Below are 72,089 nucleotides of genomic sequence, written 5' to 3' on the forward strand. Positions count from 1 at the left end.
TTCTTTCTTTGATTTGAACATACAAAGGTATCAATGAAATGTAGAATACAATTTTACTGAAAATATTCTTCCTCAAGACTGTATGATGCTGCCATGGAAGATCCAAATAAAGGGACACTATCATCACCAAAACAACTTTAGTTTAACCCCTTAAGGACACATGACATGTCTGACACGTCATGATTCCCTTTTATTCCAGAAGTTTGGTCCTTAAGGGGTTAATGAAGCAGTTTTTGTGTATAGATTGTGCCTTTTAAGTTTTACTGCTCAATCATCTGCCATTTAGGAGTTAAAGCTCTTTTGTTTCTGTTATGCGGCCCTAGCCACACCTCCCCTGGCTGTGAGTGACACAGTCTGCATGAAAACAAACTGGTGTCATTTTAAATCAGATGTAACTTACTTTAAAAGTTTTTATCTCCTGCTCTGCAGGGTCTAGCAAGCAATTAACTGAGCAGAAGATAAGAAATTCTCAATTAAACAGAATTTGTAATAAAAGAAGTGTACACATTAGATGACTCTTTACAGGAAGTGTTTGTGGAGGCTGTATAAGTCACACGCAGGGAGATGTGACCAGGGTTGCATAAACAAAGTGATTTAACTCCTAAATGGAGAATTGAGCACCGAGACTGCATTGACACGATCTATACACCAAAACTGCTTCATTGGGCTAAAATTATTTTGGTGCCTAAAGTGTCCCTTTAACCCCTTAAGGACACATGACATGTGTGACATGTCATGATTCCCTTTTATTCCAGAAGTTTGGTCCTTAAGGGGTTAACAGGTTGATAGGCACCCATAAGGTACATCAAGGATAAATATTGGGTTTTGTTCATTAGATAAGTAACACTTCTCATTTCTTTAATGGAGGAAGGCTGGAGCAGTCTTTCCTTTGCAGGTACTCTGCGTACAAGGGAGAAGATGCACTGTGCATGCTGACAACAGACGCAAAATACGCAGATACAGTATTATCATTAGGCATCCCGGAACAGAGTCACATGTGCCAGGGGCGCAACTAGCCCCAAGTGCAGATAAGCCAGTATGTGCAACGTTCTCAGCTAAAACACTGCACATACATAGTCCAACCACTATCACCATTTCAAATCACTGAAGTGGTCATGGTTGTTGAAGTAACCCTTTAAAAAACAATGTGTGCACGAAAAATTTTAAAAAATGTTTATAGTAATATTTACTCAAGGTCTTAAGATACCTTAAAATTTTTTAGCTTGGAAACTTACATGAGTAAATATTATTTTTACAGGTACAGCAGGTGTTTCTCCCAGAAGGTGGGTTTTAATAAAATGTTGTGCAATGAATTACATTATTTACACATGAGGCTTAATTCGCTAGGCATAATCACAAAGAAACTGGCATAGCTGAAATATCTTCCCGATTTGCTGTTTACTATTTGGTGTTATAGATCAGTGGTGCAACTTTTAAAGCATACAAAGTGAAAATTATGATTTACTAGTTGAAATTAAGAGGTAAGCTTAGAAAAAAACTAATTCTACATTTTATTTTTTTACCTCGCAAATGCATATATCAATGCAAATTCCAAATTTTTCTGCTTTTTACAACTATCCCAAAGGCGTTCAGTTTCGCATGAAATGCTTTGATTTATTGGTTTTGCCTTAGCACCATATTGATTGTTTTTGCTTGAATCACATAGTATTTCACATCCTGTCTGCTTTGTGATCTCGTGTTCTGTAAGTTAACCAACGGATTTCCAAAATGAAGGTGAAAATAAGCCTAGATGTAATTATAACTGAGTTTGAGATTTTGTTCTGAGTCAGCACACTTTGCTTAACATTTATTTTAAATTTCAATCCACTACAATTCATTGTTTAGTTCATAACTCTCCCAGGGTTCAGTCAGGGCTCCAAAAACTGTTTTAATAACTGTCAGTGTTAGAATCAGAGTTCCCCAATATTGTTGATTGTCATAATACTGGTTTTCTGTAAAGTAATTTAGGTGACTATAGTGTTCCTTTAAAGGATCACTATAGGCACCCAGACCACTTCAGCTCAATAAAGTGGTCTGAGTGCCAGGTCCCCCTAGTTTTAATTTGCAGCTGAAAACATAGCAGTTTCAGAAAAACTGCTATGTTTACATTGCAAGGTTAATCCAGCCTCTAGTGGCTACCACTAGAGACGCTTCTGCTGTTCTCAGTGAGTAAATCGCACTTATTTGACGTCCTCACGGAGTCCAACATTAATTAAGATCTCATAGGAGAGCATTGAGTAATGCTTTCCTATGAGCAGGTTTGAATGGGTACGCGTCTCTGGCCGTGCATGCGCATTCGGCTCCACTCGGGTGGAGAGGTCACCAGTGCACAAAGAGCCCGGCGCTGGATTAAGGTAAGTGGCTAAGGGGGTTTTAACCTCTTCAACCCAGTGCGAGTGTGGGGACCTATTAACCTTATAGTGCCAGGAAAACGGGTTTGTTTTCCTAGCACTATAGGATCCCTTTAACCTTCTGTCTCAGGTTTTGTTTTTTTAGGAAATCCACATTGCTTTTTTTTTTTTAGCTCTATCCTGGAATTATGTGAGTCCATGTTGGTTTGCTGTCATCATTGTTATCAACCGTCTCTACCTGTTAGCCAACAATTCTGTTTCTCCTTCTCCAATGCAACATGTACCATGGCTGTGCCAGGATTCAACAGGATTGTGATGTTAATTGTTAAATATTTAATCAACAATTAAAGAGGCATTCCACAAAAAAAGGTTAACATACAGTACATAACAGCTCATTTTCAAAGACGTATTGGAGCTATAATTTGCCTTTAATGAATAACTTCATTTAATAACCTGGGCCAAATCCTGACTTTGTGTATAGCCCTGTCAGGTGTACATTACATAGTTTTGTCTTTGGCACGATAAGTAAAGTCCCACTAAGTCTTAAATTCCAAGGGGCCAGTGATGATGTTGAAGCGATCACAATTCCACTGTTACGATGCTTTTCAACAACAATTATTCCTTTACTGGATCAATGAAAATGGGCCCTGTACAATATATAAAACCCTCGGGTTTTGGTGATCACAAAGAGAAGCTATCAATACTTTAAATGAGCCACTGGACACTATACAAATCTATCACCAAAAAGGACTTGAAATAGCTAAAAACCCTGAAAAATTTAAAATTTTGAACATGAAACCCTCCTTGAAGACAACCTTGTGCGTTGAGTTGGCCACAGATGGTGAATTCTCATGGCCTCAGGAAGCCGTAAAAGGCCAGGTAAATAGCGGTTTTAATAACAGAGTTAGTGAGGGGTTTGAAAGAGGCTGAATCTAGCAAATCAGACATATTTTTTAAAACCCTTACGTATAGTTTGATTGGATAGGATGAAAGGAAACTGGTGTTGTTGGAAAGGAGAGAAACATGTGATGTTAGATGCCAGTCAGGCGTAACTTGATGGTATAGTGAGATAGCCTAAATTGAAGGTGGCAAAAAAAAAAAAAAGTAGTGAACACAACCAGAGACATAATAACCAACATTTTGTAATGAAGGACCACTTACATGTAATGTGAATAGTAATGGAGAGACTTGGTAACAGCAATTGCTAGGAGACCACTAAGGGCACAACTTGAAATACCTTGGAACTTGAAGGAGTAATACCGTGTACATTGAAATAGCGGAATCTGCCAGACACGGGAGCCCTATGAAAGCTAAGGAAATTGTTGTAAACATGTAAGTGACAACCAATATATACCTTGCAAACAATTGAGGGGTAACACGAGCGACTTAGACTAAAGCAGGTGGAATGAATATGAAAATACCAGCATATGTCGTCAACCATAAATTAATAGTATTGAGGCATATAGCAAACTATATATATATAAAACCAAATTATATAAAGGAAATAATAGAGTAGAAAGGGTTGAGAACCGGAAAAGTATCAATACTGAAGAAAACCAAAAGAATAGCATAGGTATATCAACAAGAATTTGAAAATGAATGAAAAGTATTTACAAGGACCATAACGGTGGACAAATCAAGCTAACAAGTGTATGAGAAGAAAACCAACAACCCCTAATTAGTATAACTAAATTAAAGTGCACCTTTGTTAGCCGATGAGTCCCATGAGGGTTGTAGTTAATGTAAGTATAGTGAATGTATATACAAGTTGGTTTATATTTGTGAAGCATATGTGTAGGCCCAAGTTGGGCTTTACATGATTGATCCAGTCAATTGCAACACTCAGCCATGTAGGGGGCCAAGACATACTATAGAAGTCAAGTAAGGGGCCTAATACCGGAAACTGAAGAAGGCATCGCTGTGAAGCTACGTATTAATGAAATGCTAAATATTATAGTAGTAAAATTTGAAAAACAGACTAAGGACACAAATTACTGGAACCATGTCCTGTGGTCCGATGAGACCAAGATAAACCTACTTGGTTCAGATGGTGTCAAGCGTGTGTGGCGACAAAAAGGTGCGGAGTACAAAGACAGGTGTGTCTTGCCTACAGTCAAGCATAGGTGTGGGAGTGCCACGGTCTGGGCCTGCATGAGTGCTGCTGGCACTGGGGAGCTACAGTTCATTGAGGTAACCATGAATGCCAACATGTACTGTGACATACTGAAGCAGAGCATGATCCCCTCCCTTGGCAACCTGTTTAGCGCTGTCGAACTCCATGCCAATGAGGGATAAGACAGTGCTGGAAAATAATGGTGGCCACACAAAATAGTAACACTTTGGGCCCAATTTGGACATTTCCACTTAGGGGTGTACTTACTTTTGTTGTCAACGGTTTAGACATGAATGGTTGTGTGTTGAGTTATTTTGAGGGGACAGTAAATTTACACTGTTATACAGGCTGTACACTTACTATTTTACATTGTAGCAGAATGTCATTTCTTCAGTGTTGTCACATGAAAAGATATAAAATATTTATAAAACTGTGAGGGGTGTACTCACTTTTGTAAGATATTGTGTGTGTATATATATATATATATATATATATATATATACAGATATAGTAATATAATGCACATATTGATATGTAGATAGATAGATAGATAGATAGACGTCAACAACATTAAAACCACTGACAGGTGAAGTTAATAACATTGATTATAGCGTTACAATGACAATTGTGAAGAGGTGGGATATATTAGGCAGCAAGTGAACAGTTATTTCTTGAATTTCATGTGTTGGAAGTTGGAAAAAAGCAAAAAGATCTGAGTGATTTTAACAAGGGTCAAATAGTGATGGCTAGACGACTGGGTCAGATCATCTCCAAAATGGCAAGTTAGGACCTAACAAAAGTGGTGCAAGACAACTGGTGAACCGGCATCAGGGTCATGAGCGCCCAAGGTTCATTGACTCACACAGATTGTAGCTCAACTTGCGGAAAACTTAAATGGACACTATAGTCACCAGAACAACTACAGCTTATTGCATTTGTTCTGGTGAGTCGAATCATTCCCTTCAGGAGGGGCAGTGAGTGACAGTGGGTAGAAGGGGGTTGAAGGGGCAGTGAGTGACAGGGGTAGAGGGGGGGTTTAAAAATACTTGCCCTGGTGGTCCAGTGGGCGCCCTCTCTCTTCAATTTGCAGCTCTGCCGGGAGTGAGCTGCAGACCACATGGTGAGTCTTGCGATCTCCAGGCAGAGCATTGCTGTGGCAATGCTCTGACAGGCTGAAGATCGCGAGACACCTCAGTCTGCAGCTCACTCCCGGTGGAGCTGCAGACTGAGGCTGGATCTCGTGCACAGCAGACAGACAGGAGGGGCCTCGCACCCGGCGGCATTGTGGGCAAGCCACCGGGCCACCTCCTGTGTCAGGTCCTTGGTCATGGACCGAGGGCCCGACATGTTAGTCTGCCATAAGCATAGGCAGTGCAGCACGGAGGTGTGATTAGGGTGTGCCCTCACCCCGTGCGCACGCCTATGCATGACCCTATAGTGCTCCTTTAATGCTGGCCATGATAGAAAGGTGTAGTTTGCTGCATAGCCGCAGAATTGTCAGAGTGCCCCTGATGACCCCTGTCCATCAAGGGCTTCAGTAAGGACATGATCATCATAACTGGACCATAGAGCAATGAAAGAAGGTTGCCTGGTCTGATGAATCATGTTTTCTAAAATTAGGTGGATGGCCAAGTGCATGTGTGTTGTTTACCTGGGGAAGAGATGTCAGCAGTATGCACTGGGAAGAAGTGTTATGCTCAGGGCAATGTTCTGCTGAGAAACCTTGGGTTCTTGCATTCATATTTATGTTACTTTGATATATACCACCTATCTTGAGATTGTTGCAGACCAAGTAAAGTCCTTCATGGCAATGGTGTTCCCTGATGGCAGTGGCCTCTTTCAATGGGATAATGCACCCTGCCACGCAGCAAAAATTGTCCAGGAACAGTTTGAGGAATATGACAAAGAGTTCAAGGTGATGCCTCGGCCTCCAAATTCACCAGATCTTAATCCAATTGAGCATCTGTGGGATATGCTGGAACAACAAATCCAATCCGTGGAGGGCCCACTTCGCAACTTGCAGGACTTAAAGGATCTGCTGCAATTTGTCATGGTCGGAAAGCAGGAAGGAGTCCCTATTTCCCCATCACAGCTGGCCCTGTGGCGCCCCCTCACTGTGACACGAGTCAACATTTATCCCCCTCTGCCCCTGCCTTCTCTTCACCTCTGCTGTCATGTAGTAGGAAAGCACACTACATATTTTTAAATATTTTTGGGTGTTTAGGTCACTGCTTAGTGTGTGAGTGTTGATCAGTGGTGCATAGACCTATGCTGCAAACAGAGCCAGATGAAGGGTGCCATTGGCTCTAGGTAGAGTGGTTTATTGAGGCCCTCTCCTAGAGCTCTGGACTCTGTTTCTGTAAGTGTTGCATTTAAGAATGTGTGTAGTGTAAGAGAGTGTTGTATGTGGAGGATGGTGAGAGCTGAATGGGTGGTGGTTGAGGGTGTCTTTATATGCTGGTGCCAGAATATTGTGAGTGTGGTGCCTGAATTTTGTGTGTTTAGAAAAGTGAGGTTAAGAATTGCATGTTTGTATGCACCCTGCCCCCCGCTCACTTTCCTAAGTGGTCCAGTGAAGAGTGAGAAGGTCTCCCGTTGGTCCAGTGGCGTGTGAGCAGGATTCCTTGTGGTCCAGTGGATAGCTCCAACATCTGCATCAATATCAGGTACAGACCATATGCAGCCGACCGTAGTTGCACTCTGGAACAACTCTGCCTTGGTGAAGTGAGAGGGGATAGGGCCGTCCAGGAAGATCTCCCTGCTGGTTTGAAGATGGCCCACCGGGACCCTATCTGAGTCCTGGTCCTAGGTGGCCGCCTAACAAATAATCTGGCTCTGACTGCGAATACTGCGTTTACAGATTTATTTAATAAAGTGTAAATTGTCATGAATTCAGTAAATACAATGAGAATTTAAAATTTCACACCACAATAATACAAATGGAAAAAAAAAGTCAGAATTGTTCTCAGTTTGAATATTTGGGGCTTAAAAATTTTAATTCACTTTAAATATCTGACATTTTATACCTTAGTATCGCTATTTAAGTAACCTTTGCAGAGAATTATGGGAATTGTAGGAAACAGGGGTGCAGTTTGACACAATTTGTTTAGTTAACCTGCAAAGTCAGTATGAACATGCTTTTTACTGTAATATGAAAGCTTTCAACAAAAAATTCTGAAAGCGGAATTTTTATTTCTTCCACATAAATAAGTAAAACGATTTAAAAAAAATACAATTAAATTATAAAACCAGTAAATTTTCTTATACAAAGAATCATAGCTGTTTTAGTGTTCTTGGATAAATGCAGGGGGAGGCAACCTTCATCACCCCAGATGTTGTGGACTACATTTCCCATAATGCTCTTACAGCCATAATGCTGACAAAGCATCAGGGGAGATGTAGTCCACAACATCTGGAGCAAAGCTTGCCTACCCCTGGGTTAGTGCATAACACTGATAATATGTTCTAACTGATTCTCTGTCAGGGTACCTGTGGTCTCTCATCCGAAAGAGGTAGAGACTTAGCTGTTCCTCCATGCAGACGGTCTGATGGCTCCCTTCCCCGCGGTCTATCCGGTCATGCTAGGCCGGCCGCGAGGGAGTGACTGCCTTTTACAGCATCTAGGCAGGAAGTAGTCATCAGGACACTCCCCCGGAACGACCTGTCAGTCAATTGCTGCAGGACCAATCAGGACGCCTCGGAGGCGTGGTTACTGCTCTGAACAGGGTATTTAACAGAGCTTCTTTCATTAGCTCATTGCCCTGTCGTGGTTCTAGCTTGTTCTAGTCACTCAGTGCTTGTGTATTCTATTATCCCTTTTGGTTTTGACCCGGCTTGTTTACCTTACTCTGCTTATCTCTGTTACCCTTGATTCGGCTTGTCTCTCGCTTACCTGTCTTCTGTTACCCTCGACCTCGGCTTGTCTTTGACCATTCTATACTGTACTACTTACGTTAGTCCGGCCATTCTAAGGTCCGGTATACGTATCTGGCTACTGTTTGTACTCTGCGTGTTGGATCCCTGTCCCGATCCTGACATTACGACAGGGCCAATGGATCCTGCAAGTACAAACAGTCAGCTGGCTGCTCCTGATCCTAGGTTTGAAGCCATGGATCACAGAATGGATCAGATGGCGCTTGCGCTACAGGCTCTATTAGCTGGTGCCAATAACCCACCAGAGGAGATACGTAATACCCCTGTTTCTCCTGTCGGTTCAGGTCTAGAGGTAGCCACAGTGGGTGCTTCTTCTCACATTACCCCCCCAGTATGCTATGGTGGGGCTCCTGAGAAGTGTCGTGGTTTTTTAAACCAAATTAGTATCCACTTTGAATTGCAACCTCGCTCTTATCCTACAGATAGGGCAAAAGTAGGATTTATTATCACCCTACTCATTGAGAAAGCTCTGAGATGGGCCAACCCACTATGGGAGAACGATAATCCATTAGTTTATAACTATAACGCATTTGTAGCTGCTTTTAGAAGAACATTTGACCCTCCAGGTAGAAAGGTTAATGCAGCCAGATTACTGTTGCGCCTGAGACAGGAGAACCAAACACTGGTGGATTATGCACTAGAGTTCAGGTCTCTGGCGGCAGAAATCAAGTGGAATGAGCAGGCGTATATGGATGTATTTTTGAATGGCCTATCTGATGTAATCCTTGATGAGGTTGCTACCAGAGAACTCCCTGAGAATTTAGAGGATTTAATTTCGTTCATCTCTCGTATAGATGAACGTCTAAGAGAGAGACAGAACACTCGAGAGAGGAACCAGAGACCTTCTTTTAGGTTAGCTCCCGCTGTTCCAAGTCCTGACTCCACGATATCTTTGCTTACTGAACCTATGCAGATAGGGTATACCCGCCTCTCTGAGGAGGAAAGACAGCACAGGAGAAGAGAGGGTTTGTGTATGTATTGTGGAGCCAAGGGTCATTTACTCTCGAACTGTTCTAACCGCCCGGGAAACGCTCGCACCTAAGTCTCTCTAGAGGACAGGCCTTGGGTGTTTCTATTTTGTCCTCTACTCCTGATTATAAAGATCACAGGCTTCTGCTACCAGTTTCCTTAACTTGGGGGAAGGAAGTAGTAAGGGCTATGGCATTGATAGATTCCGGTGCTGCTGAGAATTTTATCAACCAAGCCTTTGCTAGTAAGAACAATTTCCCATCCCAGCTAAGGGAGACACCTTTGGCCGTTGAGGCCATAGATGGTAGACCACTACTAGACCCTGTTATCTTTCGTGAGACCATACCCATTAATTTAAATGTTGGTATCCTACACGTGGAGAATTTATCTCTTCTGCTCATTTCGTCTCCTTCCGTTCCCATAGTTCTGGGGTACCCATGGTTGAAAAAACATAACCCTATTATCGATTGGGAGTTAGGAGAGATACTCTCGTGGGGCCAGGGCTGCCAGGATCGGTGTTTGTGCAAGGTTTCTCCATTAGCTAATATTAACATACCGGAGAATCCTACTCAGTCCACAGAAAGACAAATACCAGACCTTTACCTAGACTTAAGGGCAGTGTTTGACAAGAAGAATGCCGATTCTTTGCCTCCACACAGGTCATTTGACTGTAAGATTAAGCTTCTACCCGGCACTATGCCTCCGAGGGGCCATGTATATCCTTTGTCTGTTCAGGAAAACTCGGTTCTAGAGGAGTATATTCGGGAGAATTTAGAAAAGGGATTCATCAGGAGGTCTTCTTCTCCGGCCGGGGCTTGGTTCTTTTTCATTAAGAAGAAGGATGGCACGCTGAGACCTTGTATCGATTACCGAGGCTTGAATAAAATAACTGTCAGAAATGCCTATCCTATCCCACTGATTACCGAGTTATTTGATCGTCTTAAGGGCTCCAAAATCTTCACCAAGTTAGATCTCAGAGGGGCTTACAATTTGGTGAGAATCCAGCAAGGTCACGAGTGGATGACGGCATTCAATACCCGGTATGGCCATTACGAATACACTGTGATGCCATTTGGACTATGCAATGCTCCTGCAGTATTTCAAGATTTGATTAATGAGGTACTTAGGGAGTTTCAGCATGATTGTGTTATCGTTTACCTGGACGACATACTAATACACTCTAAGGAGATTGAGACTCACCATAGACAGGTCAGAAAGGTATTACACAAGCTGCTGCAACATGGTCTATATTGCAAATTGGAGAAGTGCAGTTTTGATCAGTCTCAGGTAGACTTTCTTGGATACGTGATTTCTGGGGAAGGTTTTAAAATGGATCCTGTAAAACTTCAATCTATTTTAGACTGGCCCTTGCCCAAAGGACTCAAGGCTATCCAAAGGTTTATTGGTTTTTCCAACTACTATAGGCGCTTCATTAAAGGATACTCCTCTATCATTGCGCCTATTACCAATATGACCAAACAAGGGGCTGATACTAAGTTCTGGTCTAAGGAGGCTCTGGGTGCTTTCAAGACTCTCAAGGAACTTTTTGCCTCGGCTCCCATTCTAGTCCATCCTGATACGACTCTGCCTTTCTTGCTCGAGGTCGATGCCTCTGAGACAGCAGTTGGGGCTGTTCTGTCTCAAAGGTTAGGGGTGGATAAACCGTTACACCCTTGTGGTTTCTTCTCTAAGACATTTTCTGGGCCTGAGAGCAGATATGACATCGGGGAAAGGGAACTGTTAGCAGTCATTAAAGCCTTAAAGGAGTGGAGACATTTGTTGGAGGGGACCCTACACCCTATTACGATTTTGACGGACCACAAAAACTTGTCCTATATTGGGGAGGCTAAGCGCTTATCCTCTAGACAAGCTCGTTGGTCCTTATTCCTGACTCACTTCAATTATGTACTGACTTACAGACCTGGTTCTAAAAACTCTAAAGCCGATGCATTATCTCGCCAATATGAACCTTCTACTGTACCTGAACCAGTTCTTTCTTCTATAGTTCCGAAATGCAATATCATTGCTAATACGAATCTCAGGATTCATTCTCCATTATTGGCCGAGATCATTAAGTTGCAACATCTAGCACCTAAACAGACTCCTGCGGGCCGTCATTTCGTTCCTCCTGCTCTTCAACTGGAACTTTTACAGTGTTTACATAATAGCAAGATGGCGGGACATCCTGGTATTCGCAAGACTTACGCGTTGATCTCTAAGGACTTCTGGTGGCCTGCTTTACGGAGGGATATTGAGGAGTTCATCGCTGCATGTGAAGTTTGTACTAAAACCAAACAACCCCATACGCTTCCATGTGGATTCCTGCAACCCTTGGAGGTTCCAGAAAGACCATGGTCCTGTTTGGCCATGGACTTTATTGTCGATCTACCTATCTCTAAAAGACAGACTGTTATCCTCACCGTGGTTGACAGGTTTACTAAGATGGCACACTTCATTCCCCTGCCTAAACTCCCGTCTTCTCCCGAATTGGCAGAGATATTCGCTAAGGAGATTTTTCGCCTACATGGGATACCCTCTCAAATTGTATCGGACAGAGGCTCCCAATTTGTTTCCCGCTTTTGGAGGTCCTTCTGCTCTAAACTTGGTATTAAATTAAACTTTTCTTCTGCCTATCATCCTCAGTCTAACGGAGCTGCTGAACGTACCAACCAGAAAATTGAACAATATTTACGATGCTTTGTTTCTGAACACCAGGATGATTGGGTCGGTTTGATTCCTTGGGCGGAGTTTGCACACAACAATCTCGTTTGCGATTCTACTCATTCAAGCCCCTTCTTCATGAATTATGGTTTTCATCCGTCTATTCTTCCTTCGGATTCTCCTTCCCAGGGGGTACCGTCGGTTGATGTTCATGTTGCCAATTTGAGGAAGTTGTGGGATCAAACTCGACAAATCCTTGTGCACAACTCTATGTTGGTCAAGAAACACGCTGATAAACGTAGAAGGGCGGCTCCGGTCTTTGTTCCTGGTGATAGGGTATGGCTGAGCACGAGGAACATCCGTTTAAAAGTGCCCTCCATGAAGTTCGCTCCTCGTTATATTGGACCCTACAGGGTGCTGACCCGTATCAATCCAGTTGCGTATCGTTTAGCTCTTCCTAATACCTTACGCATCCCGAACTCGTTTCACGTTTCATTGCTGAAACCACTCATATGTAACAGATTTTCCTCCACAATAGCCCCTCCTCGCTCCGTTCAGGTGGAGGGTCAGGAGGAGTATGAGGTTAACTCTATTATTGATTCTCGAATCTCCCGGGGGAGAGTACAATATCTGGTTGATTGGAAGGGATATGGTCCTGAGGAGAGGAGTTGGGTACCTCAGGAGGATGTTCATGCTCCCCGTCTCCGCAGGGCGTATCACTCTCGCTTCCCATCTCGTCCCGGTTCATTCCGCCCGGTGGGCGTATCTGAGAGGGGGGGTACTGTCAGGGTACCTGTGGTCTCTACCTCCGAAAGAGGTAGAGACTTAGCTGTTCCTCCATGCAGACGGTCTGATGGCTCCCTTCCCCGCGGTCTATCCGGTCATGCTAGGCCGGCCGCGAGGGAGTGACTGCCTTTTACAGCATCTAGGCAGGAAGTAGTCATCAGGACACTCCCCCGGAACGACCTGTCAGTCAATTGCTGCAGGACCAATCAGGACGCCTCGGAGGCGTGGTTACTGCTCTGAACAGGGTATTTAACAGAGCTTCTTTCATTAGCTCATTGCCCTGTCGTGGTTCTAGCTTGTTCTAGTCACTCAGTGCTTGTGTATTCTATTATCCCTTTTGGTTTTGACCCGGCTTGTTTACCTTACTCTACTTATCTCTGTTACCCTTGATTCGGCTTGTCTCTCGCTTACCTGTCTTCTGTTACCCTCGACCTCGGCTTGTCTTTGACCATTCTATACTGAACTACTTACGTTAGTCCGGCCATTCTAAGGTCCGGTATACGTATCTGGCTACTGTTTGTACTCTGCGTGTTGGATCCCTGTCCCGATCCTGACATTCTCATATCGCTTACAGCGATTTTTACATTTCTGTGTCAGCGTGTTATTTTTAAACACTAAAAGGGACACAATAGGCACCAAAACAACATTAGCTTAATGTTAGGGTTTTGGTATATAGATCTTTTCCCTGCAGTCTCACTCCTCAATTATCTGCCATGTATGAGTTAAATGACTTTGTTTACACAGCTCTAGTCACACCTCCGTACATGTGACTTGCACAGCCTTCCCAAATACTTCCTGCAAAGAGACATCTAATATCATTGTCCTTCATTGCAAATTCTGTTTAATTTAGAATTTCTTATCTCCTACTTTGTTGATAGCCTGCTAGACCCCGCAGGAGCCTCCTGTGTGTAATTAAATTGATTTAACTCCTAAATGGCAGAGAACTGAGCAGTGAGGCTGCAGGGGCATGATTTATACACCAAAACTGCTTCATTAAGCTAAAGTTGTTTTGATGCCTATAGTGTCCCTTAAGATAAATACTCTTAATATTAACATCCTGTGAACTTATAGATCCCTTTTAATAAATCCCTAAGCCCCCACTTCGTTAGGGAAGCACATCAACTACCAAGTTCATTTCTATCTCTTTTGCAGTACACTCCCTTGTATCATTTGCCCATCGACTACAATAATTCTGTTCAACGTTCTCTCCTTTCTACGTCACGTACTGTTTAATATGCTGTACATTAATACGCCTAGCAATCAATCTTTTCCCCGGATGCATTGCACATTTACCTTATCCTTTCGTGGAATTACATCTCACTTCCTTTAAACTCAAAACTAGTTTCAGCAGGACCCTTGTCACATCTTCTTACGTCAAACTTCCATTGTTGAAGTTACTGATGTGTTAAGTTTATCCATTGTACAGCACTGCAGACTATGTTGGTGCCTTCTAATTAATAATAATAATAATTGGAATATGTAGTCAAGCAAAGCATTGGCTACAAATCTTGTGTGATGTGTAACATTTACGCTAAACCAATGCTTACTTGTATTATTCTAAATTTGGCTGGACATATTATCCTTAAACCTTACATACCTGCTTGGCTTCACTCCTCCGTACTGGCAGAGTATGTATCAAATGAAAGGTAAAACACAGCTCTTATGTCAAAAAGATTTGTGCTCGTTGCTTCCCTTCTCACTCCCTACCTGCTGTCAGCCCTCCAGGCTGTTTTGCCTATATCTGCCTGCACATTTATCTTTTTGGCTTTTTTAACATTTTTTTTTATTATTTTGTGCTCAAGGCGAGTTAATTGTAAAAAATAAATCCTGTGCTAGCACAATATGTGAATCCAAGATCGTTTACTTGCCTTTTGACGGTGCATGTCACACCCAGTAAGCTATCCCCCTTTTCCCAGCCTCCCTTGATCTTGAAATTAAAAAAAAATATATCAGTGGGGGTGTGATTGTGGGGCAGTGAATAGAAACGAATAATTTGGCAGGAGTACATGAATTGTTTAACCAACCTTCTTTCACACACACACACACACACACACCCCCACTCCACGTTTATCACACGCCTCCAATCATTTAAGGTAAAAATTTGTACTGGAAAACACGCTCAAGTGAAAGGATCATCTCATACCCGAGGCATGGAGATAGGTCTCAGCTGTCAACGGGTATATCCACAGAAGAACGTACATCAGTCTACCATCCAGCCGAGTCCTGAATCTTGATTAAGCCGTGCATTGTTTGGTGAGCACTGGGGGGGCAAAGACTACCTGTGTACGTTTGTTAAACGATGGAGGTGGCACGGAACACATTGTTGGAGATTTCTCAAAGCAAACGAATGTGCTATTCCTGTGGCAAAGGGCTAAGTAATAAGCAATTGCCATGGAAACCAATGAGTTATCTTTCGAAATGTAGCACGTTTTCCCAGAATAGCACCTGTGTTACCTTGAGAAGTCTCCACAGTTAAGTCCTATTCATACCTCCAGTAATAATCAGTCAGCTTCCTTTCTTACAGGGGAGACAGGCAGTTGATATAACTGCAGGGCAAGGGGGGGGGGGGGCGAGGAGCCCCTTTGAGGTTTCAAGACATTCAAGGACGTGAAGGAAGCTGTAAGACAAATCGGTTGCATTGTTTGGTACTGTGCATCTGCAAGAAGCACAAACAGCTCAGCTGAATGTCTTGTCTATCTCTATCTCTGTCTGCCCACCTTCCTGCTCTTCCCACCTCCTTAACAAATTGAATTCTGATTTTTGCAGGTAGAATGAGTACAGCTATTTGCACCCAGAGAGAGTCTCGCACAGACTGACAACTTGGAGACAAGCACAGCTGGGGAACAGCATGAGGCTTAAACTGAATGTGTTGGACCTATGCCATACGGTGCTTTGCGTTGGGTTAATGCTTTGTGGGGAAGGGTAAGATTCTGCCACCACATTTTATGCAAAATATTGCTGCTGTGATATAAGGAACGTTTTGTGATAACATTAAAATAAAAAGGGGGAGGCTGATAGGGGAGCTTAAAATGAATAGTATTATTTTCATTAGTGGTATTTTATATTATTAAAATTAATAATATTATTAGTATTATTATTGCTTTACAGATATTTAGAAAGCAATTTGTTTCAATGCTATAAAATATAAGAAGCTGTATCTGTAAAGCTATCTGTGACTTGGGATTTAGCAGTAATTAGCACAGATATTTGTAAGTGCCTGGGTATGATACTAAAAACCACGTTACCAGTATACCCGTATGGGGCTATATTGATCCCAGTTATGGTGTATGCAATAATAAAAAGCTGATTATCATTTAACAGCTGCAGGGATGTATTGAGCGTCTGCTGGTTAATAAACAAGATATAACATGCTGGCATAAGATCCTGAGGACTAGATCGTAAAGTCAACAAAAAACGGTGTTGGCTTTTAAAGGGTTGATCCTAAAATTGCAATTGTGACGGCTTGAGGATCAGAGCGTGTTTGCTTGGGGAAAGCATGGGGAATCGGATAAACCACTAATATTTAAAAAAGAAAAAGAAAGTTCTTAAATGACTAGTTCATATGATTTACTTATCTTCATCGGGCATTGAATATAACCGTAGAACTAAATCTTGGGTTTGTGCTGCTTAACCATGTGAATGCTGGACTTGTTGCCCTACACTTTGGCGCTTCAAGGGTTATTTCGCTTTTGATTTCTATGAGATGGGAAGGGAGGGAGGACACATAAGGATCTCTTTCTCGGCTAAAAGCTGTGATTGTTTGTGCTTCTGTATGACTCTAGACGCTGCTGCCAGGGTGTGCCAGTGTCTGTGATTGGCAGTGCCTACAAAGAACACTGTCACTCCAGGTGATGTTACTGTGACAAAATGCCACCTGTTACTTTACACCTCATACCCCCCTCCTTGCCAGCAGCCAAACAAACACACCTGTTTCTTAAGCAACAGAGAAACAGCCCAACTCCCTGAAGCTGTAACCTGTACTTTCATATTTTTCATTCCTCCTGGGCTTGAGTGTGTGCGCTGCACAGAGCAGATTGTTCTTAAAGAATGCAATAGTCTGGCAGCTGCAGTGATCTCCTCCTGGCACTACTGGTCACCCCCCCACCACCACCACCCTGCCCGTTATCCCCCCCCCCCTTAGCTGTATCCTTTATCTAACGTGAGGAAGTCCTCCGATCAATGCCACAGTGTGTCTCACAGATACTATGTAATCAGCGCTGCATTCACACAGTAATTTCTCCATAGCCGCAAATATTAACCCAAGCTGTAAAGCAGCGTTACTGGCCCCTGAGTGGCGTAGCTTGAGTGGGGGAGGGGTGGGAAAGGGGGCACAGGGGCTGTTGTCCTGGGGGCAAAATTACAAAATAAAATAAAGTAGTAATAATAAATCAAAATAAGCACGCCCTCCTTCCCCTCACAGGAGAAAATCTTCCAATGTTCGAACATTCTACACAGTTTTTCAACATGTCGGGGCAAATAAACCTAGCCACGTAACATTTCATTGCTAATTACAGCCATACTGTCCTTATTTAATCCTTATCGGTGTATTACATAATGCCTATTAATAGCGTGATTTGAAAATATCGCGGGTATCTTCAAACCTGAAATCACGCTATTAATAATCATTAGGTAATTGTCTATTAAAATGTATCAACCGATAAACTGGTAATGGGCGACTAGATATCCTCTCTCCTCCTTCCCTACCCGCCTCGACTCCATGATGTGTGTGACACTTATAGTTGCTTTGTATAATTTTTAAAATCCTATTCATGCCTAAAGTAATTTATAAACTCTAAACATTACTTTAGTCATGAGATGGATTTTAAAAATTACATAACACATCTATGAGTGTCACACACACTACCGAGACAGGGCAGGTAGGGAGGGAGGAGGGAGGCTATCTAGGCACCCGTTAATTGACTCTGAGAGTGCTAACGGTCCATGGATAAGGGGGTGCAATACTTGCCTTGCTGCAGGCGCTGACAACCCACTCCACGCCACCGCGTGGACCAGTGATAGCTAAATCCTGCCACTCCAGATGTTTCTGAACCATATTTCCCATAAACCTTAAGGCTAAAGCCATGCCTGATCCAAACCTTGTGGCCGACTTCATGCACAATCCATGCAATTGCATTGCCATTGGTCACACTCATCACTTTTCTGGGATTCACGGCAGGTTTGGCAGTGCATTATGGGATTTGGTATCTAACTATAGGTTAGTTTTAAAGGTTTGTGCCAGAGAATCCCTTGCTAAAGATTAACTTTTTATCTTGCATATAGTTTAGGTTGAAAAAAATCTATATCTAAATGAAAAAAAACAAAAAAAAAAACCCTAGGCTAAAATAATTAAATCAAAGCATTTATAAATTTTACTTTACAGTATTCTCAGCCTCAAGCGTTGTAATGTGATGTAACATTTTTTTATACAAGTCAGTTTATAAATTCCAGGCAGCAATATACAAAAATCACTGAAACTCTACCTACCCACAATCCTGCTCCTGTGATGTCAAAATGGAAGTTATGCTTCACCTGCTGGTACAAACACTTGTACGATACATGCGCAATGTGCATAAGCAACTTTACTATTTATTTTTCTTTCCCACAGGCTCACTCATAGCTATTTATGACATTTTCTGCTGTAGGCGCACTCATTGGCCAAACTGCTGCTATATTTATCATAAAACATGACTGATGCTATTGTATAAGTTAAAAGAAGCCTGTTTGATTTCTTTTAATGAATGAAACTACTGCAAAGTGTTGAGCAGGAATTTATAAAGAATTATGAGTCAGTGGGAGAGCCAGGATTGTCTGATAAACTTCAGCCAATTCCTGGTTTCCAGCGACGGTGCAGTTTTGTAAAACAAAACATGAAAATGTATTACGCTTGTTGAAGCTTTATTTTATGATATCAGGATTGGCGCACATGTGTATGGCGCTGTATGTTCTATTGTAGCCTTTTATTACGTTCTACACACTGTAGCACCTTCCAGACTCACAGGCCAATATTCTCATATGGCTTCTTATTAGAACCTGCATCCTTCTGCTAAATCTATGCGTATGAACTTGTCTTTATGCAGTTTTGTTAAGAGGCAATATCATGCACGTTGAGAGCTGCCTGCTGCTTCCTCCACTTGGCTCAATTGAGTGGTTGTTGTGTCTATTATTTATTCTAGGTTTCTGTTCAGTTGGTTATACATTTATTAACCGCCACATGAAACAATATTTACGTTATTATTTATATTATTATTCACCAACTTGTACTCTGACTGTTTTCAGGCTTTCCCACCTCCTTGTAGGTAGATCCCATAGATCCAACCAATTTTTTCCCTGTAAATGTATTCCCTTTTTAGAACGTGATTTAAAATTATTTTTATACTTTATTACAAATTCCTGCATAGATCAAGCTAAGTAGATCCCTAATTATTCAGTAACAGGACAACAACTTGACTTAATGCATGCTACGACAACGTTTTAACGGGCAAAACATCATGGGGGCCAGGTGCCGTTCTGCAACAGCAGAGATCTGCCTTTAGCCAAAACCAGACACGTTTAGAGAGTGCCTCTAAGAACAGTCCATATTGATTATGAGTGCTGATCATTTTTATATTGTTTAAGTTTTTTTTTTTTTTTTTTTACAAAAACTGATTATTATTTTTTTTTTTGCTTTTCCCTTAGCATATTGGGCACATCTTCATTAAAGATAGTAACCTTTTTTTTCTTGCCAGGCTATTGGAAGCTGCTCTGTAAACTACATATAATGATCACTTGTTCTCTTTAGCTTTCGTTTTTATACATGTATATGACTGGTATTTTTTTTTTTTGTATTTAGAAATGTATTGATATTGCTTATTAATAACTGTCTCTGAGAATTTGTAAAACTTCAGTTGGTAATTTTTGGGTCCTGTCCCACTGCCTCGACATAGTTCCGACTTTTGGGGATACCAGGGGAGTGTACAGATCAAAGCGTCGGTACATCATTAAACGCATGTCAAGGCACTAGAACCCTGAAACAGTGCTTCTTGCATGGTCTGCCCTCACTTTTCTAGCTTGCTTGATTAGCAGGCAGCCTGGTGTGCATTACAGGTGGAACGTCCCTCATTCCGTGTGGGTCCACCTAAAGGCAGAGCCAGTACCATATATTACTTCACTGGTTCCTCCCCTTTTGCTCCCGAAACCGGCATTCCTCTTCACTGGACACCACCGTTGGGAGGCATGCCAGGGGGAATTATATAAGTGCAGAAATCTTTAGAAATCTGCATTTTTATAAAATAAGCCAACGACATCATGCGGGAAGTTGAAATGCTTTTGCAGAGTTGTGTGTCTCTTAAAAATAAAATAAATAAAATAATAGGAACTGCATTTATATAATATATGACATAAATTATATAACATACAGAAGTTTATTCACAATTAGCCAAACTGAAGTGAACTGAAATCCAAATTCAAAATGTCTTCTAAAAAGGACTGATTTAGAAAAAATCTCAAATTCAGCTACACTGACACAGGTTTCTTTAGTAATGTGTAAATTGTCTGAAATTCAAAGTAAATTTCAGTTTGTAGGTGTTTTCAGTTTGTCTGTTTTGGCCATAAAATTTGAAATTCACTTAGAATTCTTTACAGTTCACACTTAATCGAATAACTGTGAGACTATTTTAACCTAAATATTAAAATACAGTTTTCAATTCACTACAATTTGTTGTTTAGTAAGTAAAAGAAACACATTTTTATATTATTGGCTGTTTTTTGTTTTTTTTTTGTGTACAAACATGCTCAGCCAGCTTCATATTCTCCAATCCAAGGAATTGTTTTATAGATCCAATTTCAGTAAAATAATTATTTACTAAACAGTGAAATGTGGCAAATTGAAAACTAAATTGCAAAATTTAGACTAAAATAATAATAATCTGACCAATAATTTAGAATTCTGTGATCAATTTCATGCAGTTCTTCATTTATAGAACAAACTACTTTGACGTGACATTAAAATAGTTGGTCAATTTTTATACATCAATGGTTTTGATTTAAATTATTAGATAGTCCGTTAATCAAAACTCATTGTTTAGTTAATAGACCTCATTTTATTCAAACTTGACACATGGTAGGTATACTGTAATATTTCGTTAATCTGTGATCCCTACAGTAATATCTAAACACGTTCCAGACATGTTACGTTGGACCAGACCAGACAGAAATTCGAATCAATCTTAATTAAACAAGTGAATGCGTGGGAAGTGGGTGAGGTTAATTAGTTCAATTCTTGTCCAGGAATCAAAAATTAGGAAAGCTTTCGATGACTGATGATATGGCATAGGTGTGAAAGAATGCAGGAGAGGTGCGGTATTTCATTATTTTTTTTATTTTTTTTTAATTCTTTATTTTTGGTTTGCAAAGGGAGTACATACGATTGACATACGCCACAACAGCGTGCATTTATACTGGAACATATGCGAGTAATACAGTGGCTGAAAGAAATTGCACAAATTTTTTTTTTTCGAAGAGCATAGTAATAGGTTAGGTAGTAATGAATGAGCTACAATAAAACAATTTGCTAAGTAACTCGTCTGTTTCCGCGTACCTTAGAGGGATCAACAGTTAATTCTATAGCTTGGCTGAGGGGTAACTTCGCTGGTGTATGTAGACAGTTAGCTTTGTGTGATCTACTAGCTTTGTGTGAGTGCTATTCTGGCTATGTCGCACAGGCGTTGTCTAACTTACTGTATACTAAGCCGTCAATTGGCTTGGATAAAGATAGGTTGCAGGTAAATAACACAGCACAGAAATGCTAAACGTTTAGCTGGCAATATAAGTATAAGCAAAATTCGCTCAGGAAACCATTGGGTCACGCTTTTTCTACAGTGGCACAAACCTCATCAAGGCATGGAGCACAAAAAGTGATATAACGGGAGAAGCATAGCATATAAATCCTATGAATCAGGGTGCGACACAGTGCTTAAGGTAGCTGGAGATGGGGTAACTAGATTCTCAAAACGCACTGGAAGCGTGCTGGTCTGTAAAATTAAAGGTGCATTGCCTCTGAGTCGGAGCGGTAATAGAGGGGACTAAACACCTATATAAACATCATGCTAACATTACTCACTAGATTAGGGGACATACATAATGATTGTTTAGGCAATATATGGTAGGTCGCAAAATTAGGCGAGACAGTGGACAGGGCTTGTCATTAACTTATATTAAGTATGTACACTTGTTCTGCTTGTTAGGACAGGCGAGGTACATGTTTAACTATGACACAATATAAAACAGCGCATAAAAATACATATGTTCTGTGCTAGGCCACTCCATTCCTATTATGGTGAAAGGTATAGTTATCAAGGTTTAGACAGGTATAAATGAAACAGCATGGGCAACCTATCTCAGCTTAATAAGAAGTGTTCGTAGGTGCAGGTGATGTATAAGCTGCAGCTAGTGGGATTGCGCTGCTGAAGTCCAGGAGGTCTGTGAGGCCAGCTCTGTGTAATGGTGTGATTCCCGGGTCAGTCGATTCCAGTACTAGGGAAGCACTGAGGGACTGTGGTCTGGGCCACTGACCTGAGCCCTGACAGAGTCCAAGTCCTTCCCAATAAAGTGGTAGCTGAGTCGGATTGGGGTCTTGTGTTGCCACATGAGTAGGGGCAGCGTGTTGGCAGATGCCCTGTGGCCCTCCAGGGCGGTGATGTGGCCTGGGCTAGCCGAGGTCTCCATCCATTTCTGTGCCCTGTGGGTGGCCTGACCCCTCACTCATTCAGTCTGGTTTCGTGTGTTGCAGCGTGGCGAAGGCTGACTTCTTAGGCGTCCCAGGAACTTACAGCAGATGTCCTTTTTTAGCCTAGCCACGTTGTCCATGGACTTCAGCAGGAAGAGTTCTTAGGTGCTGGTGCCCCTCACGGCTGGGCCGTCATCAGGCGCTGCATCCCCATTGTACAGATGTATTGAGCAGAAATCTCTTATTAGAGTGTCACCTCTTGCCGGGTCGGCCCGCAGGTAAGTTCTTTTGAAGGGGGAGCGGTGTGGACTGTTTCTGTGCCTCGCTGCCTGTTTCGGTGATGGGCCTGTGGTGGATCCGGTATTGGCGCCATCGTTTTTAACATCCGCCATCTTGACTGCCGCGTCCTGGTGTCGGAGCAGGGCGGCCCTGTTGCTGCGCCCTGGGTGATCGGGGCATGCGATGGTAAGGACCGGGATCACCCCCCCGGTCCAAAGGGGGGGGAACGGGGCCATTTCCCGTCGGGTCTGGCCTTGGCTGAGTGCCGATGGGCAGGATAGTGGGGCAGCGGCCGTCTGCCCCACTCACCGCCGGAGTAGGCCTCGTTGTGCCAGTGAGGCTTCTTCCTCCAGGGGACTGAAACCAGGCAGGCCAGCCTCACCCTGGGTCCGGTACTCTCCACCCGGTAAGGTCCACCGCAGCTGGTCAGCTTGTTGTGCCAAAAGTACAGTTTTCATGCTTAATCCTTTGTAAGTGTCAGGAGCTGATCTGACCTGCGACCATCTTGCTTGGCGGCCTGGCCCCGCCCCCCGGTATTTCATTATTTAACATGCACTCTTGTAATTTCTTAAAGGGACATTCAACTGCCAAAATAAATAAACACTGTTTAGTAGATATAGCCCCAATTAAAACATGTATGCCTTTAATTATACATTTTATATTGGGTGTATATCTAAAAATAGTTTGTAAAAGCTACTGGTACAGATCTCTTGTCTGCAGGTTTTGCAAGTCCTTCCCCTTCAAACCCCGCCCAGACTTTCTGTTGTTGTCCAATCACAGACTTCCCAATGCCACTCTATAAGAAGTCTTTGCAAGGCAGGGGCTCTGGGCAATTTGCTGCCTCTTGTGTTTAGTTCCACTAGCACGTGTTAAGGACACAGTGACCAGTTGTCTGATTGACAGGCAGGGGAGTGTAATAAGGTCAATTTTTAAAAGTGCCAATATCTATTGAAATTTGCCCTTTTTGTACAATGGAAAAAGCTGTAGTGCTTTAGGGGTATAAAGGGTCCCTTTAAGTCAACAGAGATAGTTTTCATCAGGCCCGGGCTGGTCATCGGGCATACCAGGCAAATGCCCGGTGGGCCGCGATGGCCATTGGTCGAGGTTGATAGGGGAGATCAGTGTATCTCCCCTGCCGGCCCATGCAGAGACAGCGCTATTAGAGCGCCGCCCCTGCTGTGTGCCTTCATGGGCAGATGGGGAGACAAACTATCTCCCCACCGGCCCACAGGCACTGAGATGCGGCCGGGAGAGGGAGGGAGAACCCAGGGGAGCTCTTACCTGTATCTCCGCCGGGTTCCTCTCGCGAGGCCAGAGCATTGCCGCGGTTACTATGGTAACACTCCGAACTCGCGAAAGTGATCTCTACCCTAGGAACTGCAGAGTTCACTCCTCACCAGACCACCAGGGATTTCCTAGCAGACCACCAGGGCTGGTAACAAGGTAAAGGTAAGAAGGTTAGGGGGGACATAAATATAATAATTTTAAAAATATAAAAAAATACACATATATATGTTTTTTATTTTACCCCACAGCACCCCAAACATCACACTACACCTTAAACACCACACTGCACCCCTCACACACACACACTGCACCCCAAACACCACACTGCACCCCTCTCACATACACACACCTTACCTCACCTCAAACATCACACTACACCCCAAACACCACACTGCACCTCTCACACACACATACTACACCCCAAACACCACACTGCACCCCAAACACCACAAAGCACCCCACACACAGTGCAACACACACACACACACTGCACCCCAAACATCACACAGCACCCCTCACATACAAACACACACAGCTCCCCTCACACACAAACACACACACACACACACACACACACAGCACCCCTCACACACACACACTGCACCCCAAACTCCACAGAGCACCCCAAACACACAGTGCACCCCTCACACACACTCCACCCCAAACACCACACAGTAAAGGGACCACTGATAGGTCCCACTGAGCTAGCTAGTCCCAGTTCTGGTTCTAATGCCTGCATACCTAAGGTACTTACTATATCTCCTCTTTTGTAATAACTGTATACTTATTGTACATACAATACCTCCTACTTTTATGTCCACATTCCTAATGTACTTACTGTATTTACCTTGTTCTGTGTGTATACCTACTGTACTTATTGTATTCCTTTATTTCTTATGTTTGTAGGCCTACTGTGCACACTGTATCCACCCTGTTCTGTGTGTATACCTACAGTGCTTACTGCAGCTCCTTTATTCCAATGTCTGCATATCTACTGTACTTACGATACCCTACCTATTCTAATACCTGCATACCTAATGCATGTGCTTTACACTGTGTATTCTGTTGTTTGTATATGTTTTTCAAAAGCTCACTGGAGTGGGGGATAACCCCAATTGTAAACTAAAGGCACAGAAGGTAGTGTATCTGAGAATTGATGCAGAAATAATGCATCTATAGAATGTCTAAATATGTATGGACAGTCTATCAGACAAAGTATGCCTGTTAAAACAATGAAATTTTATTTACACATCTTTATAAAAACAAACAATGAACACATCTAATAAAGAAAACCAAAAAAGTGCTAATTGTATAAACGAAAAGAAAAAAAAATATATAAAATAAGGTACTAAGGGGACCTGTGGTTTCAGATACACATTAGTATGATACCAACATAAACGGAATAAGTCCCAAAAGTCCTAAGTGGGAACTGCTAGTATTCATAAAGAATCTGGTATAAATACTCCTAATCAATACTTAGTGGCACTAAGCATAGAGTGCCAATCTGACCTAACAAGAGGTCGCTTAATCAATACTGGCACTAGGTATGAAGTGCCAATCTGTCCTAACAGGAGGTCGGTAATCTATAGAGAAAAAGATACTTCTGCTGTTACCGTTTGTTTCAATGTAGGTATACCAGTGGCATGCTCATGTAAACCCTGGATATACCAAGATAGATAGACAATCTGTATATGTTGTACTTCGAAATGACACTCGTTGTTATGGGTGCTAAACATGGATTGCCAATCTGACCTCCAAAAAGGTTCGGTCATCTACTAGATAGTCTGCTTATACTGCCGTCCATTGGATAGTCTCAATGTAAATAAACCAGTAACATACTAATCCTATAGACATACTGCTATTAAGTTCCGTTGTCGGTCGATACAATGTCCAAATTTATACTTTAGATAATTAAGGCTGAAGCAGATGGCTGGGAGTGTGATACGATCACTACCCGCGAAAAGGATATGTATATATATATTAATCAGCTTCAAATGCCATTCATTAACAACTTATATCGGTATAGAGATGTAACCATGAGATTTCCCTGCAAAAAATGCTGCGGTGAAATAAAGTCTCAGTAAAATACTGTATAGAATCACATCAATATACTGCCATTAAGTTCCGTTGTCGGTGGGTATAATATCCAAAATTATACTTTTAATTATAAGGCTGAAGCGAATGGCAGGGAGTGTAGTACAGTCACTACCCGCCGAAAAAATATGTATATATATATAATCTGCTTCTAATGCCGTCCATTATAACAAGTAACAGTATAAGAATATGGACATGAGATGTTCCACAAAAGAATGATGTGGTGAAATAAGTAAATACTGTATGGGGCTCCAGACAGTATTAGCATAGATTCACTAAGTACTAAAGTAAGTACAAAATATCGATATACCAGACCAATTGTAGAATATAACAAAGAGAGCAGATCCCAATTTAAAAATAGGAAAAAAGGGGGGGAAATAAAAATTCTGATAAGTATGCCATATCCTAGAACATCCTGAATAGCATATCGAACCCCCTATAAGCTACTACCAAAGGAGGGAACTAAATCCCCTTTCGAAAAACCGTGCCTTCAAGGGCACCTATTCCAACCCCCCCAAAGCTAATAGCAAATAAATAAAAAGAAAAATTATGAAATAATAACAAGTAGAGACAGCGCGGTCGCCAGTCTGGTGCTAAACTATAAATTCGCCAGAGTAGCACTCTCCAGACCCCTGACACGCGCGTTTCGCCCAACCTAGCTCGTCAGAGATGTGTAAATAAAATTTCATTGTTTTAACAGGCATACTTTGTCTGATAGACTGTCCATACATATTTAGACATTCTATAGATGCATTATTTCGGCATCAAGTCTCAGATACACTACCTTCTGTGCCTTATGCCACAATAACAGTTACAGACCTTTCAAAGCTGACAATCTGTGACATAAGAGTAAAACTGCACATTTTTTTTTAGTAGTTAGAATATTGCTGAGTAAATCAGAGGATTAGTAAATACGATTAACTATAGCAAGAGATGAGATTTGCAAGAAGTAAATTGACATGACGTGCGTTGTGGCTTCAAGAGTTATAATAACTAGGAGACAAGAGTAGCCTAATACCCTACGGCATCTTATACATTTGCCTATCGCTTAGTGGGTCTGAGCAGGCTGCTCTTGGGCTGGAGCCGCAGCAAGACAGCAATTTTAAAACAGTGCTAATTTCTATATCTAGCAAACAGTTTTTTTAGTGGTTTTGCGCCTAGCTTGACTCACTAAAGCTACTATATCTGCTTAAATCTTAGCTGTTCTTTTCTTATATGTTTGCATATAACAGTCGCTTTTTGAGAGGAAATATAAACAGTGGGTAAACGTAGCTTAATTCCTGCTGCTATCTAATAAACAGTAATATAATGGCTTTGCACATAGCTTGACATATTAAAAGTGTTATATCTGTATGTTTGGTATAACATCCTATTCATCAGTTTATGTGTGTGTATATGCTAAGTGAGAGATATAACCTATTCATTAACATGAATAAAGTATACTTGTATCCCCTTACAAAAATCAAGACGAGAGAACTAAATAAAAAGAACTCTAACAATGTAAAAACGGCAGGATAGCGTCCCTCGTGTGTGAGACTTGCATGTTAACGCCTCCGAGGTCCAGGGAATGACCAGTAGACACCCGCTTAGCCTATGCCCTCTAGGAGGCGGACAGAGTCCCCGGGTAAGCGCTCCTTGCTGTGGTAGGACTTTTCAATGATGCCCCCTCGTTGGGGGTCCGCTCCGGTTTTGACCCACAATGTGTGCAGCCGCTCAGCTACTCGATGTGCAGCGTGGATTGTAGCAGGTATGGTCGTGCTGCTTTGACTACTGCCTGTCAGGTCTGGTGCGGTGCTTGCGTATCTTCTGTGCGTTCCTCCCGGTGACGGACCGCCACCATCAGGTATGTGGGATGACCGACTAGTGTGCTTCTGCATCTGTACTTGCCGGATCCAGGAGGCTGTCGCCTTGCTCCTTTTGCCGCTTGTCGGGTCTCCGGTTACCTGTTGTCTGCTAATTTCTCGCAGCTTCTTTCCCACTGGGCGACTCGGTGCCCGAGGTGACTGTGCCTTCTGTCGTTTGGTGCTGCTTAGGTGAGTGTGCTTTCGGGCGTTGGGCACCATCACTGGGGACAGTAAAGCTTCCAGTTTCTCCCAGAATACTTGGAAAGCCCTGTCTAGTCGGCTCTCCACCTCTGGCTGCTTGCTTAGGATGCTGAAGGAGCACGCTACCTCTGCCATTTTAGGAGCTTCTTCCGCCGAGTTTCCCCTTTGCGGTACAGGTTTATTCCTGCGGTGAGTCTTTGCTGAGTTGCCCCCGTTGTCCAGGGGGGACCAGGAGGACCCCCACCGGTCCATGGGGGGGGGGGGGGGAAGTTGTGCTACGAGCTTACTGTTGGCTGTGTGCGTCTGGCGGGAAAGCGGCCACCTTTCTCCGCCACCTCCCTCTGTAGGCCCCAGTCTGCCGATGCGGTGCCCATTTACCCCGGACATCGGGTGTGGTGTCCCTGGGTTCGGGCCGGTTTCCCAAGTTCAGTGGGCCCACTTGTAGAAGGGTGAGCGCAGTTCAGCTTGATTTATCCACCGTTTTTATGCTCGGTGCACAGGAGCTGGTTCAGAGCACATCTGCCCTGTTCGCTAGTCAGGCTCCGCCCCCAATGTATCAATATTAATATCTTGATTCTAAAAGGGATTCTGCAGGCTGGATGTAATAATTTTCATATACATCAAGAATATACGCTATATATATATATATATATATATATATATATAATAAATAAAATTTGTTGGGACTTGCTAGGCATTGAAAATTTTCCATGGGTTACAGGAATATCAGAAGATTCCGGGCAGGTTGTTTTGGAAGTGGTAGTTCGTGTGTCAGCTTCCCAGTGACCCTAGGATGGTACAAGTATGTGTATGAGCAGATGGAAACATTTGACAAAAAGAGGTTGCTAAGTTGTTTCTGTGAAAGAGCCTGTTAGTGGAAGTGGAAACTTTGTAGTGTGTGCGTGTGTATGCCATACAAGTACTTGTACAGACAGGAAGAAGCATACATTTTCTCCAGTGATGTCACCCAGTAAGGAGGCGGGCTTATAGTAATGATTTTATTTCAAACTGCTTCCATTATAAGAGACTATGACACCACCTTGGGAAGGTGGGGTTTGTCAGTAGAGGGCATGCCAGTAATGATGTGGCCTTCCTGCATGGTGGGCAGACTGGGGGCTCCACTAACCAGTGCCACGAACAGTAGCCCATGTGCAGAGAGCTTCTATACCTTCACATGAGCTAAAAATTCTGCTTGCGCAGAGCAAGCACATCTAATCCTGTTCTTTTTAAGTATTTGCCTCTGGTGTTCCCAGAAGCTAAAACTGTGGAACAGGGACCTACACTTGGTACGATCCTGGAGACGTAGGAACTGTTTGTAAGTATGCTATGCAAAGGGCACCCTTGCAAATATAAATTATATTTTAATAAGCAGATTTGGCATCTTTTCATCACAACTTGATATATATATATATATATATATATATATAAATATATATATATATTCCTATTTATTTGAATGTAGTATTTGTTTTATTTATTTTTTTGGTGCGTTAAGTTCTGCCTGTTTGATAACAAGGCTGGTCTGATGAATCACTGGGCAAGAACTGTGAGGAGTAAAATGTCTAAGTTCACACTGTTCCATCATTCTCTTGCTTTCACAGACTCTTTTGAACATCCCATTTATTTCGTGGTAAATAAATAAATAAAAACGTGACTTCAGTGTTAAGTGACAGAATGCTTGATCACTGAGTTGAACACACAGGCGGTTTGTTCTGAAATCTCGACAGAGAAAGGCCTCTTGTGCTATTTGGGTAGCTCAGTTACAGCCTGTGGATAGATCGATAGAGGATTTTGTGACCTGTTATCATCCACCCCCCCTGCATCCCATCCCTCACTTGGCACAGAAGATAATAAGGCTTTAAATGTCTGTTAGATTTTTAACAAAGTGAAAAATTCTGCACTATTTGCCACTGGCGATATACTAGTCTTTCCTGTGTCCAAAATTTCCGCCAGGTAAAACCAGACTTTGAGATAAAAAGCCTGTTAGGTCTTATTCGTTCTGGGTTTTTATGTTATGATATGGCAAGTGAATTACATTTAAATTATAAAAATCTTTCTTTGCAGCTATTTTTCCAATATAGCTAATTTTTCAGATTGTCTTTTCATCACAATTCACAATTTAGTGAATAAACGCTTTGATGAAGTCACAACCATTAATGTTATTTACTAGACTGGAAATGAAAGCAGAATTGCCAATTAATACTTAAAGAACCGGGGCAGGGCCTGACTGCTGAACCGGCCGGTCGCATGCTGCCCGAGCTCCGGGCCAAAATCCTAATAGTACGGGCTAGTGCGGCCCAAACAAGCCTCTGAAACACAAAATGCCACAGCGGGTCACTTACTCACAGCCTGGCGACAGCATATACGAAGCCTTGCGGCAGGCGGGCGACGGCTCCAGGTCGGGATACAGTTGCGGCCTGCGGAAGGTCGAGACGAGGAGAGACGGCCGCTCTCCACGCTCTCAGATCGTCGGCACGGTCTGTGCTTGCTCCCCCCCATGGACCAGCGGGGGTCATCCCGGTCCTCCCTGGGCGGATCCGATGCTCACCACAACCGGACCCGAGGGGACAAGCACAGCAAGAGTGCGGCTTGCAGCGGGCCAAGATGGCCGCCTACACGTGGCCAAGTGTGTCCCAGACTCCAGGGATCCCATTGCCCTGGCATTTGAACACTTTTGGGAGCAATACTGGGAACAAGCCAAACAGAGCCAGACAAGACCCACGGCTGCAACAAGCCCTCCACAGAACGGGGACAAACCACCACAGCCAGGGCGGAAAGCTGGCGCTATACAAGCGGGGAAGCGGAGAAGGAAGCCGCACAAAGCGTCCCGACACAGAGCTGACAAGCGGGTGCACTCATCTCCGTACCCCCCACATCGTATGCCTTACCAAACAGCGGGGACCGCCAACAGCCTCTAAAGCGGCTCCTACATCGGAGAAATCGGAGACGCAGCGGGCCCACCTGAAGGTAGTAACTCATCATGCACTGCCCAACACCCGATATGACCAGCACCTTGGCACAGACCTGCTGCACTCTCCCAGACGGGGAATAGGCTGAGGGTCGGACCAGCCCTGGGAAAGCATGACTGTTGAGAGACGTACTCACAAACTGCTACTACACCCTGGACATTAACTGTCCCTCTTGGCGAACACGAGTACTAGCCCTTATGCATACTGCTGGTCTGTGAGGGTGACTTTATCCCAACACGAGCTTGTTATAGAGAGAAGCAGCATTATCTATTTGTTTTTTTTTTCCGTTTTATTACTCAATGGTACAGATACATCTATGCCGGCTAATTGCATGTCATTACTTAACTTAACCTGATAACAGCCAGGCTACCAACATGCTTAATAATGTAGAAAGGTACTGCTGGGAGATATGTCACCTCTATTAACGTGCTTACCAGGTGGTTTTATAGCTCACCGGTTAAACATTATAGTCTAACCTGTTTTCAATGTTGTAAATTCTCTGATATATAGCTGATAACAATCTAACCTGGATAACCTAGTTTAACGCTGTTATTAATAATATTATTAGATATAACTCTTTGTCACGCGATAATAATCCATAAAACTGTGCTATGTTTTTACAAATGCCTAACCAATGTAAATCTATGTATGACGCTCTGCATGCTCTAACTGTTGTGGCATTGTGTGCTTTATGTGATTTTTCATGCACAAATAAAATAAAGAATTAAAAAAAAAAAAAAATACTTAAAGAACCAAAGTGAAAAACTCACAAGATCAGCTATTTTTACGACATGGAAATTGCCTCAAATTAACGGCAAATTAGAATCTCTTGAAAATGGACACAAATACCCAGTGATGGGGTCATCAAGCTCAGAAATTACTTCTGGATTATCCTTAATAGTAATGGCACCTGGGCAAACTGTTTAAAACAAATAAAAATGAATTCAATGATCTTCCCCTTACTCCATATTAATCTGGAAAGGCTGGCCTAACCTATTCTCAGTGATATTGAATATTGTTCCACCTATTTTCTGTATTTTTTGTCAAATTCCACATGTATTGTTAGTACACTGAATGGTCAATTTTGTTACCCATCGCCCCCCGCCCCCACCCCCTTTTTTGAGGCATTACTGCTTAGTTTTATTTATTTTGCAAATATTACCTTTATTTTTGTTATTCATTAAGATATTTTTAACGAGAACTGTAATTTATTTAGAAATTACACCACTGCATAAAATATTGAAAATCACCTATAACTTATTAACCTTTTTCATGTAGTCCTCCATTTTCTTTTAAATGCATATTAAAAGATTTAGCAATAAACATCACAATCCAGTTCAGCCAAGGCACAACCAGGGCACACAATGCAAATGCAGAGAAAAAGAGAAACATTGTTTCTGGTTCCTTTCTTCCACTGACGATGTTTAGTGATAGAAAAAGGCAATATTTTTAACGATGACTTACAGAGAACCAAAATGGTGGTGCCCAGGTGTAGGATAGAGTTCAATGCTGCTAGCAGTTAGTAGCTGACATTCGTCGTCTAGATACAATGCAGGTTCGACTACCGTTTGGCTGATTCTGTTACAACTGCTGTTAAGTTCAGCCACAGGGCAGAAATTGTGTAAAAATCCGGCTGCAGGGAATGTTATGATTTAATTGCAATTCAGTTAAAGTTACAAAAGGGTTGGGGAAATAGATCTATATTATGTTCAACAGTTTGGACATACATAGAAATTTGATATCCTAGGAGTTGAAATGCGCATGTCACCCAGCCAGCAGTGGCCCTATTTGGTATTCAGACCTCTGTCGTATACACATACCGCACACATACACATATACATCATACAAAAATATGCACATATACACAGTACTATTTACACTGAGTGCACTGTTCTGAGTTGAGAATGAATGAAGGACCTTGCAGGGAGCTACACACTCCCTAGTCAAAAACATTTGGTGCTAAAAAGCTCCAATGAAGTCCTCACCCCAATGAAACATCTGCTATGAACCTTTATCAGACACTAAAGATTGGACATTCCTGTGTCCAATGAAATGGCATTTGATGGGGGGCTCTCTACTTCCAATAAATGGTTGAATTATTTATTTAGGCTTGGGTGTTAGGTATTCATATTTACTGTAATTTTCTATTCCTATCTATTTTCTATGGCAGCATCAGTTTTCCCCACCTGTTGCTAAACTGGAGGACTTAGGGACAAGATTTACCTTTGGACCATCATTAAAAGACAACGAGAGACAACTAGATCACTTTATCTCAATGAAGAGGTCTGGGTGCAGTGGTCATTGTTTTAACATTGCCGTTTAATACGCATTGCCGTTAAATAGATACGCAGTTAAATAAAACTCTAGTGGCTCTCTGTCTGACAGCCACTAGAGGCACTTCCACTGCATTGACAGAGTCAAACTAGGTTCTCACAGCTAACCTACATTTTATTGGAAGGGCTTAGTGCTGGGCACGCATGCGCTTTTTGTCCTCAATGCATAGTGGAAGGCAGAACGAGTGGCTGTAGGGGGGATGTTCTCGGGGCTGGAAAAAAGATAAGTGAAAGCCTTTTCTCCAATTTTTCATTTAAAATGTGTGTGTGTGTGTGGGGGGGGGGGGGGGGTGGAGGGGGATGGACTAATAAAAATGCAGAGGAGAACAAAGAGTAGGCCAACATTTTTATGTTTTGCTGTTTTAATAAAGTGTATTTTAAGTGATTCCTGCTCTCAGAGGTCCTGCATTGTTTTCTGCTTACATCATTCAAGAGGGGCAGTGCTCTCCTTATAAGCACATTCACTGGTATACAGAGAGCCTAGTATAATTGAAGATTATGTGTACTGATATAATCTTAATTTTAATAATGACAGGAGGCGAGTATTTTGCATTAACTTTCTTTACTAACTCCATAGCAGCAAAGAAAAAACAGTTGAAATAAAGAACCAATCAGAGCGAGTCAGAGTATATATAAGTCTAAGCATATCCAATCACTTCCTCTTGACTAATGTGACATCACAAGTCCATAATGTAACAAATAACATGTCCGATCCAACTTGAAAAACGATAATGGAATTGAGTCTTCCCAGCAATCCATAAGACTTGTTAAACTGAAAGAAAAGAGAGCCTAGTATCAGTGATACGGAACCGACTGTATAAAATATATGTCTATGAGTATATATATAAGCCCTTATAATGACTTAATCTGACTAACCATAAGATGTTATCATACAGAGTCAATCCACAGTGTTAGAAACATCAGCAATCCATACCATTGTTCATACCAGTACATTGATTTAATCTTTAGAATTAGACTCGTACCCATTAACTCTAACTTACCTCAGTTTAGGGTGGGAACGTCAAGTTGAAAAAGGGGGGGGGGAATACTCGCCTCCTGTCATTATTAAAATTAAAATTATTAGTACACTGCGCTAGCATAATCTTCAATTTTACAACATGACAGGAGGCTTCATATTTTGAAATTTTAACGCTTAGGTAGAAGAGCGAACACGGCGTTGGACGCCGAACGAAAATAGAATGTCCGAAACGTCGATTTGCGGGCCCAGTCCACCGCTTGTAATATGTTTGACAGGGATGCGACTGCCAGAAAAGCCGATGATGCCGCTGCCCCTCGCATGGAGTGCGCGCCAAAAGACGGGTCTATACCAGCTAGGGAGAGGAGCCATCTGATCCATCTGACCAGTGTCCAAAACCGGACCGTGAGGGTTAACAAATGACACCAATAGCTGTCGGGCTGTCGGTGGGCGTAACGTCTCCGTTGCCACCACTTATGTCCGCAAAGCCTTGACCACACAAAGTTAGGGGTCCGAGGTGAAGAACGGATAGAAGACCGATGACGAGTCGGATTTAGTCCGCTGTGAAATATGAAATGGACTCCTTCCGGATCAATAGTAAAGGCGTCTTTATCGAACGCCCGAACGTCTGAGACTCGACGAAACAAAACCAGGCACAACAGGAAGGTGAACATGGCCATCAGTTGCCTTAAGGATAGTAGTTCATTAGGGGGACACCCCCTCAGGAATCGGAGTACAACGTCCACATCCCATAGATTTTGGTATTTAGGTGCTGGAGGTTGTCTCAGTTTGATGCCCCATAGTAGTCGACAGATCAGAGGGTCCTGTCTGACCGCTCTTCCTTGGGACGGTACATGGGCTGCCGATATAGCGGACCTGATGGCGTTGATGGTGCGATACGACTTACCTTCCTCGAAGATTGACGAGAGGAAATTCATGATATCGGAAACAGGGGCTGTAAAGAGATCCAGGTCCTGTCCCATGCACCAACTGGTCCAAAATTGCCATGCAGATAAGTAGCTCTTTCGCGGGGCCCAGGAGTCCCATAGTAGATCCTTAGTTGTTGTCGATACGTCGTTGGTACACCATACTCCCCTGAAAGAGTCCAGGATACCAAGGATAGGTGTCCGTCCAGTACCATAGGATGTGGGTTCCGTACTGGATCCCTGAGTAGGGTGGAGTCGTTCGGCAGCAGAATTGGGTCCTCGCAGGAAATCTCGAGGAGGTCTGGGAACCTGGGTTGGCTCGGCCATAGGGGCGCCCGGAGGGTTAACTTCACTACTCGTCTCCGAATGTGGTGGAGAACTCTCGCAATCATAGCGAATGGGGGAAAGGCATAAGCCCTTTGTGTTGGCCAGTGTTGGGTGAAAGCGTCCACCGCCGAGCACTCTGGGTCTGGGAGCCACCTGTAAAACTGTGGTAATTGATGATTGTTGTGTGAGGCAAACAGATCCAGAAGGAAGGGTCCTTTCCGTTCGTTCAGATAGGCGAATATCTGTGGGTTCAATTGCCAGTCGCTGGCGTCTCTCCAGTGTCGGGAGTGCCAATCTGCGGTAAGGTTCGACTCCCCTGGTAAATGTTCTGCACGTATCGTAATGTTGCGTGGGAGGCAGTAGTCAAAGATTTCCTTTGTCAAATTCACCAGTGTTTGTGAACGAGTCCCTCCCAAGTGGTTGATGTACCATACTGCAGATATGTTGTGCATCCGTAGAAGTATACAACAATTGGATTGTCCTTTCACTAGGCTGCCTATAGCAAATGACCCCACTAGTAATTCCAGGCAGTTGATATGCATCGAGAGTTCACGCTGGGTTGTCCACGTTTCACCCGTGGATGCTTCCCTATCCGTGGCACCCCATCCCAGTCGGCTCGCGTCCGATTCCAGCACGACGTCTGGGTGGTTGTCGAAGATGGCACTACCATTCCATGATTGCATGCAGTTGAGTCACCATTCAAGTTCTTGGCGCACTTCGTCCGTCAGCGGAACTGGTTGGCTGTACGTGTGGTTCCATCGAAGGAAGCGGGCTTTCAACCGTTGCATGGCATGGTAATGCAGGGGGCCTGGAAATATGGCTTGTATTGATGAGGAGAGTAGGCCAACGATCCGCGCCAGTTGTCGGAGCAGAATGGAGTTGAGCTTGAGTACTCTGCGGATCTCTTTTCTGATGGCCGTCACTTTGGTAGACGGGAGGTGGAGTGTGCAAAAGCCCAGGAATTGAATTTTTTGCATGGGGGTCATTGCGGACTTGGCCCTGTTGACGATGAAACCCAGGGACTCCAATAATTGTACCGTATAGTCGGTATGTTGTACGGGCAGTTTTCTCGTTCTGCAGAATAAGAGTATGTCGTCCAGATAAATGATACATCTGATCCCACGAGTTCTGAGGTGAGTTAACACTGGTTTCAACATTTTCGTGAAGCACCATGGTGCGGAGCTTAGCCCGAAAGGGAGGCAAGTGAATTGCCATGGGCAGCCGTTCCACAGGAACCGAAGGAAGGGACAGCTGTCTTCGTGGATTGGGATCGACAGGTATGTGTCCTTGAGATCTAGGCGCGTAAACAAGTCCCCTTCTTGAAGGAGGTCCCGTAGTAAGTGTATGCCTTCTATTTTGAAGAAGCGGTAGGTCACGTGGGCATTCAGATCACTTAAATTTATCACAGGTCTGAAATACTCGGTTTTCTTGCGGACGAGGAACATGTTGCTGAAGAAGCCTCCTTGTTTGCACACGGGTTGTATAGCGCCCTTCATGTGTAGCTCGCGGAGCTCCACTTCTATGAGTTATGCATCAGAAGCTGAGAGGCATAAGGGATGAGGATGAGAAGCGACATCCGCCAGGTATATCACATGGGCCAGTGGCCCCATCGCGTCCAGGAGCTTGTCTTGCGCCCCTTTAAAGCTTCTCTTGACCCCTCTGCGTGGGTCACGACCCCCTCACTCCATAAAGGCCAGCATGAGTTGGTCGAACTCTGGCGTGAAAGACACCTTGTCTGGCAGGGATGGTCTGAGGTACTCCGCCCTCATCCGTTTGCAGATGTGTTTCACCAGGGGCTTGCGGATCCAGAAGTGCATAAACCTGAGGAGGTGCTCAGGCAGGGCCCATTTCCCGGAGCGGGGGTGCCTGATGTTCCTGTGGTCAAACATCCTCTGCCCCGTGGCGTCCAGGAATATCTCCTGTTCCTGCGTAGCAGCTGTAGCGGATGACTCAGCATCTCCTTTACACTGGGGCTCACCCAGGAAGGTCTCCCTGAGGTAGGCATTGGAGCCCCAATCGCCTTCCTCGGAGTCTGAGACCTCTGCCTGCCACTCGTCCAGGATGGAGAGGGAGTGGGGCATATTTTTGTCCACATCCGAGGAAATCTCCTGAGTGTATTTGGGGGCCGTGGTCACAGGGCGCTTACTGCGCTTCAGCGGCGCCTTGCCTTTGTTGGCGGCCTTTTTGGACACCTCGTCCTTCTAGTGGCATTTCGCCGGGTGTTGTCTCTCGTTAGAGGAGTCATTTGACTCATCCGAGTCCTCCCTGGTATGGGAATGCTTCCTAATCGGCTTGTTAGTTTCAGAGGCCGTTGGTAACACCTTCGCCATCGCCTTCTCCAAGGACGCAGTCACCGCTGCGTTGATCATGGCCTGAAGGTCTATCGGGTTCTGTGTGTCCTTGATAATTCGGGCACTAACAGGCACAGGTATGAGAGGTGAAGAGACCGTGTGGGAGGGACTTAGACAGGCCGTTTGTCGCCCAGTGGCCTGAAAAAAACAGACTCTTTAACACTGGGGCTCACCCAGGAAATCAGAAACTCAGGGAATTACCCAAATGGGGGCTCACCCCTTGCCAGACTACTAGGGTATACCTTAACTGGCAGTCCCACTCCCCAAGGGTAATAACACCAAGCTGCACAGGTCCCTATGAGAAACTGGAATCACCTCTGGTAATTTTGCAGAAAAACCTTCAACAGGAGCCTTCAAACAGGAGCCTTATCTTAATGAGTGTGATACTCTGCTGAAATTACACCAACAAAATGGCTGCCATGTGTCTCGCGAGAGACCCGGGCTAGCTGACAGAAAAAAGCCAGCGAAAATCATTCGCAGGGAACGTGAGTATAGAGAGACTGCTTGCAGCGTTCGGCAGAAAATTTAATGGACAGCTGTTCGTTTTGCTGAACGCATGCTGAATTCACAAATGGAATGCCACTTTGGTAGGAAGTGGCCGTTCGTATAAATAGACCATTCGTGCAAAACTAAACGAACGGGTGGGCCTGGTCATCCCATTCGTGTAGAAAGGCACGAACGGTAATTGGGCGCTCCTTTCGCACAATAGTAGTGCGAACAGACGGGGAAGTCAGTCAGACGTCTGTTCGTGCCGCAATGCACGGACACAGTGACAGCCAGCTCTGTACGCACAGATTACAGTGTGAACAGCGCTGGAAAGGAGGGTGAAAGTGGCGAACGTAGCCACCATAAGGAGGGGGGAAATGGGAAAACGCTGTTGCCTCAGAAGATGCTCTGAGGGGAGAGGGGGTAGCCCGTCCAACAGTTAACAGCCCAATAGGTATAAAATACTTAAGGAATCCCCTACCACCCCCAGGAAAGTAACATAAACACAATAAGATTAACTAGAAGATTATAACACATTGAATAATAGACAGTTAAGGAAATTAGTACTCTGACCTGACTTGTGATGGAGCAGCAAAGAAAGAGGAAGTGATTGGAAATGCTTAGACTTATATATACTCTGACTCGCTCTGGTTGGTTCTTAATTTCAACAGTTTTTTCTTTGCTGCTATGGAGTTAGTAAAGAAAGTTAATGCAAAATAGGAAGCCTCCTGTCATGTTGTAAAATTAGTTCTCTAATAGGTGAACAATCATTTGTTACTTGTATGTTTATATTAGAGATTTCTCTGAATCTGCACCACAAGTTTTCCGTTTCTCTCTTTTTAGTCTCCCCATTTTGAGAAACATTTGACCAAGGATCAAGAGAGGGTTTGGTATTACCTAATATACCTCCGTGCAAGTGATCTGAGCCTATCCATATGTGGCTCAGGACCATGTGAGTGTGGTCCATACTTTCTTTTAAGCACCCTGTGGGGCTCGAAATACTTCACCATTGTATATATATCTTTTTTCTCTGTAGGAAATTGTGTACTTCCCTATATTGTATAGGGGTAAGTTGACTCTGTCTCAGCGCTCCACTAAGTGTACTCTTTTGGTGGTTTGTTCCACCTTGGTTACCTGTTTGTCAATACTATTGTGTAATTTTGGGGGTATTTACATGTTTGTAGAGCTGCTGCTTATCCATTTACGGTTTATTTGATAACCCACTAAGTGCTTTTTACACACAGATCACTCTTTTTATATTGCTCATCATTAGACTGCTCGGGCTGTTAGGTGGCCTTTAGGGCACTGAGAACATGAGGGAGCTTTATAACAGCTCTGTGACAGGTGCTAAAAAGATCAGCCTTACACGCACACATGTCCCTTTTTTTTGAAGAAACTAACCCTCATCACAGGTTGGTCCACCTACCCCCTGGGTAATGTCCCTGCCCTGAGTTCATACCTTACAATGTTGCGAGGTCTATTTACAGCTTTATTATTGGTGAAAAAAAGGAAACTATTTTAATATGACTTCTATTGTAATATCACCTTAGCGAGCTTTAGGCTAGTAACTTACAGAAGTGTCTATTGTTATTATATCCCAAAATTAGCTTAATTTATTTAGCTTAATTTATTTTCCACCTTGCTCGTTTTATAACTGTTTTATAACTGCCTGTATCTGTTTTTTTCCTAGGGGTGTATCCTCGGTGCTAGCTCTGGGTGCTAGTATAATCTGTAGAAAGATACCCGGACTCTCTCCTCGTCAGCGAACAATCTGTGAATCTCGTCCCGATGCCATGATAGCAATTGGTACGGGAGCCCGATTGGGGACGGAGGAGTGTCTCTATCAATTCCAGTACAGCAGATGGAACTGCAGCTCCTTGGGGGAACCGAGTCTCTTTGGAGCTGAGCTAAAAGTAGGTATGTGTGCTGTGCCCGCACTGTAATAAAAAAAATATATATATATATATAAATATTTACAAATACTGTCATACTACATTTACATATCATAAGGCACATGAAAAAAAAAAACACAACAGTCTAAAAGACGTTAGGATGGGTCATTATGTCCTGAACGGCAAGGGTTTTAACAGCATTCGGGGAGTAATGACTTGTGCTGACTTTAGTGCCTGTGAAGCCCTACTGAACCCCCCCCCCCCCAACATATACTTACCTCGGCAGACCCGATGGCCGGGGGATGCCTGACAACCGAGGCAGTCCCTGCTTTCGGATCTGGTCAGGTAAGTGTCATTCGTGGGGTTTCAGGGGGGCTTCACTGGCACCCTTTGCAGCCAATTCCGCCGATCCTATCCAGGATCATCTGAATTGCAAGTTTGGCTGCAGGGGGACTGCCTGGGTTTCGAGGCAGATCCCCTAACATATATAGGATAAAACAAGCTAATGTTATATAAATAATGTATATCACACACTTATAATTAAATTAAATTATATATATATGGTTGGAATTGTTTGGCTGAGAATGTTATCCAAACAATGCTGTTCCGAATTTGGACAAACTTGATATTGCTAATGCCGAAGTATAACTTCAGTTTACTAAATTGTTATCCGATGTAGCCACCTCTTTATCACATATGACCTCAAAATTGGCTACATATAGTGTCTTGTTTAAATATAAAATTAAGGTTTCCCATATTGCATAGCTAGAACACATTGATACAATTAAAAGGAAAGCTAATACCAATATTTGAAGAAGTCAATATTTGGTGCGCCCACTATTTGTTGGCTTGTTGCTTGGAATCATGATATATATGCACAGAGGTCCACTATGTGTGGAGTAACACTGACTGTTCGTATCAAAATTGTTCCCTTCAAGACTATTAGAGCTTTGTTGTCCTCCAACAAAGAACTGTGCTAAGGGTTCAGTTGCTGGGGGAGTCTGAGATCCTAGTCAGAGGATCCCCCCATCCCCTGTCCCATAGTGTTCTTTCCCATCTCATAATGTTCTTTCCACCCCTCCCCCATAGTGTTCTTCCCCCCCTCCCCTGTCCCATAATGTTCTCCCCCCTCCCCCTGTCCCATAGTGTTTTTCCCCCCTTCCCCTGTCCCATAGTGTTTTCCCCCCTTACCTGTCCCATAGCGTTCCTTCCCCCCTCCCCTGTCCCATAGTGTTCTTTCCCCATCTCATAATGTTCTTTCCACCCCTCCCCCATAGTGTTCTTCCCCCCCCCCTCCCCTGTCCCATAATGTTCTCCCCCCCCTCCCCCTGTTCCATAGTGGTCCTTACCACCACCCCCTCATCCCATAGTGTTCCTTACCACCACCACCACCCCATCCCATAGTATTCTTTCGGACATAGTATTAAATTAGAAGAGCAAAGGTTTAAAAAAAATATCAGGAAGTATTACTTTACAGAGAGGGTAGTGGATGCATGGAATAGCCTTCAAGCTGAAGTGGTAGAGGTTAACACAGTGAGGGAGTTAAATTGTGCGTGGGATACGCAAAAAGCTATCCTACTTAGGCCAGGGACTAATGAAAGTATTTAGAAAATTGGGCAAACGGTTCTTATCTGTCGTCACATTCTATGTTTCTATATTTGCTGGAGAGGTCCCCTGCTTATCCAGCTTTTGTAAAATCTTTTTTCTTTCTTTCAAATTAAAGACGCTAAAGACAAATCAGGATTCATCAATCTAGGATTATGGTGACATGGTCAATTTCGCAATCTACTGCCTAGAGTTTGCTGATTTTTGCCAGTTTCTTCATGTATAAACTAAGTTTTTCCTAAACAGTTGCAGCTAATAGCTTATTTCACATCCAAAAGCTATTTATGTAACTTGATATGTTAACTGCATAAGATGTTCGATATATGCTTACGTATGTCGATTTTTCTTTGGCTATCCTCTCGTATGTTGTGTGCATTGCTGTAAATCTTGCCATAAAGCTAGAACACCAAACACTGAATAAAAACCAAATAGTAAAGAGGGAGTGCTAAAAATGGTGATAACACAGCCCAACACCACCATGTACGCTTAAACAATTACACATTTTGCCAAATTACAAACGCTGAAATGCCAATGGTGGTATGTTGTATAAACAGAGTGTATTTCAACACACTCACAATAAAAAAAAACACTACCAGACAATGCAATTCTTGCATAGTGCATAAAATTGATGATAAAATGAGCCAATGCTTCTCACCCAACTCGTTTGGTCCACGCCAGAATTTATCAATGAAATATCTTTTTCATCTTCTGCAAGATGTAAAATAAAGAAAAAAAAAATATGCAACTGCTGTCGTGGCTCAGAGTTTATCTTTTATATGTAATCTCATGCACAGCAAAATAATTAATTTTTTTTAATATGAAAAAAAAAATATGAGGCAAAAAGCAACTAAATCCAAGCAAGAAAAAAAAAAGTTAAAAACTCCAGGCTTATAGCTGCAGGCTCCATACATGGAGAAGTTCCTACAAGTCAGGAGTCCCTACTACCTGTTGTTCACCTTTGGATGGTCTTAGAAGCTATGTACATATTGCTCTACTTAACGCATATACAGAGCTGAGGGACTGACTTGACCCCCTACCCCCCTAAAAAAAACAAATTTTATTAGAATCCCTTGTTTTTGTCATAGCTCGTGTTAAAAAAGTGCCCATAGAGCGTGCCACACTAACCCCCCCCCCCCCCATACTCCTTTTTTTATAGGTAGTGGAATAAACCACTTTCTGGTTCTGTCTGTTCTGTTTTCAGGGAGCCGGGAGACAGCTTTTTTCTATGCCATACTGTCAGCTGGCATTGCCCATGCCATCACCAATGCCTGCAGCCAAGGCAACTTGACATACTGTGGCTGTGACCGAGAGAAGCACAGCTATCACGATCCCGAGAAGGGGTGGCGTTGGGGTGGGTGCTCTGCGGATGTGAAGCATGGGATCCGCTTGTCCAGAGAGTTTGTGGATGCCAGAGAAGTGAAACGCAACGCTCGCACTTTGATGAACCTGCACAACAACTTAGTTGGAAGAAAGGTAGGCACATCTTTACATATTGTCAAACTACCTGAGTGGCTTGGAAGTAAATGTATATGACTAATCATTTTATCATGCAATATCCTTGTCAGGTCAATAAGTCGGCCTGGAGACCCCACAAGGTCATCTGCAAGGTTATTCATTGAATTGGAAATTGACAGGAATTTACAAAGGACTTTTAGGTGAAAATAGTCAAACAAAAAAGGAGAAAAAAATTATTTTGCTATTTTTCCAGCGTGGCCATGTTGGTCAAGAAATAATTTGAAATTCCCTAATCGGTTACTGGCAATTCTCAATTTAGTAAATAACCATATAAGTACCACAAAGCCTTGTGAAACTCTCTTAAAACCTGTAATGACAGGGATAAGCCTGCATATAACAGCCCAGGTTGGGAAATCAGACACAAATGTTTGATATAGATATATTTGATACATATATAAAGACATATTCAGTCACTCAGTAGCTACCATTCATAAAATAGGTACCGTATGTTCTTTAAAAAAAATGTTTTTTTTTTTTAATAAATGGGAGCTACAGCGTCATCTGACCGCTTTAGCCAATTAGTGGCGCCCCTGCCCGGCAGCACTGAACTTCAGAAGACTGATACCGCAGGGAGAATTGAAAATTGGGTGCTGGAGGCAACTTTTGGGGGTTAAACCTTTTAACGGTTTAACCCCTTCAGGTAAGAAATCACCCAGGGACCTCCTTCAGTTTCTTTTTTTTTGTTTTATGATGCCCAGAGTTTTCCTTGAAATTACTAGAGCCGTTATATTTTAAACAAGTTTTTTTTAGACTTAAAAATAAATAAATCAGTTTTAAGCCAATATTTTCTTATCTTTTTTAACTTTATAATTTACACAATGAAAACCACTTATAAAACTCTTATAACTCTATTTTGTATTTTAAAAGTTATCCCTTTAAATTTCGGCAACTTGGGTCTGAGCTTTATTTATTAATTCTCTTCGATATTCCTTCTGAAAGAAAGAAATTATTTTATTTAAAAAAAAGATTGTTTTCAAATCATCTGTGCGTTAATCTTCATAGTGTAGAGACTTACATATCTAGTGCAAGGTCCCTAAACTATTTTTTCGCTCATCTTAAAGTCCACAGAGTAAACCCAGAATTTTTATCATACAATGTGCCTCCAGTCTATGAAGTAACTAACAGTAAATATACATAAACTACCTCAAGATAATATAACCAGATAAATCTAGCTAAAGGTTAAGTTTGAAAACTGACCGTCTCTATATTCCCCCCTTCACTTTACTTCACTCTACACATTGCAGTGACAAAATCAGACCCGCTAACTATTAAATTCAAACACTGTCTGATCCAAGATGCATGTACATGGCTGAATAATCCTGTCATATACTAAACCTAGAGATGGGTTTTTCTATTTTTTTTTTTGGCATATACTTCATTTAACAAAGAGTCTTTTTCATTACAATAATTGCTAAAAGGATCATTATATCAAAAAAATAGTCTTGAGGTAATAGTTCGCCTTTAAAACAAATATGTATTTAACTGATCAAACTTTAGACACCCAGTGGCCCTTTGTGGTACTGCAGGTCCCCCAAAAAGTTGTCTAGGTAAAACATGTTTAAGCTCATGAAGGTTAAGGCTTTATCCAACCACTCTTTAGTCAATCTGCCCTGATAGTCTATAGCAAAGGTGTACAACTGTAGTACTTTAATTCTTGATGTTAGTATCTTTTAATCACAAAGGTAAAATAGTGATTCTGTATGATAAAAAAATAAAACCAGATCCGAGGTAGGTGGGGAACAGAGGCGTGAGGGTAGGGAAATTTAAGGAGGGAGAAGATTAAAGAAAGAGGTGAGTAATCATTGCAACAGAACTAGTCATTGGAAAAACCCTTACTAGCTAGCACAATCACCGATATCTGAACATCGGCGTTATAATACACAGTCTTTAAACAATGACAGGAACATTGGAGCAACGCAAGAATTGCTTTGTCTATTTTGTTCTGTATGTAATCTATTTCTGGATACTGGGTTACTGTAAGCTGGTTTGACTTCACCAGGAATTGTGAATTTAAAGGACAACTGTCACCTCAAAACTATTTTTAATCTAACAATCCTTTCAAGTTTTGAAAGAATATAATTTAAAAAAAAATTAAACTATATGTGTTAAAAAATAATAATACCCCCCCCACCACACGACTTTCTCGAGAGAATTCAGCGTAATTACCCTTGAAGTTTTGTTTAATCTGCAAAAATGTTGCACTGTTACCTGTCATACTCCTTTCTCGCAATTGCCAAATGTTGTATGTACTGCTTTTATGTACCCCCTGATTCTTTTTTCTGTACCTCCCCCTATAATATAAATCTTCAAAATAAAAAATTAAAAAAATAAATAAAAATAATAAAACTCATCCCTATCTTTAGTATTACAGGATCCATCAGCCATATACATGCACCTTGGGCCAGGCAGTGTTCAAAAACAGTCAGTTAGTCTCTATGGTCTTACATTTTTCTATGCAGGGAGTGAAGCTGGGAAGATCATAGAGACTAATTGTCCATTTTCAAACACTGTCCGACTAAAAGTGCATGTATATGGCTGAAGGTTTATACAGTAATGGTAGGAATTCGTTTTTCTCATTTTTGTACTTATACTTCATTTAACAACATCTATTTCCTTTGAAAACTTGATAAAAGGATTAAAATATAAAAAAAAGTTTTGAGATTAGAATCGTCCTTTAAGACACAAATAGTTGAGCAGGAACCATGGTTGACTTGGATCATTTTTCTAATTTTCATGTTAATGCTGACTTCCTGACAATTCCCAGTTTAGCTAATACCCTTGTTTAGGACTTTAACCATTGAGTTTTTTTTTTTACTATGGGTGAACTGATATCCACATTTAAAAATTTGGGCAAAAATAGCCAAATGGTGACTATATATGAGTTTGAGAATGCTTCCAGTTCAGCACAGATGGGCTTTGAACAGTGTTTGCCAGCACATGTTGAGATTCGTGTTAATTAATACTAGCTCCCACCAACCAGGTGGACATGTCACTTTGGAGGTATTTGCAAAAAATGGAAAGATCCCACAAGTGATTGATCTACTTAAAGGTACCAAAGTTTTTAGGTCCTGCTATCTGTGGTGTAACTCATCTTTGGTTTTGCTTCAACACCCTACCAAATTGCAACCTCCCCATACACAACTTGATTCACTACTAGAGGTAGATCTCATGGAGAGTTTTGGTACATAAGTGTTTTTATGTTCCTTTCAAAGGCAGAATGGACACATCGCAATGATACATTACAAACTAAAACCCACAGGCTCTAGTGGAGTAATGTCCTGTTTTTGTCTGTTGACTGCACTGTTTTGACTTCCTTTTCTCTTTCTCTCCAGTTGTTGGAGAAGAGCGTGCGACTGGAATGTAAGTGCCATGGAGTTTCGGGTTCGTGTACAATGAAAACCTGCTGGGTGACACTACCCCACTTTCGAGCTGTGGGAGACATGTTGATGGAGCGGTACGATCAATCTGTTATGGTCGAAGCTGTGAGGGGCAGGCGGCAACTGTTGCCCACGTTCCTTAAACTCACTAACCCTCAGAGCTACACCAAACCTGCGGAGACCGACTTGGTATATATCGATAGATCCCCCAATTTCTGTGAGAAGGACAATATCACAGGTACCATGGGCACATATGGTCGCCTGTGTAACCGCACATCAACTATGTCTGACAGCTGTGAGCTCCTCTGCTGTGGGCGAGGATACAAAACTCTTCAGTATACCCATACGTGGCAGTGCCACTGCAAATTCCACTGGTGCTGCAATGTCATTTGCAGCACATGTAGCGAAAGGACGCAGGCTTATACCTGCAATTGATAGGGGGGAAAGGGCTCTTGATGCTGAATATGATGAAGGAAGGCCCCACCACGTGTAAACTGGGGAACTCAGTGAGCAGCGACTGCCTAGCAGAGAAAGGGCAAACGGAGTCGACCACGAAACTGCAAGCAGAGGAAGCAGACACGGATCCACGGACACTGGGCACATGCATGCAGCTGCAGCAAAAACAGAAGATGCATGCCGTGCACTTTTTAAAAAAACGCAGCAATTAGTTCCAGGAATGAACTGGGTGATTAATCGTTATTTTGTCTTTCATTGAGGAGTAAATTAATTTATGCTAATAAAAGAGTGAGTAAAGAGACCTAAGAGACAGGCAATGCTGAAATCACAACATGGGCCAGGGGACGAAACTTTTAGGAAACCAATTGGAATTTTATTTCTCCTGTTTTGTGGGTATGCACATTTTTTTAAATGAAATGCTATCTAGCAAGTGTATATTTTACCATATAGCTATATCTATGTCAGTTTCTGTGCTTAATTGTTTTAGTTTGTTGTTTGTTTTAGGATTGAGGGCTTTGCAGAGAGATTTACGAAGTAGTGATAATCTGGAGAGTTTTCTCCCAAAATGGGAAATCGGCCAAAACTCCCTCCTCAATTTATTTAGCTATCATATTGTCTTAGAGTGATGTTACTAAAAGTGATGTTACTAAAAGTTTCTTTACACAAATTGGTTTAAAACAAAAATCCCATAAGAGTTATAATTTATTTATTTTTTAATTACATTTTTTTAAATTTCTTTTTCATGAAAGCAAGTTACATTATGTAGCTGTAGTTACCAATTGAGATCTGAACTATCTGTAAAATGAAAAAAAGAGGGGACACTCTTCACACATAAAGCATATCACAGACTTTGATATTACCCACTCCCTACATTACTGGGATCAAAGTTTGTGAAATGCTTTATGTGTGAAGAGTGTCCCCTCTTTTTTTCATTTTACAGAAAGTGCCAATTTCAATAGAAAGTGGCTATTCCATAAATTTAAATTGTTACAACCCCCACCACCCTTCCTCGACTGTCAATTAGACAATCAGACTTGTTACTTCCTGGTAGTTTAGTTCAGTGGAGCTAAACTCAAGAGGCAGGTAATTGTTTGCAAAGACTTTTCATTGAGCTGTCATGGGAAGTCTGTGATTGGTCAGTTATAGAAAGTCTGGGCTGGGTTAGAAAGCAAGAGCTTCCAAAGGCTTCAGACAAGAGATCTTTTTTAAATAGACTCCCAATGTTTTTAAAAATAATTTCTGGCCAAATTTAAAAAGGATAAACATAAAAAAATAAACATTTTGAAATCTGAAGGCAATCTAAAATCTAATCTCAAAGTACTTGTCTCAAGTAAAGTTTATAAGGATTTGTTAACCAAGTCATGTATATTCACTAAACTTTGAATTTTTGGCAATTCACCAGGGAATTTCAAACGTTAGACCAAAATGATGTTGGCCTAACAATTACAGTTAAAGGAACACTCCTGGCATCATAACAACATGTTATGAAGTTGTTATGGTGGCAGGAGGTCTCTGAAGCCAGGTAACGTTTAGGGACTAAACCGTTTATGGTCCGAGGAGGACCAAGCCAGACCAAGATGGTGGCGCACGCGAGGGACAAGTTGAGGTAAGTAAACTGACCATTATCTGCCCCCTTAAGCCACCAGACCCAAGCATCAAGGACACTGTCAGGGGACTTTGCGAATTCGGCATTACCCAAACAGTAACAATGCCTCTTTAAAATGATGACTCCACGACTAAACTCTCCATAATATCACTACTTGGAGTAAATCTCAAACATTAAACATAAAATGTTCATCTAAATAGTAAATATTATGCTGTTTGCAAACTAAAAAACTTATCAGGTATTTAAGAAATGTTAGATTTCTATTTTCCTGCTATTTTGATATTCGAGTTTACTCAGATCTGTCCAATCAGATCTACTCATTAAATGTTAAACAAGTCATGAACAAAAACTAAAGGATATGACATTTTCTTAATTTTCTTTATGTAACAATGTGTAAAACGGTATTCACAAAGTATTAATATTATTTTTGTCTAACCTGGTCGTAGTATGTTTTCCTGGAATTGCACGTATGTTTACCTGGAATTGTAACACGTTTTCAATGTGGATGTTGCAATTTGGAATTACATAATATTTTATCAAACCTGCTGTGACAGATATTGATCAATAAAATGGCTGCTGAGAGCATGTGATGACAGCAGCCAATCAGAGTCTGTGATTTGTTGAGTAAATCTCAACTTTACATTAATAGTAACCTGTTCATTGATAGGACTGTACAAAGAAAGTAAGGTCATCAATTTAGACATGAAGAAAATCTTGCATGTCGGAGGTGAACCTGGCTGCAGGAGGAAACTATAGTGATAGGAATACAACTTTGGATTCCAAGCAATATAGTATCCCTTTAATATTGAATGCGGCCCAGACAATGTTCCCTGCAAGCACTTTATGTAGGAAATTCTGCTCTGAACAGGGTAAGAAATTAATCTTTGCAATCATTCATTTTGGTTTGAGAATGTTTTTTATTTTTAAAAACTTGTTCTCATTAACGCCAGGTTTGTTACAATTACCTTGAAACAGTTTCAAACTGAACTGCTCTTAGTTAGAACATTGCTCCTGAAGGTCCTTCCTAGTTCACTGTTTTCTCTAATGAAGCTACAGTTTCCAAACTTTGCAATCCATTGCCAGAAGGCAGGAGAAAACTAATTCCATGGGAAAGTATTAAATAACGTGATGCTTAATAATAAAGCTGCAATATTTAAGTAAATTACCCCAGGCATGTACTACTCATAGATACCGCCTGCAGAGGGGAAAATCATTATTACTAGCATAGATTTTTGCTGAGAAATGCAAAGAATAGAATTAATAAGAAGCAGCGTCAGACTACAGTGTGACAGTATTGGGAAAGATGTTTTCAGTCTCTTTCGGCGTAAAAGATAGCGTTCAAAAACTTCAAATGGCTATTGAAGTGCTTTTACATGTTAGGTGCAATATATAGGTTATAGTTATTTAGCTTAGTGTTTTCTCAATGAAGTGGTTATGGTAATTCGAGGTTTTTGGGGCTGCCGTCTTACCTTAATGATTCAACCATTTATGAATGGTTTAGCCCCAAAGTTGAAGACACAGCGCCGTCAGCCCGTCCACTTGTCTTCCAGCAAAGTCCAAGGCTCCATTCGGACTGGGCGCCACTGATAAGCTCATCATTCAGAAAACTGCAAGAGAAAGTACACACCTCAATGAAGAAGCCTAACTTTGGGGTTACACTGTTCATAAATGGTAAGGTAAGACAGCACCCAAGACCTCTAGGCACCATAACAAGTTAAACAAGGTGAGGTTGTTATGGTGTTTAGATAACAACACTGTGTATTAGCCGCATGCGTTCCACTGCGGCTGCTGGATGCGTTCCAAACGCTCACTCTCAGGAACCAACTGTATCGATGTGAAGATGCCGCCTAACGCGTTTCGTGCAGCCGCAGTGGAACGCACGCGGCTAATACACAGTGTTATTCCAGCACGAGGAGGTCCTCATTCACCTCTGTCCGGCCGGCAAGAGAGTGTCACCAAAATCTTTGGACTCCCAGTCTGCTTTACCTGGTATTGCCTCTTTCATTTGGGACTGTTTTTAACTATTAGTCTTCTATATTATTGTGTGTTTTGTAGACAGTTGATATGTACCAATACATTTTAACCAACAGTACTCTGTCTGCTGCACCATATATTAGACTTATTTTTAATCCCTTGTGGGATTTATTTTCTTTTTCATTATATATCATTTTGCAGTATGGTGTATTGATTCTATAGATTATAGAATCTCTACTAGATTAACCCCTTAACAGTCTGTGGATTTCATCTACCTTATTCTATAGCAGGTTAAAGATCTGACTAGCTGATACATTTTAAGAAAATTTAAGGATATTCTTATTCTGCTTTTCCATTTCCACTGAGCCCTGTATTAATTAATGATTTATTTCAATAAGCATCTTACATTTATGATTATATCTATATAGCTCTACCTATATTGGTTTGTCAAACTGGACTAGTAATACTTGTTAGATATTGTATGATGTACACATGAATTGCTGGAACCGTGACATGAAATTTATCATTCTATATTTCTTTTCAAAGATTGTACATTTGGGAAACCTTTAGGACCTCAGTGTAGTGGTTATGGTACAAATTGACATAATTTGCCTTACAGTAAGACCACAAAATGGCCTAGAATAGCTTCCCCTTTAAGGCAAGGCTGGCCTGCATGGGGACTAATGTTATTCTTGAACTATAAGTCCCATGATGCTCACACATCAAAAGAAAATTTAACAACTTTATAGATTTAGTTGAATAAAACCGTGGAGCCAATGCTGGCAAGCCAGTTCTTAGAGCCGTAGCAATAATTATTTGTGAAAAATGGATTTATACAGTTGATTTTGGCTCGTGTTAAAACCAACACTTTGCGGTTTTGCGTACAAAGGCCTGTATTAACCCTTTCAGTGCTGAACTGTGCACCTTAGTTTAAAGCACTGATTACACTCCTTAAAATAAATGAGTTTTGACTTCTTGGCCCTGGTTATCCCTATTTCATACTGGGATGGTGAGCCTGGGTGACGCCTACTGAGTGTTAATCCCTCGGGGGGCACTCGTTACACCTGGGCGGTGATGTCAGCACCTGTTCGTATTCCAGTAGCACTGGAAGATGTAGGGGGGAGAAATATTGGAGAAGCAGGGAGCTGGCTTGTCATTCACACATACACTGAGCTGATGATGAGCAAGTCTGGACAGACTGCACTTTCTAAAGCCAAGGAGCAAAAACAAGATGGGGCGTCTACCTCCCTGTGCACCCCGAGGGAAAGAGCGCAGACACAGTACACCACCCATCTACGCATGCATCAATGAGGCCAAGTTATCGTGTGCTGTGCTCGGCTTGGTCCTGCCACAGTGAACTTACACTGGTTGGGCAGGTGGGCCAGTGTGATGCTCACAGATGGCAGATCCATGACCAAGGTTTACAGATTTAATTCTCCTGGTTGCCAATTGCTGGTGACTTTTCTCTGGTGTCTCCATAAGTGGGATATCAGTGGACAAAAGTGGGTCAGGGGTAGGAAACAATATTGTGATTGCATTTGGTGGATGCTTGTTAGAGGAGGCAGTTTGTGGTGTAGTGTGTGTAAATAGATCTTTGTAGATCTTGTAGCTTGAAGTGTAGTATGTGTGGCTTGGGGCTAGAGAGAGTGAGTGTATAAGGGCTGTAGTGTTTATATGGGTAGACGTGCATGTGTAGTGTGTGTAGGAGATGCAATGTGTGCATAGCATGTTTTTGTATAGTGTATGTATGTGCATGTATAGTGTATATGTGTGCACAACCACCAGTGCAGCAAGTGCAGCTGGACTGAGGCCCGCACACTGGGGAGGCCCATCAGTAGGCCCATGCTTTAGGGGTCACCTGACAGGTATTGCTAAACAGGGGCCCGTTCGGGTGCGTCAGCCTTTTAACAGTGCGACTGGGCCCCTTTCTAAATGGCAGCTAGGGGAGAGCCCAAGCAAAAGGTTGGGAGGGGGGACAGTAGCAAGGAGAGAGCTGCTTCAGACCCCACAGTTCCATTCATCTCAGTCAGTAGGAAAACCCCAAACATGCCACCCTCCTGCACGCAAAAGGTATGCTAAGAGGAGGGTGGCTGGAAATATAAAACATATGACATGTATGTGTGTGTCAGTTTCTGTGTGTATCTGTGTGTCAGTGTGTGCATATGGCAGTTTGTGTATCTGTGCGTCAGTGCGTATGTGTCAGTGTGTGTATCGGAGTGTGTGTGAATGTTTCAGTGTATGTATCTATGTGTGTCAGTCTGTGAAACTATGTGTTAGTGTGTGTATATCTGTGTCTCAAGGTGTGTGCATGTGTCAGTGTGTATATCTGTGTCTCAAGGTGTGTGTATCTGTCAGTGTGTGCAACTGTGTGTCAGTGTCAGAGTGTGATTGTATGTGACAGTGTGTGTATCTGTATCTGTCAGTGTGTGCAACTGTGTGTCAGTGTCAGAGTGTGATTGTATGTGACAGTGTGTGTATCTGTGTATCAGGGTGTGTGTATGTGTCAGTGTGTGCAACTGTGTGTCAGTGTCAGAGTGTGATTGTATGTGACAGTGTGTGCATCTGTGTGTCAGGGTGTGTGTCTATATGTGTGAATGTGTGTGTGTCTGTGTGTGTTAATGTGTATGTATATCTGTATAAGTATATATGTGGCAGTGTATGTGCAAACATCCCAGCAATTGAACACCAACACAGCATGCAAACACACCCATGCAGTCAAACACAAACATTACATACGGACACACCCATGTCTTCAAACACCAGAATTATACACAAATGTACACCAGCATTTAAAAGTCAACACTACATACAAACACCACAGCAATCAAACGCAAACATTACATACAAACACGCCCCTGTAAACCGCTAAAATTATACATAAACACCAACACTACATACAAAAGCACACCTGCATTTTAAAGTCAACACTACACATAAACACATCCCTGCATTCAAACGCAAACACTACACACAAGTATACAACTGCATTCCAATGGCAGCCAGGGGCGAATCCAGAACTTAATCTCGGGAGGGGCACCGGCAGGTTATTTAAAGAAACAATCCAGGCACAATAACCACTTCAGCTCTCTGTAGTGGTTATGGTGCCAGGAGTGCCATTGCGCCTTCCCAGAGTAAGTAGTCAAACTGTTTCAAAAACAGTTTGACAACTTACCTGGGGTCTGCCAGGATAGGGTCAGTAGTGTGTGTGTGTGTGTGTGTGTGTGTTTGTGCGTGAGGGGTGTATTGTGTGTGAGGTGGGCAGAGTGTTAGAGGGTCAGTGTGTGTATGTCTGTGTGGGACCGTGTTTGTGAGTAGTGCAGAATGTGTGAGTGGTAAAGTGTGTGTGTGAGGGATGTAGTGTGTGTGTGTGTGTGCAGTGTGTGAGGGGTGCAATATGTGTATGGGGGACAGTGTGTGTATTGGGGCAGTGTACGTGTGTGTGTGGTGAAGTGTGTGTATGGGGGATGTAATGTGTGTGTGTATGGGGTGCAGTGTGTGAGGGGTACAATATGTGTATGGGGGACAGTGTGTGTATTGGGGCAGTGTGTGTGTGTGTGTGAATGGGGGTGCAGTGTGTGTGTGTATGGGGGTGCAGGGTGTGTGTATGGGGTGCAGTGTGTGTGTAAGGGGTGCAATGTGTGTATAGTTAGGTAATGTAGGTGTATGGTGGTAGTGTGTGTGTGTATGGGGGTGTAGTGTGTGTGTTTGGAGGGCAGGGTGTGTGTTTGGGGGGGCAGTGTGTGTGTTTGAGGAGGCAGTATGTGTATTGGGGGAAGTGTGTGCGTGTGAGCGGTGCAGTGTGTGAATGGGGGAGCAGTGTGTGTATGGGGGTGTAGTGTGTGTATGGGTGGCAGTGTGTATATTAGGGGCAGTGTGTTTGTGTGTGGTGCAGGGTGTGACAGTGTAGTTTGTAGATCTTGTAGCTTGTAGTGTAGTATGTGTGACTTTGGGCTAGAGAGAGTGAGTGTATAAGGGCTGTAGTATTGATATGGGTAGAAGTGCATGTGTAGTGTGTGTAGGAGATGCAGTGTGTGCATAGCATGTTTTTGTATAGTGTATGTATGTGCATGTATAGTGTATATGTGTGCACAACCACCAGTGCAGCAAGTGCAGCTGGACTGAGGCCCGCACACTGGGGAGGCCCATCAGTAGGCCCATGCTTTAGGGGCCACCTGACGGGTATTGCTAAACAGGGGCCCGTTCGGGTGCCTCGGCCTTTTAACAGTGCGACTGGGCCCCTTTCAAAATGGCAGCCAGGGGAGAGCCCAAGCAAAAGGTTGGGAGGGGGGACAGTAGCAAGGAGAGAGCTGCTTCAGACCCCACAGTTCCATTCATCTCAGTCAGTAGGAAAACCCCAAACATGCCACCCTCCTGCACACAAAAGGTATGCTAAGAGGAGGGTGGCTGGAAATATAAAACATATGTATGTGTGTGTCAGTTTCTGTGTGTATCTGTGTGTCAGTGTGTGCATATGGCAGTTTGTGTATCTGTGCGTCAGTGCGTATGTGTCAGTGTGTGTATCGGAGTGTGTGTGTATGTTTCAGTGTGTGTATTTATGTGTGTCAATCTTATAATATGTGTTAGTGTGTGTATATCTGTGTCTCAAGGTGTGTGCATGTGTCACTGTGTATATCTGTGTCTCAAGGTGTGTGTATGTGTCAGTGTGTGCAACTGTGTGTCAGTGTCAGAGTGTGATTGTATGTGACAGTGTGTGTATCTGTGTATCAGGGTGTGTGTTTGTGTCAGTGTGTGTATCTATGTCTCATGGTGTGTGTATTGTGGCAGTGTGTGTGTGTGTGTGTGTGTGGTGAAGTGTGTGTATGGGGGATGTAATGTGTGTGTGTATGGGGTGCAGTGTGTGAGGGGTGCAATATGTGTATGGGGACAGTGTGTGTATTGGGGCAGTGTGTGTGTGTGTGTGTGGTGAAGTGTGTGTATGGGGTGCAGTGTGTGTGTGTGTATGGGGGTGCAGGGTGTGTGTATGGGGTGCAGTGTGTGTGAGGGGTGCAATATGTGTATGGGGACAGTGTGTGTATTGGGGCAGTGTGTGTGTGTGTGTGTATGGGGGTGCAGTGTGTGTAGGTGTAAGGGGTGCAATGTGTGTATGGGGAAGTGTGTGTGTATGGTTAGGTAATATAGGTGTATGGGGTAGTGTGTGTGTGTATGGGGGTGTAGTGTGTGTGTTTGGGGGGCAGGGTGTGTGTTTGGGGGGCAGGGTGTGTGTTTGGGGGGGCAGTGTGTGTGTTTGGGGAGGCAGTATGTGTGTTTGGGGGGGCAGTGTGTGTATTGGGGAAGTGTGTGCGTGTGAGGGGTGCAGTGTGTGAATGGGGGGGAATGTGTGTATGGGGAGCAGTGTGTGTATGGGGGTGTAGTGTGTGTATGGGTGGCAGTATGTATATTAGGGGCAGTGTGTTTGTGTGTGGTGCAGTGTGTGACAGTGTAGTTATTGTTTCTGTGAGGGGGGCAGATTAAATATAATATATATATTTTTTATTATTGAAATAAATATAGTTAATGTGCTCCCTCCCTTCTTACCTGTGGCCTGGGAGGGGGGACATTGCTTCCATTCCCTGGTGGTCCTAGTGGTGAAGCCCTGGTTGTCCTAATGGTGAGAGTGAACTCTAGCCTGCAGCTAAGGCTAGAGTTAACTCTCGCGAGAATGGAGCGTTGCCATAGTAACCGCATCAACGCTCCGTGCTCGCGAGAAGAGAACCCGGCAGAGCTGCAGGTAAGAGCTTCCCATGTCCTCTCTCTCTCCCTCCCCTGCCAGCTGCCAGCAGAGTGCCTGTGGCCTGGGGAGATCACTTATCTCCCCTCCGGTCCGTGAAGGCAAACAGCAGGGTCGGTGCTTCGATAGTGCCAGCCCTGCAAGAGCCGGCAGGGGAGACCCTGGGCCTCATTGTTTCATAAGGGTGGAGTGGCAATTGCCCCGTTTCCCCCCCCCCCTGTGGATCCGCCACTGATGGCAACAGTACATACAAATACACCCCGACATGCACACACATACACTATACGAAAATATACTTACATTCAAATGCACAAACGTTACTAACAAATAGAACCCTGCAAGGACGGGCAAATGGTAGATTTCCAGTTGGCTTAGGAGTTGTACAACTGATGGGGATCTACCCAGGGCCGGCCTTAGGCCTTTGGGCGCCCTGTGCGAAAAATCTTCACAGCGCCCCCTCTCTAATATACTATAATATGATGTAATGTTTTTGTTGTATTGTTTGTGTTGTGTTTGCTATGTGTGATATTTGTAATGGGTGTATTGGCTGTATGTGGTGGGTATTTAATTTAGATAAAAATACGAGTTTAGGTTTGTGTGTGAATGGAGGTGTAAATTTTTGTAGAGTCACATGCCCACAGTCTGATGCACACATATACACAGTCAAATACAGCCACATGCACACAGTCGCAGGCAGATAGTCACATACATAGGATCAGGCAGAAAAACACAGGTACAGGCAGATAAACACACACAATTAAAGGCACACAGTCCCACACACAGGTACAGATAGACAATCACATACATACAGTCACACACACACACACACACACAAAGTCAAACAGTCACACACAGTCAATCACACACACAGTCAGACACACACAGACAACCACCCACGCAGTCACACACAGGCAGACAGCCACACACAGCCATACACGCACACACAGTCAGACAGTCATACACAGACAGTCACACACATAGACAGTCTCACACACACACAGCCACACACAGGCAGACAGCCACACACACAGGCAGACAGTCACACACAGCCACACACACACACACACAGGCAGTCATACACACACACACACAGTAATACACAGACAGTCACACACATAGGCAGTCTCACACACACATAGGCAGACAGTCACACACACCCACACATAGTCACACACACAGGCAGACAGTCACACACAGACAGTCACACACACACACACACACACACACAGGCAGACAGTCATACACAGACAGTCACACACATAGACAGTCTCACACGCACACAGCCACACACACAGGCAGACAGTCAAACACAGGCAGACAGTCATACACAGACAGTCACACACACACACACACACGCACACACACACAGGCAGACAGTCACTGCTTCTTACCTCACATCCTGGAGGCTGGTTGTTGGGGAAGCAGGGACTCCTTCCTGCTTCCCATGCTGCATTGAGCTGCGCCCTAGCCGTCTTTTAAGCCCTGCCGCATGGTAAGCTCCACCCCGCCACACGCAAGCTCCTCACCCACCGCAAATATTGTTTTTTTAATTATTATTCTACCGGCCATGTGTGGGCTGTGTCGGCCGCACGGCGCCCCCTGCTCCCATGGCGCCCTGTGCGGCCGCACAGCCCGCACACCCCTAAGGCCGGCCCTGGATCTACCTTTTAGTCACTCGTGCGCTAGAGAGTAGGGCCGAAAATAATTTCTTGCACCAGGGCTTTCTCTGCATTAGTTCCACCACTGAAGAACACAGTGTGTTTGTATGTACGGGATGTAGTATGTGTGTAAAGAAGGTTGGTGATTTTGTGTGGAATTGTAACAAATGTATTGTGTGTGTGCTGGTGATGCAGCCTTTCTGGGCTCATTCTCCCTAACTATAGTGGGTGCATTGGGCCATTGGGCCTGTAAGGGACATCTTTGATCTCCCTGGCCCATAAAGGCATCCCTCAGCAGGGAAACATGGGGTGCATAGTGTGCCCCCCGTCTCCTGTTGCCGAGTCCCCTCAAGCAACTGCTTGTGCCACCTTAAAGTAGTGCCAACAATGTGGCTGAGTGGAAAAGACACACATTTTGAAACATTTTAAAAGGCGGCATTTTGTCTGAATATGATTCCTTACTCAGATGTCAATAGGAGAAAGGAGCAGGAAAAATATGTTTAGCATAATACTATTTATTTTTATTTTTCAAAGTAAAAAAAAACCAGAAACTGCACTTACAGTTTGAAATGCACTTTTTGATTGTACGAACACAGTATGGAATACTAAAACGGAAATATCTCCATTATCAATCTCATCCAGTGAGTTTCATTTGTTAAAACGTAAGATGGCGAGTTGCATTAATATCACTGTTACTATCCTTGATGCATAGGTGCAGTGGTGTATTCTGGTTTTGTGCTGCCCTCGGCATGACAAAACTCAGGCATTCCCCCCATCCCCCTTCTAAATTTCCCTCCCTGTTAAAAAACAACACGCTCTTTGCCTACCAGACACATGCCTTCACTTATGCATACACTGACATACACTCACTGACAGATACACAGTCATTGTCACACACACTGTTTAACCAACACACACTTTCACTGAAACATACACACTCACTCACATTCACCGACAGACACACTAACTGACACAGGCATTCACTGACAGATACACATACACACTCACTGACAGACGCACACATACTCAGTGTCAGACACACACACACACTCACTGACAGACACACACTGACAAACACACATACACACTCACTGACACACATATACACTCAGTGTCAGAGACACACATTCACTAACAGACATAAACATTGACTGACAGATTCACTCTCAGTGACAGACACGCATACACACTGACAGACATACACATTCACTAACAGACATACACACTCTCACTGACACACACTTTTTGACAACCAACACACTCACCAACAGACACACACACTAACACACTAACAGACACACACACTCTCGCCAACAGACACACACACTAACAGACATACTAACACACTCAACAGACACACACACTAACACACTCACCAACAGACACACACACACACACACTAACCAACAGACACACTAACACATACAGTCTCAGTCTCTAGTTCGGTCCTCGATAGCGGTTACCACTCGGCCCACTTGCATCACAGGGAAACGTACAATAAGATACCTACGAACACCCGACCATTACCTAAACCACTTAAATAGTACTTTACCCCTATACTACTAATCACTCCTAACCAGGGTGTTTCCTCATTTTCATAGAATGTCACACGCTTCGGATATTGCTGAGGATGTCTCCCTACCCAGCACCCCAGCCAGAATCGCAAGCCCAACCAGACCAAGTACCCCTGTCGAGAATTTAGAGACAGCAAGTCCAGGGTCTCTACGCTCCTGGACCATACCCAAGATAGCGGCCGAACTCAGGAGACATGGCATATCATACTCAGCTACGGCTCGTAAAGCGGAACTATACCGCCTCCTGAATGCCAACCCCGACACCCCAAGACCAGGCACCAGCACACAGGCAGCCGATGGAAGCACGCCTGGAATCCAGGCCACAATGTCTGCACTTCTTTCATCAGTTAACCTCATCAATGACAGACTGGAGAAACTGGAAAACCAAGTGGCCATAATCACCCCAGCAGCTAACCTTCCCACTATACCACAAACTTTACCTCAAGCAGGTAACATCGCTAGTACTAACCCAACAACTACACCTTCACATATCACTTAGTACCCCAAGCTATTAAAAACGAAATTTTAGAAGGGAAAGACGTCAACCTGGTATCCCTACTTATAGCGTCCAAAGACTTAGTAGAAAACAAGGCGTACTGCTACGGGGATGTGTCGGTCGTACTCAAGGCTAGGGACCCCAGATTCAACAAGAAGTTAGCCATACCTGACTTCGTGATAGCTTTTGGCCTGTTCAGGGACGTCATATGTTCCGTCTTCCCTCAACGCAGAGAGGAGCTGGATCTCTACCTCCACAAATTGGTTGACCTAGGTAACAAGTACGGAGGCTACTCCTTCTAGACTATCATATGTCATTTTCGGCGAAGGCGGCGGCAGCGCTGGTACAGTTTAACATACGCTCAGACTGGAGCCAACTAGACACGGAACTGTTCTGCCGCCACTTCGCCGGCCTCAAGCCTCCGTCTTGTGCCATTTGTGCATCAACCGTACATTCCACCAATTTGTGCCCCTCCGAACTGAGCCAACCCTCCACTAGCCACACAGAGGCCACCCTCAGCAAAACAGAAAGGGTACTAAAAGACAAATTGGGCAGACCCATCGTCTTTTTAGGCAAAACACAGGTATGCAACAACTTCAATGCTGGAGGTTGTAGTTTCAGTGCTTGTAGGTTGTTGCATGTCTGTTCCCTCTGCTTTAGGGCACATGCAAAGTCCATGTGCCCTAACCGGCTTTTCCCGAGACAATGACTCACCAAAGTTAACATTAGCAACCTCACCTATTACCTCGCCAACCACCCCTCCCCTCACTTGGTCGAGTTCCTCACCACAGGTTTTTCTAAAGGATTTCACACCGGGCTAGTGGCACTCCCGGGGGGGCAATCTAGAATGCAGAAACCTACAATCAGCCATCCTAGACCCCCACACCACCGACACACTGCTCACAGCAGAAGTCAATCAAGGGTTCATGATAGGCCCCTTCACACACACCCCCTACGCCAGTTTCAGAACCAACCCAATTGGCATTGCAACTGGGAAGTTTAACAATAAAAAACGCATGATCATTGACTTGTCTGCACCTCATTCTTCACTGGTTCCTAGCATTAATTCTCTAATACCATCCAGCAAATTTTCACTACAGTATGCAACAGTAGACAACGTTTTTTTTGAAAGCAGGACATGGTGCCTGGTTAGGGAAAACAGACATCGCTAACGCTTTCAAGTTGCTACCCATACACTGGAAGGGCCAGTACTACTTCGCAACACGTCTGACGTTTGGGGCCAAAAGCAGTCCCAAACTGTTCGACACGTTCGACCAAACACTGTGCTGGCTCCTGCTAAACGTTTGTGGCTGCCCAATGGCAATACACTACCTGGACGACTTCCTCACGGTTGAGGAACCTAACTGTATTCCCCACAGCATTGACAAAACTGCTGCTTTTTTCTCTACACTAGGAGTTCCCCTGTCAAAGGACAAAACAATAGGTCCTTCTACAGCCTTAACCTTCTTAGGTATCCATCTCGATTCCACTTCTATGATAGCTAGCCTACCTGAAGAGAAAGTTAACCGCATCACAAATGAAATCACATGGTTCACGCACAACAACAGTTGCTCCAGCAAAGAGTTGCAATCTCTCCTCGGCTCTCTAAACTTCGCAATCCGCATTATACCACAGGGTCGCGCATTCGTTTCACGCTTACTGCACCTCCTAACGGAAGCCCCTCACGACAATTCACCCATACGGATCATCGATAACGCCAAGGCAGATTTACTGATGTGGGGTAGGTTTCTCTCCTCCTGGAACAGGAGGTCAATGTTCATACCCCCTTTGGATGACGAATCCCCAGTCATACACACCGATGCAGCAGCCCACACAGGGTTCGCAACCATATACAAAAACCAATGGCTCCGCGACTCATGGCCAGCAGAAACGTCAACATTACAGGCCTTTCACACTACATCCGCGCTATTCAAACTTTATCCGATAGTCGCAGCAGCACACACTTGGGGCTCATTGTGGAAGGGAAAAGCAGTTAAATGCCTTTCGGACAACGAAGCCACTTGTGAGATCATTAACAAAGGCAGGTCTTCTTCCCTTGTTATCATGAGGCTCATGAGGAGACTCACCTGGCTGGCAGCCACACACAATTTTCACTTGGTCTGCATACACATCCCTGGTAAAGAAAATATTGCTGCTGACGCTCTCTCGCTCCAACTTTCAGACCTTTTTCAAACATCACCCCACAGCGGCCAGCCAACCCGAGCCAACCCCAACATTTCAGGACCTGATATTGGACTAACGCTGCTAAAACAACACGCACTAACCCTGGCGAAATCCGCGCTGTCGGACAACACCAGAAAGGCTTACGATAGAGCTCTCGTTATTTTCTCCAGATTCACCACCGAATACAACCTCACAAACTCCTCTTCTATTGACACAATAATAGCTTTCACCGCTCACTGTCACTCACGCCTCAAGCTGGCACATAACACTATCAAGTTGTACCTCACGGGAGTACAACATCACTTGCTCACCCTATTTCCCGATCACAAACCATTCATGTCAAACTACCTTCTGAAAAATGTCCTTAAAGGCATACACCGCACAGACGGCCAGCCCACTACGAAAAGACAACCAATTGACGGCAACAAATTCAAGGGTCTATCAGATCTGTTAGATTCTAGCCCGTTCGAACCCAGTACTAATCACGTACTCAAAGCAGCCATGTACATCGCTTTTTACGGGTTCTTAAGGCCCAATGAATTCACGGTGAACAGACTATCCGGGGACACTGGTTACATCAGAACAAGGTATATACACAAAGTAGGGGACCACTATGTTCTGCTCCTCAGACAGTCCAAGACAAATCAGATGGGCCCTCCGACGGAGATCCCATACTTTCCGACCCATAATAAACGGTGTCCAGTGTCAGTACTGGATACTTTTTGCCTATCACTCAATGACCAACAAAGCTACGCACCTTTACTCACTATCTCCAACAAACCTCTGACTACAGCTAAATTATTATACTACATAAGAACCCTGGTGGTCAGATTAGGCCACGACCCCATGTCCATCACAGGGCACTCATTTAGGATCGGCGCCGCTTCAGCCGCATCTAGCAAAAACATCCCTGTACACATCATCAAAAATTTAGGCAGATGGAAATCAGCAGCCTACGGTAAATACATCCCGAAGCCAGAGAAGGAACTCAGGGAAGCTTTCAAAGAACTACTAATGTAAAAACTTGTAAGCATTAAAGTGTTCTGTTTATATTCCTTTTTGCCCTCATTATTTCAGGCCTACCCGGTCGTCGGTTTAGGCACACCACAACCGACTTACGTTCATAACACATCAATTCACATACGGCTTAATGTCCCCGACTACAAATGTTAAGGCGGAGCCTGTAGTTGTGGGAGGGGTTAACCGGCTATTTAAACTCTAACCAACCTCCTATCATGGCCGACATCAAGTCAGACTCCCCACCCACCAACACCCCTTAGCTAACACTCCTTAGGTGGGCCCTCATTATTTCAGGCCTACCCGGTCGTCGGTTTAGGCACACCACAACCGACTTACGTTCATAACACATCAATTCACATACGGCTTAATGTCCCCGACTACAAATATATATATATATGCAGTTATACATTCTATCTATCTATCTATCTATCTATCTATCTGTCTATCTTCAGCACCAATTTAATGAACTATGCTGAAAATTGAAAGACAGACAGACAGAGACCGACAGAGAGATAGCTAGATATTTATATAATAGCAATATTTATTTTCAGCATAATTCATTAAATTGGCACTGAACATCAATTAATAAATTACCGTATATACTCGTGTATAAGTCGATCTCATGTATAAGTCGAGTGCAGTTTTGTGACCAACAATTGTGAAATATGCTATGCCTCGTGGATAAGTCGAGGGTAAAACTTGGGGCTATGAAATTCTGTGATTTTTATAATTATATACACACACACTCTGCATTAAATACACACACACACTCATACAAACACACACACACTCTGCATTATATAAACACTCTGTGTGTTTGTGTGAATGCAGAGTGTGTGTTTGTATGAGTGTGCGTGTGTGTGTGTATATAATGCAGAGTGTGTGGGAGGGCATTTTTATTATTTTTAATTTTTTTATTTAAATATTCAAATTTTTTATTTTAATATTATAATTATTTTTAATTGTAATATTTTTTTATTACATTTTTTTTTTTATTATTCAAATTTATTTTTGTCCCTGGTGATCCAGTGGTGTGTACTGTGCAGGAGGGGGGCTGGCAGGAAGCGTTTACTTATCTTTCCTGCAGCTCCTGTCAGCTCCCTTCTCCTGCGTTCTGGTCAGCTCCCCTGTAAGTCTCGCAGTCTGCGTGCCGCGTTGCCACGGTAACCCGTGGCAACGCTCTGACGCCGCGGCTCTTACGAGATTTACAAGGGACCTGACCAGAACGCAGGAGAAGGGAGCTTCAAGAAAGGTAAGTAAACGCTTCCTGCCAGCCCCCAACAGGACCGCCGGGCTTGTAATGAGCCCGGCGGTCCTGGTCTGTATTATGGCAATGTAAGTTGCCATAATACAGACATTGACTCAAGTATAAGTCGAGTGGGGGTTTTTCAGCACAAAAAATGTGCGGAAAAACTAGACTTATACTCGAGTATATATGGTACACTAAAATGCATAATGATGCCCATCTATTTAAAAAAAAAAAAAATGTTTTTTACTTGTATTTTTGTTGCCCATACTCTGAACTCATATCCTCACTCTCCTCATTGATTGGCTGACTCCGTATACCAGAACGTCTTGCAGGGAAGTCTGGCAAAACGCCAGCACATGGGCCAGCGACACACCCAAGCTACAGGGACACAGCGTGAGGGAAACATGGATGGTCAGGGGAGGCGATGTAGCAAACTTATGATTCACATACCAAGAGAGGTCTTTGCGTGTCAACTGGGGCACACATACCACAGGTTCACCATCGCTGCCCTATAGTTATGAGAAGACACATTACTTTGGTTACTTTGAAATTCCTTTTTGAAATTCACTTTGAATTCTTTACAATCTACTGTTAGTGAATAAACCTGTTATCAATTATTAGTAATATATTATATTATATAGTATACAGGTGATACTCGAAAAATTAGAATATCGTGCAAAAGTTCATTTATCATGGCTTACAGCTCATGAAAACCCCAAATCCACAATCTCAGTAAGTTAGAATATTGTGAAAACGTGCAATATTCTAGGCTAACAGTTTCCCAGTCTGTGTTGATTTGGGGAGCCATGTCATCTGCTGGTGTTGGTCCACTGTGCTTCATTAAGTCCAGGGTCAACGCAGCCGTCTACCAGGAGATTTTGGAGCACTTCATGCTTCCTTCCGCAGAAGAGCTTTATGGGGATGCTGACTTCATTTTCCAGCACCTGCCCACACTACCAAAAGCACCAAAGCCTGGTTCAATGACCGTGGGATTACTGTGCTTGTTTGGCCAGCAAACTCACCTGACCTGAACTGCATAGAGAATCTATGGGGCATTGTCAAGAGAAAGATGAGAGGCATGAGACCAAACAATGCAGAAGAGCTGAAGGCCGCTATTGAAGCATTCTGGTCTTCCATAACACCTCAGTAGTGCCACAGGCTGATAGCTTCCATGCCACGCCGCATTGAGGCAGTAATTGCTGCAAAAGGGGCCCAAACCAAGTACTGAGACCATATGCATGCTTATACTTTTCAGAGGTCCGATATTGTTCTATGTACACTCCTTGTTTTATTGATTGCATGTAATATTCTAATTTACTGAGATTGTGGATTTGGGGTTTTCATGAGCTGTAAGCCATAATCATCGCACTTATGACAAATCACAGCTTGAACTATCTTGCTTTGCATGTAATGCATCTATCTCATATATTAGTTTCCCCTTTTACGTTGCATTACTGAAATAAATTATCTTTTGCTAATTCAAATTTTTCGAGTATAACCTGTATATATAATATATACAGAATGGGAGAATCTTCTGGTGACCAGAAAATATGGTTCCAGACCCCAAGCTTATTGTTGCCTTTTGCCTTGCGGTGGGCCTGGTGGGGTTAGTGCTGGACAAGGAGCTTACGGGATTTACTACAAACCTTAGTAAATCCCACCTCCTGGTCCAGAGCTCACTGATTAGTCAGAGTGCAGCAGGTTGGATTCTAAGCCTCCACTTTGGCTCACTGAATGCTGGATCGCAACTGAGTAATTATTGTGGTCTGCACCCACAGGAAGGCGTGCCAACTGCTCTTTCTCTGGACCAACAGTTAATTTTTTTTTTTGTTGTAAATTTGATTTTTATTAACGTGTTTGCACTGTCATTCCAACAGGAGATAGGCACAAGATAATAGAACTCGCAGGTCCCTAGCAATAATGACAAGTATCAGATGTTGCTGGGCTCGCAGGCCCCAATAAAATCATGTGGACTCGCAGGTCCCGCTTAACCTCATTGACATTTAGGTTCTCAGTTATTCATTGTTAGTGTTAGTCATTCAATTGAGACTTGCAGGTCTCCTCGCTTCTTAAGGGTTTGTGGATGCGCAGATCCAATGGTTGTCTATCACGACTCCATATGTGTACCATGGTCGTGAGCCGTATGGCTCTCTTCTACTGTCGTATGGGTTTACATTTAAATTTCAATTTCAGTTGTAGGTCTGAGTATCATTAGTTTCTAGTATTGTGCCCCCTCTGTCCTCGGCAGTAGGATAGTGAGTTAGGTAGGTCACGTTCCCACTGGTCGGTTTGGGTGGGTTCCTCCCTATGTCCTACTCTTAACTGTCCAGGGGTGTGGTCTCTGGTTGTCTATGGCTTTCAGGTGGCCACTAGGGTGGCCTCGTTTGCGGGCAGCTTCGACCTACTTTAGGTTTATACAGTCGAATGTGGTCTGTCAGTGTGTTCTCCTTGGGAATTGGGGAAGGGTAAGCAGGGGGGGGTGGGGCGGTCGGGTTGGTCGTCTGTCAGTGGTCCTCTGTCGTCTTGGGTGTTCGGTTTCCGAGTTCTATCTAATGGTCGGGGGGAGGGCGTCAGTGATTGTCCTAAGGTCTAGTTGGAATTGTGGTTTTGCTGTCTCCAGGATCCAGTATGTCCATAGTTCTGTGTATGTCGTCGGGGTATTGTTTGTCATCATAGTTAGTTCCTCTATTGTCCTTAGTTCCTCCATCTGGTTGAACCAGGCCAGCATTGATGGTGTTACTGGTTTCTTCCAGAATTGAGGAAGTACCCGTTTGGCAACGTTCAATATTCTGATGGTCATAGATTTTTTATATTTGGAGCGGGGGGTCGGTGTGTGGTGTAAGAGCATCGCTGCCGGTTCCAGGGGGGGTGGGCGTTCTGTAAACTTCCCTAACATTTTGTGTATACCCCTCCAGTACGGGGTGACCAGCGTGCAGTCCCACCAGATATGTTTCAATGTGCCTTCCTCTTGTCCGCATCTCCAGCACAGACTAGATATGCTTGGGTTCATTTGGTGCAGGAGGTGTGGTGTCTTGTACCAGTTCGTCAGGAGTTTGTAGGCTGTTTCTTGCGTTTTACTGTGTGTGGAGCAGTGGTGTGTGAGGTAGCATATTGATTCCCATTCCCCTTCCGTGAGTGTGATACCTAGGGTTGCTTCCCATTTTCCCATGAAACGGGGCGGTTCAGTCGGGAGTTCCGACTGTAACATGGAGTATAAGAAGGATATCCCGTGAGGTAGTGGGTCTGGGTGCGCGCTGATCTTTTCCATTGTGGTATATTCCCTTGCGAGCGCTGGACCCTGTGGTAAGGTGTGTATGAAGTTTATTAGTTGGGCATAACGAAAACGGTGCATGAATGTGGGGGGTGTTTCCTCTAGCATATCAGTTAGCCGTCTACAGGCCCCTCCCTGGAGAATGTGATGTAAACGTGGGGTTGCGTTCGGGACGATGTCCCTGAGGGCTCGTGGGTCTAGTCCTGGGGGAAAGTCCTCGTTCTGTGTTAGTGGCATAAGGGGGGAGGGGTAGGGTGACAAGTTTCCCTGTCGTTGGGCCTTCTGCCATACTCCCAGTGTGTTTTTCGTGTATATGGACATGTCGTGTCCTTCCTTCGAGCCGCGACTCCATGGGAGTCCCGCGATCGGTCTACCTGCCTCCGTTTCTTCTACTGTTTTCCACAGTTTGTGTACCCCGTTCTTAGACCATTCTACAACCCTCTGTAGGTGTGTGGCCACATAGTATAGCTGAAAGTCCGGGAGGGCTAATCCCCCTTTGTCTTTGGGTCTGGTCAGTGTGGAGAATTTTATGTATCTGGTCATCTCTTTCCTGAGTGTTACGAAGAAGGGTCTCGGGATTACAATGGGGATGGCCTGTAGAAGGTACAGGAGGCGCGGGAGGAAGTTCATTTTTATGACCTGCACTCTCCCTAGCCACGAGATATGGGGATATGACCATTCCCTCATGTCCCTCTGGAACGTCTGTAGGATGGCCGTGAAGTTGTCCCTATACAAGTCTCCCGTGTGTTTGGTCAGCCAGATTCCCAGATATTTAATTTTGTTTTCGGCCCATTGAAAGGGGAAGTTATGTCTCAGGGATTCCGCTCTTGCTTGGGGGACGCTGACGTTTAGGATGTGTGATTTTCCGTAATTAATTTTCATGTTAGATATGTCCCCAAATGTTTGTAGTTCTTTCATTATATTCGGTAGGGCAATTACTGGGTTGGTCACCATGAACAGCAGGTCGTCGGCGTATGCCGCTACTTTATGATGTACTGGGCCTGTCATTAGGCCTGTGATGTCTGCATTGTGTCTGATATGTGTGAGGAACGGCTCCAAGGCCAGAGCGAATAGGAGCGGCGACAGGGGGCACCCCTGCCTGGTGCCATTGTGGATGGTGAAGGCACTCGTCAGCGCCCCGTTAACCAGTACCTGGGCAGTAGGTTCTCGATAAAGTGCCTCTATCCATTGTCTTAGGTGGGGGCCCAGACCCATGTGGGCTAGCGTTTCAAAGAGGTACTCCCACCTCACCCTGTCGAAGGCCTTCTCCGCGTCCGTGGACAGCAGGAGAAGGTCCCCGGCAGTCCTCCCGCTGCCGTGCATGAGGGTAAGTGCCCTGATGGTGTTGTCACGGGCCTCGCGCCCCGTCACAAACCCCACCTGATCAGGGTGGACCAGAGATGGGATGTGCTTCGTGAGGCGTGCGGCCAGGACCTTAGCTAAGAGTTTGACGTCGCAGTTTATCAGCGAGATTGGCCTGTAGTTCCCACAGATTTCTCTGTCTTTGCCATCTTTGGGTATGACAGTTATGTGGGCCGTCAGGGCTTGCTTGGGGATACATTCCCCTTCCCTCACTGCGTTGAACGCTTCCACCATTGGTGGCAGCAGCTCCTCCGCGTACGTCTTGTAATATTTCACCGGCAGGCCGTCCGGCCCTGGGCTTTTACCGGGTTTGGTGCTCTTGACAGCTGCCGATAGCTCTTCTATTGTGATGGGTTCATCGAGCACATCGGCGGTTTCGGCGTCTAGGGTCGGCATTGGGTACTTTGCTAAATATGTTTGGATCGAATGGCGAAGGCGGGCCTTCGCTGGGTCTGTCTGGGGCTGCGGGAGTGTGTAAAGATCCGTGTAGCAAACACTCCGCAGACTCATGGAGTTTAGAGAAGGAACCCTCATACTAGGGGGGGACTTCAACATGACATTGGACCCAACATGGGACACATCGTCAGGCACCTCCCACATTTCCACGCAACAACGGCAAACCGTTAAATCACTACTCCGCAGCCACCAGGTGGGCCCCGCCGGCGCCACCACCCGCCTGCTCCCCGAAGTTCATCACAGGGCAGGTGGGTGACAGCAGCCGGGCCCAGCCAGCGCGAAGGGCCCCCCTCAGTTCACATTACACAGCACATACGATATAGTGATAAATAACAGTGATCACGTTCCCGTCCCACTTCCCCTCTCCCTCCAAGCGAGGACCTCTTCAGTGCGGGGGACCCCCCGGGTGATAATAAACAGCTTATTAGATATAGTAAAAGTGAATAGCATTGGGTACGTACCCATCCCATTACCTCCCGCCTCCCAGGTGGGAACCCCTTCAGTGCCCATTCAGTCTAATAGGTTACCCTACTCCACTGAATTGTGGAGTTCACGTTGTGCACTCGGTCTCCGTTATTCTTTTGTCGTCGTGGGGGATCGCGTCTCACAATGGCGTGGTGTGTTGCATCATAGCGGAGTCCATTTGGTGTGTCCATAGTCTCTGGTTTCTCGGGGCTGAGATGGGATCGGCTGTTTAGTTCGTCGGTGGGGGACCACGGGTTGGGGGGGTTCTAGGAGCTCGGTTGTTTATATGTTGGCGCCCGAGGGGCGCGTGGTTTGTTGTCTCGGTCTCCGAGGCCTCGATGGTTGCTGCGGTCTGTTCTGTGTCTCAGGTGAAAAGGTGTAAAAGGCCATCGGGTCAGGCCAGGGCAGATGTATCTGAGGTAGTTGGAGTTCCTGTGTAATGTCTCTAAGGTCTTCTTCGCTCCTCACCATAAAGGGGCCTGTATTCGTAGTGATTTGTAATCCATTAGGGAAGCTCCAGCGGTACCTAATTTTGTTGGTCTGTAGCACTCTCGTGAGGGGGCGCATGGCCCTGCGGTATGCCAGGGTCGCCGGGGATAAATCTGGGTAGAGTTGTAGTTCTGCACCTTTGTGTAGGATTTGGCGTCGGTCTCTGGCACTTCTCAAGACGTCTTCCTTAACCTGGAAGTGTGTTAGGCAACAGATGACGTCCCGTGGTGGGGACTCCGGCGGGCCCCTGGGCCTGAGTGCCCTGTGTGCCCTGACAAACTCAACGGGCGAGTCGGGTGGTTTCTGCAGGAGGGCGTTAAATATTTCCGTGAGTGTCTCACGGATCGGTGTGGTTTGGTCCAGATCCTCCGGTATACCTCGGATCCTGAGGTTCTGTCGTCGCCCCCTGTTATCTAGGTCTTCCATGTGGAGGGCCATTTGGCGTAGCTGTGTTTCTTGTCGTTTTATAATGCTTACTGTTGCGTTCTGCGCCGTCGTGACATGGTCGCAGTCTGCTTCTAGTTGAGCCAGTTTGTTATGGATCCCCTGCATATCCTCCCTCAGGGCATGTAATTCTCCAGTTATGGACTTGTGGAGGGCATCGTTGGCCTCTTTGAGGTCGGATTTCGTGGGCAGGTTGCTCAGTATAGTCGCCCAGTCCAGCTGGGCAGGGGGCAGAGCGGGTGGTGTCAGTACCTGCTCAGTGTGTCCACCGCATGGCAAGGCCGCGTGGGTAGTGCCTGAGGCTTCCGTATCCCCGGAGGCCTGATCGGCCTGGTCTGCTTGGGTTGTGAGGAATTTGCGCATGTTAGTCGCCTGTGACCCCCTCGGGGTGTCGGTGGTCGTGGTAGCTTGTTGGGACCGGTTATTTCTCCCCATTGTCGGCGGGCTAAGGCTAGTGAGACGGGTTTTTTATTACAGCCTGCAGGGAGCTCCTGGTTCACGCCGCCATTCCGCTCGGCGCTCAAGCCACCCCAACAGTTAATTTTAACTAACCATGGACCACCATGGAATTTAACCTACTAAAGGACCAACAGACACGATAGACCTCATCCCTGCAGAAGGCTAAGCACGAGGGGGCAAATCACAGAACATAAATACATAACTCAAACCATACACTCAC

At 43.8% G+C, this 72,089-nt stretch overlaps 1 protein-coding gene across 2 annotated transcripts; it reads left to right on the forward strand.

Annotated features, from left to right (window-relative positions):
- The first annotated feature begins 14,890 nt into the window (after positions 1–14,890).
- Positions 14,891–48,429, forward strand: LOC134572400 (protein Wnt-7b-like). Of its 2 annotated transcripts, XM_063431332.1 has the most exons (5): positions 14,891–15,066; positions 15,580–15,735; positions 40,280–40,506; positions 43,288–43,559; positions 46,934–48,429. In XM_063431332.1, exons 2-5 carry the CDS (start codon positions 15,662–15,664, stop codon positions 47,411–47,413), a joined length of 1,053 nt encoding a protein of 350 aa, XP_063287402.1. In that variant the 5' UTR covers positions 14,891–15,066; positions 15,580–15,661; the 3' UTR covers positions 47,414–48,429. The 2 variants fall into 2 exon arrangements, with proteins under 2 accessions (XP_063287402.1, XP_063287403.1); XM_063431333.1 differs by lacking the exons at positions 14,891–15,066; positions 15,580–15,735 and adding an exon at positions 39,522–39,541.
- The last annotated feature ends 23,660 nt before the right edge of the window (positions 48,430–72,089 follow it).

The sequence above is a fragment of the Pelobates fuscus genome, chromosome 9 (genome assembly GCF_036172605.1).
Source record: "Pelobates fuscus isolate aPelFus1 chromosome 9, aPelFus1.pri, whole genome shotgun sequence".
Taxonomy (NCBI): domain Eukaryota; kingdom Metazoa; phylum Chordata; class Amphibia; order Anura; family Pelobatidae; genus Pelobates; species Pelobates fuscus.

Bases quoted from the DNA above. Each gene is read 5' to 3' on its own strand.
- LOC134572400 (XM_063431332.1), top strand. From the start codon at position 15,662: ATGAGGCTTAAACTGAATGTGTTGGACCTATGCCATACGGTGCTTTGC. The intron at 15,736-40,279 runs GTAAGATTCTGC...TTTTTTTCCTAG, and splicing joins TTAATGCTTTGTGGGGAAGG to GGGTGTATCCTCGGTGCTAG. The intron at 43,560-46,933 runs GTAGGCACATCT...CTTTCTCTCCAG, and splicing joins ACAACTTAGTTGGAAGAAAG to TTGTTGGAGAAGAGCGTGCG.